The 72,089-nt window shown below is 34.1% G+C and overlaps 2 protein-coding genes across 3 annotated transcripts; one reads left to right on the top strand and one right to left on the bottom strand.

The window, feature by feature from the left end:
* Positions 1 to 40,222: 40,222 nt before the first annotated feature.
* On the top strand, positions 40,223 to 51,806 carry LOC120084913 (FRIGIDA-like protein 3). Of its 2 annotated transcripts, none has more exons than XM_039040724.1 (4): positions 40,223 to 40,407; positions 47,478 to 48,538; positions 49,822 to 49,994; positions 51,142 to 51,806. In XM_039040724.1, exons 2-4 carry the CDS (start codon positions 47,488 to 47,490, stop codon positions 51,565 to 51,567), a joined length of 1,650 nt encoding a protein of 549 aa, XP_038896652.1. In that variant the 5' UTR covers positions 40,223 to 40,407; positions 47,478 to 47,487; the 3' UTR covers positions 51,568 to 51,806. The 2 variants fall into 2 exon arrangements, with proteins under 2 accessions (XP_038896652.1, XP_038896651.1); XM_039040723.1 differs by lacking the exon at positions 40,223 to 40,407 and adding an exon at positions 42,481 to 43,405.
* Positions 51,807 to 54,099: 2,293 nt separating this feature from the next.
* On the bottom strand, positions 54,100 to 59,624 carry LOC120087004 (ABC transporter I family member 19-like). Its single transcript, XM_039043846.1, has 6 exons — positions 59,159 to 59,624; positions 58,438 to 58,598; positions 57,895 to 57,946; positions 55,569 to 55,705; positions 55,263 to 55,349; positions 54,100 to 54,751 (listed from the first exon to the last, which is right to left on the bottom strand). The coding sequence occupies exons 1-6, from the start codon at positions 59,331 to 59,333 to the stop codon at positions 54,455 to 54,457; spliced, it is 909 nt and encodes a 302-aa protein (XP_038899774.1). The 5' UTR covers positions 59,334 to 59,624; the 3' UTR covers positions 54,100 to 54,454.
* Between the last annotated feature and the right edge of the window lie 12,465 nt (positions 59,625 to 72,089).

Below are 72,089 nucleotides of genomic sequence, written 5' to 3'. Positions count from 1 at the left end.
ATTTCCATGAGCAGCGGAAGAATCGTTCCAAATTTCAATCGTATATGAACATTAACAATTACAGTAATAAATTGCTCATAAGTACAACTGGACCAAATTACCGTTTTGCCCATGTAGTTATATCTAACTCCTTAAGTACCATTGATTCCTCTATTGAACAATAGATCATAGTCCTACTATGACTAAACCCCTCTCGGGCCAGGAGAGGTTGTGGTGCTGTTGAGTTTTATGTCCTAAAAATCGTGGTTTGTAAACATTAGAACTTATTCTGAGGATTCGATAAAGTTGTTGTTGAATATATTATTTTTTTAGAAATCCAATAAACCTAAGTCCTTTGACTATTATATGAGTACTTAAACTTTATGTGGAGACATACAAGTAGATCAGGTTCGAGTAAATAGTCAAAATGATCTATAGTATATGAATAAGATTGGGTACCTTATTATGGTAACACTATTGGATGCGGCCTACTCTATAGTTGTTATAAAGTGTTGTAAAGTATTACATACAAAGAGATCCTAATTCGTGCATGTTGAGATATGAGGAGTGGGGGTATCCTGTGTAAATGAGTTTTGTGCAAGATCGGACCATGAAACCTGACACTCTTACTTTATAACGTTGTTTACTATTTAAGACTGACGATTTCAAAGCAATGACCTAGGTAACTTAACCTTAATCCTGAGCTAACTATGAACTCCTGTTTGTTCCGGATTATCCTTTGATCTGCAAACGGTGAGAGTAGACCAATTCCTCTGTTCAATAAGCTTACCATTTTGGGGATAAGACCGGATGAATAGCTGGGAACATAGGGTGCAAGAGGGAATTCACTCCTACTCGATTAGGGTTAGTATAGAGGTTATTCCCTTCAAATGTTGATTCTAGGTCTTGAACAAGAGGCCTCACCTTCTCATTGGCCTGAGAGGGATTCGATTTGTTGATTGGATCACAAATCAATTGTTCATTAAGAAATCAGTGGAACTTAAGGAACAAGAGGTAATTTCAGGGGTAAAACAGAGATTCGACCCAGTTGTTATTACGAGCAACCTGTGAAGAGTTAACTTACTAATCATGGTTATATCGAGTGCACATAATATATCTACAGTGAGGGAAGTTCAACTATGGGCTTTAGTGGAATCACCCATTAGTTAACGAATGAGGGTTAGATCGATCTAATGAGTTTAGCCGATTAATCTCGGATCATTGGAGCTCATGATTTGTAGGTCTGTGAGGCCCCCTTACTAGCTCGTAAATGGGTACGCTTTAAGGTAGCTTGAGAAATTAATTTGAAACGTTCAAATTAAATGGAACAAGAGAATAAATATTTAAATATGATTTAAATAAATAAAGATGATTATTGTGCAAAAATTAATTTAAGAAAATCAAATTTTAAATTAATTAAAATTATTTAAAAGTCATTTTGTATTTTAAAAATAAAATGGAAATTTGTTTGCATGGGTTGCCCATAATGGAAAAAGAGTTTTTTCCATTATCATCATCTTTATGCTCACACACAAACCATGAACTTCTCTACCTTAATTCTCCAAGCATGAGCTGCAAGCCATGCACTCCATCTTGTTGCATGTTCATCATGATATATAAAGAAGATTGGAGTTGTTGGAGTAGGAGATGAATACAGAATTTTGAGAGAAAAATCGCAGAGAAGAAGAAACTGCCTTCTTCAACTTGCTGCTGTGAGCTTCCCTTATTTCTCCACATCTACAAGCTGTTCTTGAGTCCCACAACTCTGCCTAAAGCTCCAAGAGCATAGTAGGGAAGACTTTGATGTGGTTCATGTTGATATCAAGTGAAGACAGCAACTGAACAGACGATTTTCTTGAAGAGTACTTCAAAGGTATGTTCTGAAAACCCATTTTTATGAACAGCATGCTTTAGTTTTTGCCAAAATTAGTGAATTAGAATGCTTATGGATCCTTGATACTTCCACTGCATGTTGTTTAACTTTAATAGGTGCCACATTATTCAAGACCCAGAATCAGCCCTTAAGGGAGCAATTTATCTACTTACCCCTGCTTTGGGGAAGAAGTGAATTCCATATTTTGTAGTTGAGTTCCCAGCTCCCCAATCAGACGAATCCTCAAAATGGTAGGCTTTTTTAGTCGGCGATCTGGCCACTCTCACCCATACAAATCAAAGAACTGCCCTCATAAGCAGGAGTTCACCACTCACTCAGGATTAAGGCCATGTTACCTATGGTCATCCTAGTGAAATGAAAGTCTCTATTATGAATGACGTTATAAAATGAGACTAAGCATTTCGTGGTCCGGTCTTATACAAACTCTTTTGTATAGAATATCTCTGCTCGCATGTCTAATACATGAATGATCAGGATCAGATCATTTATAGCACTTTACAACATTTGTAACATCTATAAATCGGGTCATACTCGTAGTGTCACCAGGATAAGGTACCCAGCCTTATCTATATACTACAGACCATTTAGGTTATCACTTAAACATGATCCACCTATATGTCTCCACATACATGTCTAAGTTATAACGATAACCTTAGATGTTAGTTTATTGGTTTGTGGTAAATGCAACTAAAATATCACATATTTCATAGACAAAGTGAATAAAATATCAAATATTATTAATCACATATAAGTTTGTTCGTGCTGAAGGAAATCGAAAATGAGGATTTCTATGAGCAGCGGAAGGATTGTTTCAAATTTCAATCGTATATGAATATTAACAATTACAGTACACAAATGGAAACAACGGGCTATGCACAAATCGAAATTAAAACATGCTTTTGTACAGATCAAGGGAAGAATTAACATACCTTTGAAGACTCATCTTCAACGTCCTTAATCACGAACGCTCGAATAGACTTCAAGACTGCAACTCACGAACGCTCGTCCACCACGACCACACCACAGCACGATCAACAACAAACTCGAACACTGCGATCTCCAAGATCACGAATGCTGCGAACTCAACGACGACCTCCGAATAACCTCGACAGTGTCGAGTTGAGTATGACACCACCACAATGGCTACCTTGGTATTCTCGATGTGAGAATCTAGAAGTGTGGGCTCTGTGTGGACTTGGTTAGAGGAAGAGACGAGAGGAAGAACAATCGTGTAAATGATTGAGCAAGTGGGAGATGATAGTGTCTATCGTATAGACGATGCCCAATCATTTAACAAAAGCTATGCGATCATTTATCTAAAGCTGCATGATCGTTTAGCTAATCGGCCAGCTGAGTGTCTATCGTATAGAAATACTCCACGATCGTCTAGTCTCTCCAAGTTGTCGTTTAGCAAATCTTATTTACTTGACAGTCTTTCTGTGAGTAATTTCCAAGAATAGAAACTCAATTCAACAACCCAATTTAGGAAAACATTTTTCCTTTTATCTCATGGTTACCACGAAACCACCAATAACCTCTCATTCAATTGGTTATTAGAGAAAAAGAGATAATTATCCAATAATTAATATTATTATAAATACATAGGATAACCAACTTACCATAGTATATTTATAACCTATAGTTTTAATATTTCATCTCATGAAACATATAAACCATAGCTCTTTTTCTATTTCATGGTCCTTAATGTAAATCTCATTTACATTAATCCCCCACTTGATGTATTTCATACTCCATATCGACCATATCATATATAATCGAATTACCTCTTGTCAATTTGAACATTTCAAATCAACACCAAGAACTGTTTTTCAACTTGAATCCATTGAGCTACCAAGGGGACCTTATGGACCTGTAGCTCGAAGCTCGAACAGTACGTGAATAACTGACTAAACTCTTTAGTCACGGGATCTACCATCCGTTAACCGCCAGGTATTCCACTAAAGACCGATAGCTGAACTCTTCTTACTACAGATATACTATGTGTCCATCTTAACCAATCAACATTACGATAACCCTTCATTCGCTCGTAAGTACAGCTCGACCAATAACCATTATGCCCCTGTAGTTACATCTAACTTCTTAAGTACCACTGATCCCTCTAATGAACATAAGTCATAGTCCTACTATGACTGAGTCCTCTCTTCCAAAGAAAAGTTGTGGCCACTATGTTCAAGCCCCAGAATCAGCCCTTAAGGGAGCGATATATCTACTTACCCCTACTTCGAGGAATGAGTGAATTTCATCTTGTATAACTCAGTTTCCAACTCCCAAATCAGACAAGTCTCCAAAAAATGTAGGCATGTTGAGTTGGCAATCTGGCCACTTTCACCCATACTAATCAAAGGACCGCCCTCAAAGGCATGAGTTCCCAAAACACCCAGGATTGAGGTCATTTCACCTATGGTCATTTAGGTGAGATGTAAGTCTCCAGTATCAACGGCATTATATACAGAGATGAATCATCTTGTGGTCCAGTCTTATACAAACTCTTTGTATAGGACACCCCCGTTCGCATGTCTCCATATGAATGGTCAGGATCTACCATTTGTCGTACTTCACAACACTTGTAAACCTCTACAAAGCGGACCATATCCGTAGTGTCACCAGGATCAGGTTGAAGGAACTCTTATACAAGAGTACCTATAAGCGGAAGTGGATCTTTCCAATTCATTGTGATAGAATTTACACATATACATTCAAACATACAGATATGCATTCACAACAATATATTACTAGCATACTTAAATGATCAATAAATAAGAGATCGAAAGATCATACCAGTTGTAGACTTTTCTTCACAGCAAATCTCGCTTTCGCTGGAATGGCAAGCTATCGTTCAGAAACTCCCAATCGTCTACCTCGAACAGTCTTCACACGAACAGAAGGAAATGGGGACAACACCACCACTCAGAGCCCTCAGTATTCTCGGAGTGAGAATCCAAAGGGTGGGCTTTGTTCGGATTTGGTAGAGGGGAGGAGGAAGGGAGATCGTATACAACGATCAAGCAAGTGAAAGAAAGGCTCGTTTAGGTGAAGTATACGATCGTGTAGGAAAAGGTAAGTGATCGTCTATACGATCGTGTAGGAAAAGCTAAGCGATCGTCTATACGATTGTTTAGAAAAACTCGAGTGCTAAACGATTGTTTAGTAATAGGTAAGCGATCGTTTAGTAAATAGCGGGCGCGGGTGTAAGCGTTAAGCGATCATTCAGTACTATCGTATAGGTAAGCGATCGTTCAGCATTATCGTATAGGCTTTGACTTTACTAATCGATGAAACACTTCAACACTATGTCTTTTTTTTTAACGCTTAACACACCATGAGCTATTTAAGCATCTCAAAACGATTCTTCATCTTACTCATCTGTTATGAAAATAGAAGAGACACCGGCCAATTATCCCATCACTACCCAATTAATAGATAATAAATATAATCACATTATATTCATAACCTATGGTTTCATATCACATATTAACCATACTATTTTTTCCTCCACTATATATAAATCATATTTATATCAAATTTCCTCCAAATTAATGTATCTCATACATAAAGTTAATTATATCATATATAATTAACTAGTTCAATTATATCATATATAATCGAACTCCTTCTTGTCAATTTGAACATTTCAAACTGACCCAAAAACTGATTCTCAACTTTATCAAGGCTACCAAGGGGACCTTGTGGACCTATGGCTCGAAGCTTTAACAGTACGTGAATAGCTTACTAAACTTTTTAACCACGAGATCCACCATCCGTTAACTGCCATGCATTCCACTAAATACAAATAACTGAACTCTTCTTACCACAGATATATTTTTGTGTCCATCGGGTATAACCAATCATGAGTACGATAACCCTTCACAAATGCTTGTAAGTACAGCTTAGCCAATTTACCGTTTTGCCCCTATAGTTACATCTCACTTCTTAAGTACCACTGATCCCTCTAATGAACAATACAACATAGCCCTACTATGTGTGAACATATCTCAGGCCATAAGAAGGTGTGTGGTGCCACATCGTTCAAGCCCCGGGATCAGCCCTTAAGGGAGCAATCTATCTATTTACCCCTGCTTCGATGAAGAAGTGAAACCCATCTTGTGAAACTGAGTTCTCAGCTCCCAAATCATATTAGGGTTGATGCCCTAAAGTCTCATGTTCTGTAGTTTGTAAACAGTTTGTACGAATGCTTGTGATTTATAATATATGATACTTTACTCCATTTATTGATTTTGCTCAGTTGAATGTTTTATTTGCTTTACCACAAACCAATAAACTAAAATCCCTATTTATCTTTATGTAACTCAAGCATGTATGTGGCGACATACAAGTGGATCATGTCTTAAGGGATAAACAAAATGGTCTGTAGTATATGGATATAGAAGGGAAACCTTATCCTAGTAATGCTACGGATGCGGCCCGCTTTGTGGAATAGTTCCAAGTATTGTAACTTGTCACAAATGGTCTGATCCTAATCATTCGTATAGGGGACATGCGAGCGGGGGCGTCCTACACAAAGAGTTTGTATAAGACCTGACCACAAAATGTTTAGTCTCGATGTATAATGTCGTTCATGACAGAGGCTTTCATTTCACTAGGATGACCATAGGTAACATGATCTCAATCCTGAGTGAGTTGGGAACTCCTGCCTATGAGGGCGGTCCTTTGATTTGCTGGGTGGGAGTGGCCAGATTGCCAACTCAAACCTACCACTTTAGGGATTCGTCTGATTGGAGAGTTGGGAACTCAGCTACACAAGATGGAATTCACTTCTTCCCTTAAGGGCTGATTTCAGGGCTTGCACGATGTGGCACCACACACCTTCTCTTGGCCCGAGAGGTGTTCACACATAGTTGGACTATGTTGTATTGTTCATTAGAGGGATCAGTGGTACTTAAGAAGTGAGATGTAACTACAGGGGGAAAATGGTAAATTGGCCCAGTTGTACTTACAAGCATCTGTGAAGGGTTATCGTACTAATTATTGGTTATATCTAATAAACACATAAATATATCTATGGTAAGAAGAGTTTAGGTGTTGGTTTTTAGTGGAATGCCTGGCAATTAACAATGTTGTGTCTAAAGAGTTTAGTCAGCTATTCACGTATCGTTGGTGCTTCGAGCCATAGGTCCATAAGGTCTCCTTGGTAGCTTGGATAATGTTGAGAATCAGTTTTTAGATCAGTTTGATATGCTCAAATTGACAAGAGGGAGTTCGGTTATATATGATATAATTGAACTGGTTAATTATATATGATATGATTGACTAAATGTATGAGATACATTATTTTGGAGGAAATTGGATATAAATATGATTTATATCAAGTAGAGGAGAAACCACTATAGTAGATATAAGATATCAAACTATAGGTTAAGAATATAATATGATTATATTAATTAATTAATTAATTAGCCGGTTATAACATAATTGGCCGAGTATTTCTCCTGAATCGTGCAAAACTGGGAAGATCGAATTTAGTTCTTGTAACTAAAGAATAGAATGAAAATTGTTTTCATTTTGCAATACATGAAAAGGACACGTAAGAGATGCAAGAAAAATGGTTCACGATGTGAAAGTATACGATCTCTTAGCGTTGAGAGCCTATATGATAGTGCCTGTCTTCCTAAACAATCGCACACCCACGTACTAAACGAACGCACAGATTTCTAAACGATCGCTTATGTTTACTACACGATCGCTTAGCGCACCGAGCAGACCTAAACGATCGCACACCCACGTAGTAAACAATCGCCCGCGATTTCTAAACAATCGCTTACGTTTACTACACAATCACTTAGCGCACCCAGATGACCTAAATGATCGCTTACCTTTTGATAGACGATCACTTAGCTAAACCTACACGATCGTGTACCTTTTTCTATACGACAAGCACCCGACTATACAATAGTCTTATACTATCTTCCACTTGCTTGTTCACACTACACGATCGTCTTTTCCTCCTTTCCTCTACCAATTCCATCCAAGTCCACCCTTTGGATTCTCACTCCGAGAATACATAGGGCTTCAAGTGGTGGTGTCGTCTCCGGTTGCTGTTGGTTCGTGCGTTGCTGATCATGTAGACATTCATGGTGCTGGTACGTGATTGTTTGCTGGACGATAGGGGTGTTCATGGGTTAGGTTGGGTTGGATTGAAAGAACCCAACCTAATTGTTCGGGTTGTAAATTTTTTCAACCTAAATAACCCTTATTAAAAAATGAACTCGACCCAACCCAACCATGAAATATATGGGTTGGGTTGGTTCGAGTTAATCAGGTCATTTATTTAAAATTTTGTTCTAAAAAGAAACAAAATTTAAATATGTGAAAATCTAATTTAATTATTTTTATATATTGAATTAAGATTAACAACTCAGTTTCAATTTATATAGTGAAAATTTTCTTTCTAAAGTGCAAAGAAACGACTTTTAAGATTTGTTGAAGAATAAATTATTCAAAAAATATTGGAATTAAATAAAACTAAAATAAATATATGTATAAATAATCGTGTTATAAGTAATAAAAAAAATATTTTAAAGGTAATAATAAACTCGGGTTGGTTTGGGTTATATTAGGTGAACCCATAAACCAACCCAACCCATAAAATTTTCATTTATTTGAACCTAATCCAATCCAAATGAGTTGATAACCCAACCCAAACCGTAAGAATTGGGTTGGATTGATCGATTTTTTCGGATTATCAGATTTTTTGAACACCCCTACTGGACGATAAGAAGCGTAGAGGAGTTCGCTTCCGCTGGATTGAGTTTGATTGAAGAAAGTCTTCAACTGGTACGTTTCTCTCAGTCTTTTGTATTTAATTGTTAAAAAAATTCCATTAATTAGTGTTACAATGCATATCTGTTTGTTAGAATGTATATGTGGTAATTTTGTCACAATGAAATCAAAAAGACCCACTTCCCCTCATGGATACTCTTGTTTAAGAGTTCCTTCAATTGGTATAAGAGCCAGGTTTTTGATATTCCAATTTCATTGATGCAAAGAATTGCATATACATTCTCAGTGGGTGCAGCATATCTACCTCTGTTTATTGTTAAATTCATTTGTGGATGTATGGATTAATGGAGTTTGTTTAGATGAAACCTTGGTTTGATTAATTCTTTTACATTTTCGGTTAATTGTAAAGGCCCCTGCGTTTTTGGGCATAATTAATTCTTATCAAGTCTGTAATTCAAAGTTAGTTTCAGTATTGAGTCGTTCGTGAAGAAGTTCAGAGCAAGGGTTGCTGTTCTTCGAGGAAGAAGACAATCAAGAGTTGATCGAGTTGTGTAGACGATGGGGTAGGCGATCGCTGAGTATCAGATGCTGGGGAGTCGTTTAACGCGCACGCACACTAGATGATCGTTTAGCTCAGTAAGCTTCATCGCTTAGTAACTAAATAAACCATCACGGAGTAAATCGTACGGTAAATCATTTACATCTTCGCGTGTTAATCGATCATCTAGACGATCAGGCTTCGCAACCTTGTGGTCGTCTAAGCGATCATTTAGCAATTTCGCGCTATCGTCTAGTGTGCACTAAGCAATCGTTTACCTATGGCGTTTACTCAACGATGGAGCTTCGCCTGCTGGTTCAAGACCCGCTTCACCTGTGAACCGGTTTGCTCGATGAAAAATGTAATAGATAGAAGTATTTCATTCCAGTTTTGTAAAGGTTCATCCTGGCCAATTAATCTTTGGTTTATACATGAGATGTATGGTTAATTATATGTCATATGGTATGCACATATAGAAAATCCCACCTTAGGTTATGCATTGGTCATGCATCATCTCTTTATTATAAATGTTATAATTTAGAGGAGCGTGATTTAATTACGTAAGAGCATGCTCATGCATCATATAATATAAAAGTTATATTTATGCATGCATAAAAAGCATTGACATACATCATCTTTGTATTATAATTGTTATAGTATAACGGTGTATGGAAAACATGTTTACTTGGTTATTATTTGTATATAAAAGTTATGTATAGTAATGACCGGACATTGCATGGAGCATGACACATAGGTTATTTTATAAGCGTCATAAATACCTCGTTGTGTGGCAATGTTTTAGTTGTTTCTTTTTAAAGGTTAAAGAGAAATTAGAACTAAAAGCAATAAGAAAGACACGTATGCTCACTTAGGTTTAATTCATGGTTTTAAAATGTTTAAAACTTGGATGACATAAACCTAAGATCATGGTTCTAATATGATTAGCAACCTTTAGGCTTTAATCTTTTAATCAGTTTAATAGGATTATATTGATTAATAAAAGGTTAAAGTGTAGCAAATCTATCTATAAGGGACCTTTTGTCTAAGGCGGGTTCTGGCTAGGCTGGGGTATTTAAATTGATGGAAACGTAACACCCCTACTTGGGAACCTACCTGGAAAGGTAAATTAGATAGATTTAATGCATGCATGTAAGTTAAGGACAGTTCATTAAAGTGTTTAAATGTGGCTACTTGAACTTGTTTATTTCATAGACAAAAGTTGTTTATGAGCGGACTTATAAAGATGACTTAGACTAAAATTAGTGGTCGGATTGTCTAGGTTAATGAACCCCTATGTAGAACATTCACTGGGAGGAACTTGGGGCATATGATGCTTCATTTAAACCTTTCAAGTTTCTTCTATATAGTCCACACCGTGAGATCTACCTCGGCCTCGTGGCACCATGGGAGTGTCCCCCAAAAGGATGGTGTTTGAGTAGGTCAATATCAAGGTGGATGGAGAGAGTGTTCATAGTAAGTGGGTGCGGGAAGTGCGGCAGTATATCCCACGGTCTCTCTCATTGGATTGAATAAAGTTATTGCGCATTGCCTCGAGACACCCTGGGAGTGTCCCTCTATAAGAGGGCAATTTTGCGTGTTTCTTTATTTGATCTCCTGAAAGTGGATAAAGTTACTTAGTCTCTTATCCTAATATGCTTCTTCCTTACGGTGGGCTCATTAGGACGGGACTCTGGCACCGAAAGCGAGGGGTCACACTTACACAGAATTATTACAGGTTAACAGTTCTAGACCAAATAAATGATAGTTGTTAGGTTCAGTTCCAAGAGGTGGTTCTGCCTAATGGTTGAGAATGTCTCATCCCAGTGAAAGGGCATTTAATCACCCCACCGGTGACATTTGTCCTGCCTCACTGGGGCATCATTTCAAAATAGAAGTCTTTAACACTTAGGGTACTTGGAAACTGTTTTGCAAAATTAATGTTACTATGGGCATCCTAGTGAAGTGAAGTGAAGTCATGAACGAAGTTATATGACGAGACATTAATACTTCATGGTCAGGTCTTATACAAACTCTTTGTAGAGGCCCACACTCGCATGTCCTCTATACGAATGATTAGGATCAGACCATCTGTGACAAGTCATAACACTTGTAACTATTCCACAAAGCGGCAAACCTCCCTAGCCTTACAATGATAAGGTTTGCCTCCTATATCCATATACTACAAACCATTTTTGTTGTCACTTAAGACATGATCCACTTGTATGTCACCACATATATGCTTAAGTTACATAAAGACAACCAGGGATTTTAAGTTTATTGGTTTGTGGTAAAGTAAATAAAACATCTAAATGTGCAAAGTTAAGAAGTGAAGTAAATATCATATATTATATATCACAAGCGTTTGTACAAAATGTGTTTATAAACTATAGGACAAGAGACTTTAGGGCATCAACCCCAACATAGGTATCCCACCTTAATCCTTATACTACAGATCTATTTAGGTTATCACTTAAGGCATGATCAATTGTATATCTCATATACATGCTTAAGTTTACATATAATAACCATGAAGCTTTGTTTATTGGAAATGAGTAAATGCCAGAATGAAACAACTTTTATTTTATTCATAACAATGTGTATAAATTACAAACAACGAGACTCCGGGAGAATTAGGACACCAATCCTAACACATACAAGGTTTACAAACCATAGGACCCTATGAGATTTAGAGCATCAACCCCGACACCAATCACATTAAGTTTAACCTATAGTTTTAATATGAATTTCATTCACATTAAATTTAACCTATAATTTTAATATGAATCTCATTCATATTATATTTAACATATAGTTTTAATATAAATCTCATTCATATTATTTAATATTTAAATCTCATTCAAATACATTATTCTCTCATGTTATATAGTTTAAGTCTGAATCTCATTCAAAATTAACCCTATAATATAATATATCTATATACATTATATTAATTGTGTCACATACAATTAACATATATTACATACTACGAGATTTAGGGCATAAACCCCTTATATAATAGGATAAGAAAACATAAAACTACGAAGTATGCCTCTCACCTCAAACTTAGAATGATACGTTGTCTCCAATGCATGAAAAAGAATAAAGCAGCCACTTAAGAAAGTGATACAAGCCTAGGAGCACGCAGGGTCCACCAAACAGGTTGGCAGATTAAGTACTTTGTATTGGACAATGCTCCTGAAATATTAACAATAAGAGTGGTTTCGTCTTAAAAATAAAATAAATAAATAAAACATTAAAAAAAACAATAAACTTGGGTTGCCTCCTAAGAAGGGCTGAGTTTAACGTCTTTCAACTAGACAAGGCTCTCACTTCATGCTGGATCCCAATGTAGTTTTGCTCTATCATTATTACTTCCACATCCTTGAATCAAATAATTAGCATACTCTTGCGTACAAGATAAGTAGTTATAATCATCAGGGGGCTCATCAGTCAACTTATAATAATTAAGATCAGCATAAGCAAGATTTATTTTCTTCCTACGAGGATCAACAGGCACTACAACTTTGTGCTTAGAAGTTATCTCATTTATAATATCAATCCTATGACACATGCATAACTCATTTGGGATCTTAAAGTGTCGATATAACTAAAGACTACTAGTTCATTATTGACTTTAAAAGTCAACTTTCCTTCCACCACATCGATCAAGTATTGGGTTGAATGTCCTAAAACTCACAATTTGTAAAGTTAAACATATTCTATTCGACATTTATTCAATAAAGTTATTATTAAATTTTGTAAATTGCATTTGTAAAGACTAAATCCAATAAATTAAGATCCATGGCTATTATATGAATACTTGAACTTTATGTGGAGACATAAAGATGGACCAAGTTCGAGTAAATAACCAAAATGGTCTATAGTATATGAATAAGGTCGGGTGTCTTATTCTGGTAACACTATCGGATGCGGCCCACTCTGTAGTTGTTATAAGGAGTTGTAAAGTGCTACAAATGAAGTGATCTTGATTCTTTCATGTGGTGACATGAGGAATAAGGGCATCTTGTGCAATAAGTTTGCATAAGATCGTACCAAGAAATCGGTCACGCTTACTTTATAATGTTGTTTACTGTTTAAGACTGACTATTTCATAGTGATGACTTAGATAACTTAACCTTAATCCTAAGTTAACTATGAACTCCTATTTATTCAAGATTATTCTTAGATTTGCATAGGTGAGAGTTGGCTCAACAACACTGGCTCAATAAGCCTCTCATTTCAGGGGTAAACCGGGTAGATAGCTGGGGACATAGGGTGCAAGATAGAATTCACTCCTACCCGCTTTCAAGGTTAGTAGAGAGGTTGTTCCCTTAAGTGTTGATTCTGGGTCTTGAACAAGGGGCCCCACCCTCTCAATGGCTCGAGAAGGATTCTGTTTGTTGATTGGATCACAAACAAACTGTTCATTAGAGGATCAGTGGAACTTAAGGAACAAGAGATAATCTCGGGGATAAAACAGCTATTGACCCAACCGTTATTATGAACAACCTGTGAAGGGTTAACTTACTAATCATGGTTATATCGAGTGGACACAATATATCTACAGTGAGGCGAGTGCAACCACTAGACTTTAGTGGAGTGATCCGGTAGTTAATGAATGAGGGTTAATTCGGTGTAAAGAGTTTAGCCAATTAATCTCGGATCATTGGAGCCCATGATCTGTTGGTCCATTAGGTCCCCCCCCTATGAGCTGACAAACAGATAAGCCTTAGAATATTGTGATAAGTTAATTTGAAATGTTCAAATTCGAATTAAGGGAATTAGTAATTATATGTGATATAATTACACTTTAATTTTGGAATTAAACGATATTGGAGAATCAATTAATATTTAAATATAATTTAAATATTAAATTCATGAATAGAGATTCATGGTGGTGGAATTGGTGATAGAATTGGAGATTGGAAGTGAGGTTGGATAATAAAGGGTGAATGAGAAGTTAGAGGTTAAATTATTTTATTAATTATTCATTATTATTTATTAGAAAAAATAATTTTTGAATTTAAATTTTTAGTAAAATTAATAAATTTTCAATTTTAATTATAGAATTAAAAATTGAAAATGGTTTTATTTGAAAAATCATTTATCAAAAATAAAAGGGTTTTGAAAAATTCCACATTTCAAGCATAGCTCTATAGTCCACACTTTGCAACATACAATTTCCAACTCAATTTGAAACGTAGGAGCTGGAACCACATGATGCAATCAACATTTGCATGAGTCCTTAAATATAAACATCAGTTTTGAGTGGAATTGGCATATGCAATCTAGTGTAATTTTGCTGAAGTCTCAAAAGGTTGAAGAAGAGAATTCTTCAAAAGCTGATGAACAGTGACCTTTCAACCCTCAATGTCCCGTAAATTCCCAACCTGTTTTGAGTTTCCACAGGACTTAAGTCGTAAGACTTCTAGAGGGTAGGTAGGGGAAGCTCTAGGTGTTTTTGTTGGTCGGCCACGGGACCAGAAATGGTGAGGTCGTGAAGGAGAGGAGGAGTGCTGTCAAGAGTAGTAGTAAGTAGTTAGGTGCTATATATATATTATTTATATATATATATATATATATGAAACCCACTCTAATAATTATCAATGAACATGCTTAATTCAAAGTCAAAATTGATGAATTAGAATGCTTTATGATCCTGTTTTCTTCCGTTGCACGTTTTTAGAAACTAACATCAAGGTCCTTCTAATGTCCATGAATAGTCATCCTAATATGATGGGTACCTCAGAATCCTTCTCCCTGTCTATTGTTGGGATTTATGTCCTAAATCTCGTAGTTTGTAATCTTGTAAACATATTATTGATTAATAAAATAAAGAGGTATTTTATTCATTTATTAGACTTGCACAACTTAATCCAATAAACTGAGATTATTGGTTATTTAATGTAACTTGAACATTATGTGTAGACATACAATTGGATCATGTTTAAGTTGTTGGGTTGTATGTCTTAAAACTCGTAATTTGTAATCTTTAAATATATTCTATTTTCAATAAAGTTGTTATTGAGCATGTAAGTATCACTTGTAAATAGCCTAAATCCAATAAACTAATGAACTCATGGCTATAACATGAATACTTGAACTTTATGTGGAGACATAAAAGAGAATCATGTTTGAGTATATGGCCAAAACGATCTATAAGTATAAGGATGGAGTTGGGTACCTTATCCTGCGGACACCATGGATGCAGCCCACTTTTTATTTGATACAAATGATGTGATCCCGAAATCGTTCATGTAGAGATATGCGAGTGGAGACATCCTATGCAAAAGATGTTTGCATAAGACTGGACCACGAAATAGTCACTTTTCTTTATAACATCGTTTACTGTTAAAATTGGTTATTTCAATTCGATGACCTAAGGTAACTATCTTAATTCTGAGCTAACTATGAACTTTTGTTTATTCAGGATTATCCTTTAATCTATACAAGTGAGAGTGGCTCAAAAGCGTCGACTCAATAAGCCTCCCATTTTAGGGGTAAGACCGGGTAGATAGTTGAGGACATAATCCTGCAAGATGGAATTCGCTCCTACCCGTTTTCAAGGTTAGTAGATAGATTGCTCCCTTAAATACTAACTCCTAGTCTTGAACAAGGACCCCCGCATTTTCTATGATTGAGAGAGACTCGGTTTGGTGGTAGAACCACAAACTAATTGTTGATTAGTGGATCAATGGAGATTTAAGGAGCAAAATGTATTACAGGAGTAAAATGGTAATTTTGACCCAACTGTAAATACAAACAACCTGTGAAGGATCGATTTATTGATCATGATTAAATCAAATGGACAAAAATATATCTATAGTGAGGAGAGTGTAACTACTGGGCTTTAGTGAAGTGACCCGTTAGTTAACAAATGTTGTTTAATTCGGTTTAAAGTGTTTAGCCAATTAATCTCGGATCGTTGGAGCTCATGATCTATAGGTCCATTAAGTCTCCCTACTAGCTCATAAACGGACTAAACCTTATAATAATATGATGATAGAATTTAAAATATTCAAATTTAGTTTATGGGAATTATTAATTATATATGATATAATTAGATTTTTAATTATGGAATTAAATGAATTGGAGTAGTAAAAATATTTAAATATGATTTAAATATTAATCATTAATAGGGATTCATGTTTAACATTGGTGTTTGATTAATTTAATATTTGATATTAAATTATAATTAATTAATTAATTCAAATTAGTTTTTTTTAAAAAAATAATTAATTATTAAAAATTTGAATTTGAGAAATTCAAATTTAAGTTTATTTTCTTTTATTTTTAATTTTATTTTTATGGAAACCTAAATTAAATTAAAGAAAAAATAAAAATGTGAAAGTGTGAAATTCCCACAATTCTCATTCACATTTACACCTTCAAATCCACTCAATTTAATTGTGTTTGGTGCAATCTAACAAGCAATTAGATTGCATGTTACTCTTCTATAAAATTAGAAGGTTAATCAACTATAAAGAGATTCATGCAAGTGGAGATTTTGAAGGAGTTCTTCTTCATGAGTGAAACCAAAACAAAATATTCCTCAAATCTCCCTTCAAATTTTCTCTCATTTTGGATCCCACAATCCAATCCAAGGCCTTAGGATAGTAGGGAAGATTCTTGTGGTAGTCTACAACTTGTTCGTGATCAAATTTTGTGAAGAATTTGGAGCAATTGTGTGTTCTACAAAGGTTTTTAACCTAAACCCTATTTTCTGTTTTTAATGAACATGCATGCTTAATCTCTAAAATTAATGTAGTTAGAGTACTTAAGATCCTAATTGCTTCCGCATGTTAAATGTTAATACCCACACAACTAATAACCTAAAAGGTCTATAGTATATGGATAAGGTTGGGTACTTTATCTTGATAACATTATGGATGCGACTCACTTTGTAAATTTTACGAGTGTTGTAAGTGTTACGAATGATTTGATTCAAGTCGTTCATGTAATAGACATGCGAGTAAGGATATCACATACAAATAGTATGTATAAAGACCAACCGTGAAATAATTAATCTTTCACTATAACACTGTTGATTGAAAATATTAATATTTTATAAGATGGTCGTAGGTAACTCAATCTCAATCTTGAGTGAGTTATGGACTCCTACCTATGAGGGACTGTCCTTTGATTTGTATGGGTGAGAGTGGTCGAGTTGCCTACTGTTGATTATTTCCTTTATTGTGAAATTTTATATTGTACTTATTGTATTATATTTGCTATATTTTATTCTTTCCTTATTTGTAATTATTTTATTTTTTCCTTATTTGTAATTAGGTATTTCTTCTATTTAAGAAACCCTTTCTTCCTAAGATTAATAAGAGAAAAGAATAATGGTTTTTTAGCATGGTATCAGAGCAACAAAATTTTTGAAACCCTAAAAACCCAAAAAAAAAACAAAAAAAAAAAAAACAAAACAAAACCCTATTTTTTTTTTCTTTTTGAAACCCTAGAAAAAACTCAGTCTTATGTCGACCGGTTGCCGCTGTCCGTCAGCTATAATTTTCCTAGTTGCTGGTTCGTTTAAGCCCTGTCTCTTATACACATCTAGATGTGTATAAGAGACAGGGTACCCATCATTCGAGTTTGCGACTATTGCAATAAACCTCGACATACACGTGAAACTTGCTGGAAACTTCATGGAAAACCTGCGAATTGGAAAAGTTCTAAGCAGCATGCCTCTAATACTAATGTTGTTGACTCCAGCCCGTTTAACAAAAAGCAAATTGATCAAATTCAGAAGCTGCTACAGACCAATTCATCATCTAGTAATCCTAGTGTTTCTTTGGCACAATCAGGTACTTGTTCTCAAGCTCTCTCTTGCCTTAATTCATCTCCATGGATTATAGACTCTAGAGCTTCTGATCATATGACCAGTTCCTCTTGTTTATTTGAATCATATTCTCCTATGTATTGCAATGAAAAAATTCGCATTGTCGATGGCAGCTTCACCTCTATTGCAGGAAAATGAACTATTCCTTTGACTACAAAACTTATATTACGTTCTGTCCTTCATGTTCCAAAACTAGCCTGTAACTTATTGTCTGTTAGTAAACTCTCTAAATATGCTAACTGTAGTGTTATCTTTTGTGAAACTCATTGTAGGATCAGGAATCGGGGGGGACGATTGGAGATACTAGGATGATTGATGGTCTCTATTACTTTGATGAAGTTTCTGCTAGTCATAAAAAAGTTCAGGGCTTGAGTAGTGTTTGTTCTCCTTCTGTTAAAGAAACTATCATGCTTTAGCATTGTAGATTGGGGCAACCAAATTTCTTTTATTTAAAGTATCTATTTCCCAATTTATTTAAAGGATTTGATTGTTCAAATTTTCAATGTGAAAATTGCATTTTTGCTAAACGTCATCGATCCACCTATTTGCCTAAACCGTACAAGGCTTCATCATCTTTTTCCTTAATTCATATTGATGTTTGGGGTCCGTCTAAAGTCTTAACTCATAGTGGTAAGCGTTGGTTTGTTACCTTTATAGATGACCACACTCGTTTAACTTGGCTTTATTTGTTAACAAAAAGGTCCAAGGTAAAAAAGGTTTTGTTTGGTTTTACAATATGATAGAGACTCAATTTCAAACTAAAATTCGAATTCTTCACTCTGATAATAACACTGAATATTTCAATGAATAATTAACCAATTTTTTTCAAGAAAATGGCATTTTTCATCAAGCTACATGTCGTGACACGCCTCAGCAAAACGACATTGTTGAGCGAAAGAATAGACGCTTACTTGAAGTTGCTCGTGCCCTTATGTTCTCTATGAATGTTCCAAAATATTTCTAGGGTGATGCCATTCTTACAACTGCATATCTGATCAATTGAATGTTGTTTAAGGTTTTGAATTTTAAAACTCCTCTTAATCACTTCAATGAGTTTTTTTTTCCTAATAACTGACTGTCTTCTGATTTACCAATTAAATTGTTTGAGTGTCCTGCTTATGTCCATACTTTTCATCTTTCTCGAACTAAGCTTGATTCTCGAGCCACTAAATGCATTTTTGTAGGCTATGTTTCTCATAAGAAAGCTTACAAATGTTTTGATCCTTTGACCCACAAGTATTTTGAGAGTATGGATGTGTCATTTTTGGAAAATCAACTTTTTTTGGCCCAAATTTTCTTCAAAGGGAGATATCTAACCTTGAAGATAATTTTTGGTATACTTTATCTCTCCCAAACATCAGTGGTCCTGCCATTATGAGCTCTAGTCCTTCGATACCAAGTATGGAGAATTCTTCTTCTTGGGGAGAAACACTACAAAATGACTCTACAAGTCAAAATCCTGAACGTCGGGTTTATAATAGAAGAAACTTGACTCAAAGAGTCCGAGATCAGACAATTGACTTATCACAGGACCAATCAAATACTCCGATGAATGATTCTGAAGATCCAGGTATTAGACACTCTACTCCTATTTCTTCTAGTTCTTCATCTCCTTCTAATCTTTTACCTGATGTCTCTGATCTTGATCTTCCAATTGCCCATAGGAAAAGTAGTCGTAAATGCACCAAATATCCCATTGAAAACTATCTTTCTTATCATAGATTGTTCGACTGTCATAAAGCCTTCACATCCAAAATAACCAACCTATTTATTCCAACAGGAAGCCCTAAATGATTCGAATTGCAAATTAGCAGTGATGGAAGAGTTCAATGCACTGAAACAAAATTGCTCATGAGGTATAGTCGAATTACCAAAAGATAAGAAGACGGTGGGATGCAAATGGGTGTTCACTGTAATATGTAAAGCTGATGGTAGTATTGAAAGATACAAGGCCAAATTGGTTGCCAAGGGATTCACTCAGACCTATGACATTGATTATCAAGAAACATTTGCTCCAGTAGCTAAACTTAATTTTATTAGAATCTTGTTTTCTGTGGCAGTTAATTTTTATTGGCCTCTTTATCAACTTGATGTGAATAATGCCTTTCTCAATAGGGATCTTGAAGAAGAGGTTTTTATGGACTTGACACCTGGTTTTGAGGTGGATCTCGAGATTAACAAAGTATGCAAGTTAAAGAAATCATTATATAGGCTTAAACAATCTCCCAGAGCATGGTTTGAATAGTTTGGAAAGGCAGTCACAAGCTATGGATTCAGTCAAAGTCAAGCTGATCATACTATGTTCTATAAACATACTGGAAGTGGTAAGTTGGCCGTTTTGATAACGTATGTTGATGATATCATCTTTACAGGTAATGATGAGACAAGACTGAATATCTTGAAAAAAAAAACCTTGCTAATGATTTTCAAATCAAGGACCTGGGAACCTTAAAGTAATTCCTAGGAGTGGAGTTTGCCACATCTAAAAATGACATTCTTGTCAACCAGAGGAAGTATATTCTTGACCTACTGAATGAGACAGGTTTACTTGGTTGCAAGATAGCAGAAACTTCTATTGAGCAAAATTTAAAATTGGTTGCTGCAACTTGATAAGGGGCAGAAATGCACGTTATCATAGTACTAATTTCTTAAACAATGTTGGATTGCTTTGATGAAATATGTTAATTTGCGTCCATTAAGTATCAGTTTCTTAATATTATGGTCACATGTGTCCAACGCATTAGAACAATTGATCGTTGTATTTTTGTCAAGAATATGCGTTAACACAATGCAAAGATTGCGATCATAGGAAATCAATGGTCGAGCGCAACTTCACCGCAAGGCTTTGCGTTGATCGTGCTCGCAAACATTCACCCAAGAAGGATCGCCGCAACTTGGTCAATGCAACATGGTGGGAGCATCCGGGTGAAAGGATAATTAAGAGCGATGGGACAGAAAGATGATGACAATCGAATCTAAATTAAGTTGACAGCCGATAACGTCACAAAGTACATTCAGCTTTATCGGCGACAATTATCTATCACATCAGTCAGGAATTAAAGATGTCCCATCTATACAACGAGGAGAGAGAAGCCGTCTTTCACCATGGATGCTCTATAAATACCAAGGGCATTCTTCAGTGGAGGGGTTGATCAGTTGATCAGTTCGCACGCTTTTGTTCTTAGTTTTCTTTCATTTTTAAGGCAGACGCAAAGGAGGAGGTTGTGCCAACAAATCATTCCGGTAAGCTTGGGAGAACGCCAGAAGCATCAAGGACAGAGAGAGGGCTGACGCTTGCGGAAGCGGGAACATTTTTAGAACAGAATAGAGATTTCAGTGTAAAAGCCTCGGTCAGCAAGGAATTGCTACCATGCTCTCTACCTTTAACTTCCATTCTCATTTTGTACTCAACTCATTTATAAGAATGGGATTTCTTTCTCTATATCTATTCACTCTCTATTATTCACGCATGAGTAGCTAAATCAGTTGAATGGGTTGAAAAGCATTTAGCTAGCACAACTAAGGAATCTTCATTCTTTGTGATTATCTTGTATATGTATGCTTCATTCGTTCATTAGAGATACTTGGGAGAGTAGTCTAAGAACAGGATCTAGACTTGGGAAGGTCAGGTTAGAATCTAGGTTTGGAAAAACCAGATTAGAACGCATAAACGAAAGATAGGCGCTTAGGAATGAGCACTATTTGTTATCAACGCATCGCATGCATTCTAGAGATAGGATATGATTGTATGCGGTCACCTTGCTTTCATACATTTTGCATCAACGCATAGGACAAGAGTAGAGATTTAGGGATAAGCACTATGGACACTTTTACATTCAACACATGCGTCCTAGACTTAGGAGCATCGCATTTACATTGGAAAATGACTTGCTATGCATGGTTGTAACATGATCGCATAGTCTGACGCATTCCCGAGTAATGCTAGCTAAAGATCTTCTCAAACCGTTCATCGCATACTCATTACATCTATCAACGCAACTGATTTTTCTCAAATGCGCCGCCTTTGTTTATTTATTTTCCATCAATGCAAACAACAAACCCAACACTTTATTTATTTAACCGGTTACCTAGAACAAGATATGGACGAATCGCTCAGCGATGCTTGGACGACGTTTAAGAGGTTGGTCCAGGATTGTCAGCATAATGAGTTACCAGACTGCCTTCAAATGGAGATTTTCTACCATGGTTTGAATCCCGTTTCACAGACCGCTGTCAAGACATGACGGGACGTGGCATTTTTAGGTTACAAAGGACGCATTGGGTGCTGAATCCAAAATCCAAATCTTGGTACAAATCCTAGATTTGTAATTCATACATGTAATTCATCATTCATCTTTTAAACTAAGTATAAATCTTTATCCAACGACATCCCTTCTTTACAGTACACTAAGAAGTAAGAATGCACGGTTCATTTGGACAAATCATTTTGGAGAGTGTTGTAAGGAGTAAAGGGTGGATGTGTGAAAAATTGGCCAAAGGTTTCTCCAAGAATAGACATAAATCTTAGACCAGTCACTGGGGGAGCACGTTTTGGTAACCACAACCAAATTATACATTCTCTCACCGTCCTGTCAGAAACATATCACAAATTTTGAACAAGATATGGACGAATCGCTCAGCGATGCTTGGGCGAGGTTTAAGAGGTTAGTCCAGGATTGTCACCATAATGAGTTACCAGACTGCCTTCAAATGGAGATTTTCTACCATGGTTTGAATCCCGTTTCACAGACCGCTATCAATGCGGCAGCCGCTGGTGGTCTGCTTGATAAAACATATGATGATACGAAGAATATCCTGGATCGCATCTCCAAGAACCATGAAGACTAGAGAGAGAGTGACCAAAGATTGAGACTTAAAGACTCTGACGCAAACAATGGTGTGATTGCTTCATTACAGAACCAAATGACCGCAATGATGAATTTAATCCAAGGAATTGCGGTCAACAGCCTAACACCGCAAGGCGCACAAATCAACGCAATCAGTCAAAACACCGCAAGGTGTGCGACTTGTGGTGATGGGCATGAGATAGAAGATTGCTCGCAAAATCCACAATCTATATACTCATTGAAAAAATAATTCCCTTTTCAAACACTTTACAACCCCGGAAATGGAGAAAAACCACCCCAATTTTAACTTGTAAGAATCAACAAACAACTTTTATCAACTCAAGTGGAGCAAAGAAAGACAGCAAGCCACTAGAGATTCTTCCAACGTCCAACAACGATTCAACTGAGCATCAAAGCAAGTGAAACTCCTACAACAACGACGACAACTACTTTCCTTCTTTGTTGGTAAAGACTACTATTGAAAGCAAAGCACATAGAGAAAAAACCGAGGCGACGATGCTTCAAAGTCAGTGCTACGTTCTTATCCATTGAATCTCGAATTATATGATGCGAACCCAGAGTCTAGCAAGTTAGAGCTTGATATAGTTCGACGCCGCAAGGGGCTTTACCAAGATTCAAACTGAACTTCCACGAACCAGGGGGATCAGAAGAAATAAAGAGTATACCTGTCAGGTTTTGACTAATTGACGCTAGTGGAAGATTGTTGGAGGAGAGAAAATGAAGGACGCTTAGTAGAGCAACTTCATTGTCAGCTGAACTTGAGATTGCTAACGCAAAAAAGAAGAAGAGAAAATGAAGCAGTTAAAAACTGAGGTTGCGTCGACCTTGAAGCCTAAATGAAAAACAGGAACCGTTGAAAGTTCAGTTACCCCATTTCGCCTCAGAGTCTAAGGAAAGAAGAAACGAATAGGTAAGCAGTACCAACGCTTCTTATCTTAATGTTAAAACAATTACAATGATAACATTCATTTCAATGAACGATTGAGGGAAATGCCTTTGCAATGACGCCAAGTTTCTGAAGGATATGGTAACTAAGAAAAGGGGAGCTGGAAAATTTGCCACGGTGGCGTTAACGCAAAGTTTCAAATCAATTATCCCACTGAAGATAAGCGATCCTGGGAGCTTTACCACCTTGCTCTATAGGAGGACTCTACATTGGGCAAGCCCTGTGTGACTTGGAGGCCAACATATATTTGATGTCGCTATAAATTTTTAGACAATTAAATGTGGGGTAACTTGTGCCACATCAATGACTCTTCAACTGGCCGACAGATCTCTGGTTCATCCAGAAGGTAAGATGAAGGATGTGCTGATAACAATTGACAAATTTATCCTGCCAGCTGACTTCATCATTTTAGACTATGAGGATGACAAAGATGTGCCCATCATTTTGGGGCGACCTTTTCTATCAACGGGTCGTGCTCAAATTGATGTGTATAAAGGAGAAATAACTTTAAGTATCAATGGACAGAAGCTCAAGTTTAATATAATTCGTGCCATGAAGTTTCCGGATGAAGAAGACCTGCATGATTCTGATGAGGACCTGAATTTGATTGAAGAAGGAAAGTTTGATGAAGAGTATGAAGAAGAGGATGCCAGCGCATCCGTTGCTGCCATTAATGCGATCACAACAAAAACTAACAAGGAAGAAGAAATGATCGCAAAACAATAAGTAGAGCCAATAGAAAAAGAAGAAAGAAAAACAACGCAACCTTCCCTAATGGAACCACCAACACTTGAATTGAAGATCCTACCAACCCATTTGAAGTACGCATTTATTGGGGCAGGATGAAAAGCTGCCAGTTATTATCTCATCTGCGCTTAACGAAGATCAGGAGAATGTGTTGATGATCATTCTCAAGAAACATGTGCGAACAATTGGTTGGACGCTCGCTGACATCAGAGGAATTAGCCCTGCGTACTGCATGCACCGCATTCGTCTTGAAAACGACCACAAAGAAACAATTGAACATCAACGCAGACTCAACCCTGCGATAAAGGAGGTCATCAAGAAGAAGATTATCAAATGGCTAGATACGGGCATTATCTATCCCATAGCAGATAGCACGTGGGTTAGCCCCGTGCAGTGTGTGCCGAAGAAGGGCGGAATAACGGTAGTCCCAAATGAGAACAACGAATTAATATTACAAAGGACCATCACCGGATTGCACATATGCATGGACTACCATAAGTTGAACGCGACAACAAAGAAAGATCATTTCCCTCTGCCATTCATCGATCAAATGCTAGACAGACTAGCAGGGAATGGTTTTTACTGCTTCCAGGACGGGTATGCCAGATATAATCAAATCATGATAGCTTTTGAAGACCAAGACAAGACCACATTCACCTGCCTATATGGGAGATTTGCTTTTCACCGCATGCCGTTTGGCCTCTGTAATGCGCCAAACACGTTCCAAAGGTGCATGATGGCGATCTTTTCAGATTATCTCGAGGACTTAGTGGAAATATTTATGGATGACTTCTCTATTTATGGGAACACTTATGAAGTCTGCCTAGCCAACTTAGAGAAAATTCTGAAGATATGTGAAGAGACGAACCCGGTGCTCAATTGGAAAAAATGTCATTTCATGGTAAATGAGGGCATAGTGTTGGGACATAAGGTGTCCCGGGATGGGTTGGAGGTGGACAAAGCAAAGATTGAAGCAATTAAAAAACTTCCACCTCTAACCAGCATGAAGGCTGTGCGAAGCTTCTTAGGGCACACTGGATTTTACAGAAGATTCGTCAAGGACTTTTCTAAGATAGCACGACCACTGAGTGCGTTGTTAGAGGCGGATAGAAAATTTGAGTTTGACAACAACTGCCTCAACGCATTCAGAGTTTTAAAAGATGCGCTGATTATCGCACCGTACTAATTGCGCCGGACTGGACATTGCCATTTGAAATCATGTGTGACGTAAGCGGGGTATGCGATGGGAGCAACTTTAGCGCAAAAGAGGAAGACAATTTTGCATCCCATCGTATATGCGAGTAAAACTTTAAACCCTGCTCAAACAAATTATACCACCACAGAGAAAGAACTCCTAGCTGTGATTTTTGCATTGGAGAAATTTCGAGTATATCTGTTGGGAACCAAGGTACTCATCCACACTGATCACTCGGCAATCAAATACTTAATGACAAAGAAGGATGCAAAGCCAAGAATGATTAGATGGGTTCTCCTCCTTTAAGAATTTGATATTGAAATAATTGACAGGAAGGGGACAGAGAATCAAGTTGCGGATCATTTGTCTAGACTGGAAAATCCTGAGGTTGACCGCAACGAGTCTGAGGTGAGTGCGTATTTTCGGATGAGCAGCTGTTCCACATAGAAGAATTGCCCTTGTATGCGGACATCATTAATTATTTGGTTTGCGAGAAATTCCCTAAGGATTACACCTATCACCAATAGAAGAAGCTCAAGCACGGATGCAACCATTATTATTGGGATGAGCCAAATCTGTATAAAAGAGGTGCGGACTAGATTATTCGATTATGCGTACCTAGTGCTGCTCAACAACGCATATTGTCACAATGCCACGACTCACCATATGATGGGCACTTTGGAGGGCAGCGCACGGTAGCTAAAGTTTTGCAAAGTGGATTATTTTGGCCTACATTATTTAAGGATGCGGCTAACTACGCAATGAAATGTGATCGGTGCCAATGCACAGGCAACATCTCATGGAAGAATGCAATGCCAATGAATACTATCTTGGAGTTGGAATTATTTGACGTATGGGGGATTGATTTCATGGGACCATTCCCTCCTTCGCATGACAAGCATTACATTTTATTGGTCGTCGATTATGTCTCCAAGTGGGTAGAGGCAATAGCATGTGCTGCAAGTGATGCGGCGGTATTCTCCTAGTTCCTGAAGAAAAATATTTTCACTCGTTTTGGCACTCCTCGAGCCATCATAAGTGATGAAGGATCCCACTTTATCAATCATAATATTAAAGAGCTTATGCGCAAGTACAACATCCTCCACAAAGTGGCCACCGCATACCATCCACAAACGAATGGTTAGGCTGAATGTCCAATCGTGAAATTAAGTTGATACTTGAGAAGGTAGTAAAGCCTTCATGGAAAGATTGGGCAATGAAGCTTGACGATGCGTTGTGGGCATATCGGACTGCATTTAAAACTCCAATAGGTATGTCCCCCTACGTGTTGGTATTTGGCAAGGCGTGTCATTTGCCTTTGGAGCTAGAGTATAAGGCATTGTGGGTGGTCAAGAAGCTGAATTTTGATTTAAAGAAAGCAGAAGATGTGCGAAAAATACAGCTGGTCGAGCTAGAAGAATGGAGGATCAACGCATATGAAAATGCGAAGATTTATAAAGAGGGCACCAAGCGCTGGCATGACAAACCCATATGCGATAGAAACCTCCAAGCTGAGCAAAAGGTCTTACTCTTCAATTCAAGACTGCGACTCTTCCTGGAAAATTAAAATCACGCTGGTCCGGTCCCTTCATCATTAAAGAAATATATCCACATGGTGCTGTGGAGCTGATCACGGAGGATGGTAGCCGAGCATTTAAGGTTAATGGACAATGAGTTAAAGCATATTGTTAAGGTGATTTCCAGCCAGAAAAAGTCTCCGTGAAGCTGAAAAACCCGAACTACCCCCTACATGATTCTTGAACTCTTATTCCTTCGTCACTTTTACTAGTATTTAGCTATCTGAATCTTACTTAATTTTACTTCTATCAAAAAAAAAAAAAAAAAACCTTGTTGTTTTGTTTTAAATCATTTGACCCTCTCTTTGTCTGTTTACAACGATTAAGGCACAGGATTGCGGAGATGTTACAGGAAGAAGCAAATGATCTCATTCCATCACCGCAGTCAATAAAAGAAAGATCGCCGCAAAGATGGATGCGTCAATACATAATACGAGCGACAGCGCAAAATTTGGGGGTGTACTCTTCCTTATATTTAATTCAAATTTTGCGCTAACACATTGTATTTTACTTTTCAAAGTTTTATCACCGCATCCTCTTTGATCACCGCAATCATTTGATAAGTAGATAAATTTAGTAGTTTACCGCATTCTGTTTCTTTGCCAAGTATGATTTCAATGATGAAAAATATGCTTCTATTTCTTTCGTATATATTAGAGTCAACTTCGTCTTAAGATAGTCACCTCATGAAATATTTCTCAAAGTTAGGTGTTTGCTAGCTTTCTTTCAAACTCTCTTTACACCGCATTCTATGACCATCGCATGACTTATTTTAATCTTTTGGCAATTAGGACATTGCCGCATTTTAAATTTGGAGGTGAGGTATTTATTTTCGACCTTGCTATATATATATATATATTGAGAGTAACAACTCCACTGTCAATGCAATGGGAAACCCATGTTGATAAGAGTTAAGTTGTGAAAGGCACTTACCCGTAGTTGGATGTCCGCATGACACACGTGGGGGCAAGCCAAAACGAAAGTAAGTCACCAGGATCGACGCATAAATAAATGACCACAACTCCTATGCCAAATAGGTATCAGTTTAGTCTGAGAAAGAGTGCAATGCTGGTAGTTAGATGTCGGCATGACACGCGTGGGGGCAAGCCAAAACGAAGGCAAGACACTTGGATCAGCGCAAGGTCAGAGGAAAATAAATAGCAATGAAGAAAATTTTTGTGCAAGGATAAAATCATTTGACACCCCGGTAGAAAATTTTATTTTTGAAATAAATCATGCGATATTCCGGAATTTGTAAAGTCCTTTTGAAAGGTAAGCTTGCAGTCCCTAGGTCTTGGAAATATTTTAAAAAGAAACTTGAATAAGACTTAAGAAAATTCTGGTATATAGGATTTGAATGAAATATCCTTGAGAAGTCTAGGAAAAGAAATTTGCGGTTGACTTGCTAAAGGAATCTTTAGCTTATGTTTGAGGACAGCATTGTTTAAATTTGGGGGTGTGATAACGGACAGAAATGCACGTTATCATAGTACTAATTTCTTAAACAATGTTGGATTGCGTTGATGAAATATGTTAATTTACGTCCATTAAGCATCAGTTTCTTTATATTGCGGTCGCATGCATCCAACGCATTAGAACAGTTGATCTTTGTATTTTTGTGCAGAATATACGTTAACGCAATGCAAAGATTGCGATCATAGGAAATCAGTGGTTGAGCGCAACTTCACCGCAAGGTTTTGCGTTGATCGTGCTCGCAAACATTTGCCCGAGAAGGATTGTCGCAACTTGGTCAACGCAACATGGTGAGCGCATCCGGGTGAAAGGATAATTAAGAGTAATAGGACAGAAAGCTGATGACAGTCGAATCCAAATTAAGTTGACAACCAATAACGGTCACAAAGTACATTTAGCTTTATCGGTGACAATTATCCGATGCAGAAATTAAAGCTGTCCCATCTATACAACCAGAAGAGAGAAGCCGCCTTTCACCATGGATACTCTATAAATACCAAGGGCATTCTTCAGTGGAGGGGTTGACCAATTGATCAGTTCGCATGCTTTTGTTCTTAGTTTTCTTCCATTTTTAAGGCGGACGCGAGGGAGGAGGTTGTGCCGACAAATCGTTCTAGTAAGCTTGGGAAAGCGCCAGAAGCTTCAAGGATAGAGAGAGGGCCGACGTCTGCGGAAGCGGGAACATCTTTAGAAACAGAATAGAGATTTCAGTGTAAAAGCCTCGGTCAGCATGAGATTTGCTACCAGGCCTCTCTACCTGTATAATTCCATTCTCATTTTGTACTCAACTCATTTATAAAAAATGGAATTTCTTTCTCTATATCTATTCACTCTCTGTTATTCATGCATGAGTAGCTAAATCAGTTGAATGGGTTGAGTAGCATTTATAGCTAGCACAACTAGGAAATCTTCATTCTTTGTGATTATCTTGTTTAATGTATGCTTCATTCGTTCATATGAGATTACTCGGGAGGTAGTCTAAGGAACAGGATCTAGACTTGGGAAGGTCAGGTTAGAATCTAGGTTTAGAAAAACCAGAATTAGAAATGCATAAACGAAAGATAGGCGCTTAGAAATGAGCAGTATTTGTTATCAACGCATAGCATGCATTCCGGTCACCTTGCTTCCATGCATTTTGCATCAAACGCATAGGACAAGAGTAGGGACTTAGGGATAAGCTCTATGGACACTTTTGCAATTCAACATATGCATCCTAGACTTAGAGGAGCATTGCTATTTACATTGGAAAAATGACTTGTTGTGCATGGTTGTAACATGATTGCATAGTCTGACGCATTCCCGAGTAATGCTAGCTAAAGATCTTCTCAACCCGTTTTATTGCATACTATTGCATCTATCAACGCAACCGACTTTTCTCAAATCTGCCGCCTTTGTTTATTTCTTTTCCATCAACGCAAACAACAAACCAACACTTTATTTATTTAACCGGTTACCGCAAAGTCTTCATAAAAATCACCAACGCAATCTATTTTCACAAGTCCCTGTGTTCGACCCTGGACTTACCAGGAAACTCAGAAGAATTTACACTTGAATTCCGCTGGGAAAACTTGAGTGCACAATGCAATTCCATCAACGCATATCATCCATATTTCCACTTCATAAAATCAAGTATCACAACTAAAAAAGAAGTAAAAGAAAAAGAAAAGTACCAGAGGCTTGTAAGAAGACTCATATACCTCTCTCACACAAGTCCTGACATTGCTTTCACAGTTAGTGTAATAAGTCAGTTCATGCATGCTCCCGGGTCAGTTCACTTTGAAGCAGTTTATAGAATTTTGAGATATTTGAAAGGTACTCCAGGAAAATGTATATTATTCACGAAGCATGACCACCTAAACATTGAGATTTACACTGATGTTGATTGGGCAGGAAGCACGACTGATAGAAGATCTACTTTGGGGTATTGCTCTTTTGTTGGAGGAAATCTGGTTACTTGGCGAAGTAAAAAAACAAAGTGTGGTTGCAAGAAGTAGTGCTGAAGCAGAATTTAGGGCATTAGCCCATGGTATTTGTGAGGGCATATGGATAAAAAGACTATTGGAGGAATTGAAATTCTCTCAGACAATGCCCATATGCATCTATTGTGATAACAAGTCAGCAATTTTCATTGCCCACAATCCAATCCTTCATGATAGGACCAAACATATTGAAGTTGATAAACACTTCATAAAGGCAAAGATTGATGCAAGAATAATATGCATTCCCTTTCTCCCAACAACAGAGCAAATTGCAGATGTGTTAACCAAAGGTCTTCCAAAGTGGCAATTCAACAAGTTGTTTGACAAGCTGGCTATGAATGATATCTTCAAACCAGCTTGAGGGGGAGTGTTGATTATTTCCTTTATTATGAAATTTTATATTGTACTTATTTTATTATATTTGCTATATTTTATTCTTTCCTTATTTGTAATTATTTTATTCTTTCCTTATTTGTAATTATTTTATTCTTTCCTTATTTGTAATTGGGTATTTCTTCTATTTAAGAAACCCTTTCCTCCTAAGTTAATAAGAAAAAAGAATAATAGTTTTTTAGCACCTACCATTTTGGAGATAGGACCGAGTGGGGAGCTGGAAATATAACTACACGAGATGAAATTTACTCATTCCCGTCTTTAGGGAAAGTAGATGAATTGTTCCCTTAAGTGTTGACTCCGAGTTTTGAACAATTAATTAATTTTATATCATTGGAACTTCTAATCTATAGGTTCATTAGGTCTCCTCTCTAGGTCACTAAGGGTAAATAGAATTGTGAAAGTTTTGAATAAATTTGACTTGTTCAAATTATTTCGGAAATAAATTGTATATGATACAATTAAGTAATATAAATGTATATGAATACATTAGATTATAAAGTTAATTTTGAATTAGATTCAAAGTTAAACTTTAAGATTCAAATATTAAATAATATAATTAGATTTATATTAGAACTATAGGTTAAAAATTAATATGAATAAGATTTATATTAAAACTATATGTTATGGGAGGAAAATATATTTAAATATGATTTAAATATAACGTTAATTAAGTATATGATATTTAATTAATTAAATTTAATAAATATCATTTAATTCATTTAAATTAAATTTGATTTTATTTATATTAATAATAATAAATAAAAAATGACTCCTCATGTAGGGAGTTATTGGGAGTTAATGGGAGAGGGGTAATTCCCCCTTCCGCGACTCAACGTGAAATGAAGAAAGAGATAAGAAAATTTATTTTTTTTGTGCATCTTCTTCTTCATCTATAGTCTTAACTCTCTCATTCTTTCAAGAAATTCTCTCATTCTCGTATACTTCCAAAAGGGCTCCCACAAGCCATGATTCTACTAGAGAATAGCAGAGATACATTAGTGGTGGTGTCGAAACATCTTAGCAGGAGATTTGCTGGAAGAACAGCCTTCAAAAGTGAGTATTTTTGCTTTTTTTTTAATTAAATTACAACATGTTTATTTATTTTCTATTCTTGTTTTCTTCAACAAATATTGAAGCACGAACATTTCGCACGCTTCTGCACAAGATTCAATCCCTTCATAAGACTATAAAATCTGCAAAGAAAATAAACTTGTCAACTTTAACTAACACATCCTCAACTATACCTCGTGGATAAGTTAAGGATCTATCACCTATCTGTAATGAGATTATAGTGGGCTTCACCTCATCCAGTCCTAATTTTGTATAGATAGACAGAGACGTTTACACCTGTCACATGAAAGAGGGGGCCTCTATTCGTGAACATGTCTTGGACATGATGGTCCACTTTAATATGGCGGAAGTAAACGACGTTGTTATTGACGAAGAAAGTCAAGTCAGTTTTATTTTAGAATCTCTTCAAAAGAGTTTTCTGCAGTTCTGCATGAATGCACTCATGAATAAAAATTGAATATAGCTTGACTACTTTGTTAAATGAGCTACAGGCTTATCGGACTATGTTGAGAACTAAAAGTCTAGAATCAGAAGTAAACGTTATTATCGGTGAGAAGGAAGTAAAGCCTCCAAAAAGCCTGATGTTGCTTCCTCTTCACAGAGTAAGAGTATTCTTGTTAAGAAGAACAAAGGGAAAAGGAAGAAGAAACCCGCTGAACAGAAAGGCAAAAAAATGTTGCAGACAAAGGAAAGTGTTTCCACTGCAATGAAAAAGGGCACTGGAAGAGAACTGCCCTCAGTACCTTGCTGAAAAGAGAGCAGAGAAACCAAAACAGACAAACTAGTTCTTGAAGACCGCTTGCTCAGCTTAACCAGTGGAAGATGTTACTGTCTGATAATAACCTTACTTGTTTTTTTGTTATCTTGTAAAGAATAAAATGTATATATTTTTGTTGTAAATGAAATGTTCATTTTCGAAAATTATGTTTGTTTAATCTCATAGCAACTTCTGTTAAGAATCAAACTAGTTAAAAGCCATGTTGTAAATATTCAGCTATTTAAAAATGGCTAGAAATCTATTAGATCAAAGTATAGAAAATTTAAAGATTTCTAGATCTATTTAACACTGTTAACAAGAGTTGTTAAGACAGGTCGGATGCATCTTACTCAAAGAGTTAAGAGTGCCTCAATGTAGTGGGAGGAAAGTATGACTTCCTGGTCGTTATTGAGAATAGGATGCATTCCCCATATAGTTTAATAAGAATTCTATTGTACACTAATATGTTTACAATGATTCTCTCGGCTAAAGTGTTTGAGAATCACCTAGTAAGACTAGGAAAGGTTAATAACCTAGGGCAAGTGGGAGAAATATCAGGTATGGGATACCGAATGGTAAACAATGGATATGAGATGCCCTAGTTTATTGTATTTCTCTATAAAACTCAGAAACTCAGTCTTATAAATTTGAATATATAAGTTACCACTGGAGTTTTAGTTCAAGTGGGAGTTTGTTGGGTTTTATGTCCTAAAACTCGTGGTTTGTAAACAATAAAACTTATTCTGAAAATTTAATAAGTTGTTATTGAATATTTGTATTGCTTATTAGAAATCCAATAAACCTAAAAAGACCCATGACTATTACATGAGTACTTGAACTTATGTGGAGACATAAAAGTGGATCAGGTTCAAGTAAATAGTCAAAATAATCTATAGTATATGAATAAGGTTGGGTGCCTTATTCTGGTAACGCTGTTGGATGCGAATAGATAGTTGGGTTGGCTCAACATCGTCAGCTCAATAAACTCCCATCTTAGGGGTAAGACCGAATAGATAGCTGGGGACATAGGGTGCAAGATGGAATTCACTCTTACCCGCTTTTAGGGATAGTAGAGAGGTTGTTCCTTTAAGTGCTGACTCCGGGTCTTAAACAAGGGGCCCCACCTTCTCACTGGCCTGAAAGGGACTCGATTTGTTGATTTGATCACAAATCAATTGTTCATTAGAGGATTAGTGAGACTTAAGGAACAAGAGATAATCTCGGGGTTAAAACAAACATTTAACCCAACCGTTATTACGAACAACCTGTGAAGGGTTAACTTACTAATCATGGTTATATCGAGTGGACATAATATATTTACAGTGATGGAAGTTCAACTATGGGCTTTAGTAGAGTGACCCATTAGTTAACGAATGAGGGTAATTTGGTATAATGAGTTTAGCCAATTAATCTCAAATCGTTGGAGCCCATGATCTGTAGGTCCACAAGATCCCTTACTAGCTCGTAAATGGATTAACTTTAGAGTAGCATGATAAGTTAATTTGAAACGTTCAAATTAGAATTAAAGGAATTAGTAATTAAATGAGATATAATTACATGTTTACTTTTAAAAATTAAACAAAATTAGAGAATTAATATTTAAATATGATTTAAATATATGAAGGTGGATTTGTGTAAAATTATTTTAATATTTGATATTAAATTAATTAGAATTATTTATTAATTTTATTAAGAAAATTAATTAATGAAATTAATAATATTTTTTCAATTTTAGAAATTAATTGAAAAATTGAAAAAAGATAGAAAAACACAAAATGGATTTATGGGATTTTCCATTACACCTTCAAAGTAGCTCACACAAAACCCCCTTCTTTAAGCTTCAATAACTCCAAGCATGAGCTGCATCTCATACAACTATCTTCTTTGCATGATAGTCTACAATATATTGAGAAGATTAGAGTGAAATTGAGGCATACAATCGATAGAATTTTTGCTGAAAAATTCAGGTTGAAGAAGGTGTTATTCAAATGGGTTGCTGCTGTGAGTTCTTCTCCAAGTTACCTTCATTCAAACTTATTTTGAGTCTCACAACTCAATCTAAAGCTCCAAGAGAATAGTGGGGAAGATCTTAAGGTGGTCTACAACAAGATTTGGAGAAGTTTGTAGCTGAAAATCGAGTTTTGGAGAAGTTTTACAAAGGTATGACTTGAAACCCACTTGTTTTTGCAAGAGCATGCTTTATTTTCTGCCAAAATTAATGAATTAGAATGTTTATTGATCATTGTTGCTTCCGCTGCTTGCTGATACACTCCAACATATAGTATCCTTGTTTTTTACCCACAAAGTTTATTGTTTTAGCTCCATATTGCCCATGTTTGTTGGTTAGTCATTTAAGCTACTATAGTTGCTTGGACGGCTATGGATGGAGAATAGGTTTGAATTTGAAATTGAACCAACAAAAATTGAACCAACAAGAAAAAAGTGTAAGAATAAGATGTGTAACACATGTTATTTAATTTATGAAAATATTATATTGAAGCTCCTTGGATTGTTCAACTTTTTATATTTTCTACGATAGTAAAAAAGAAAAAAACGACAATCATATACGACTTGTTTAGATTGACTTTCTAAGTAAAGTCAATCCAAACAGTCCCTTATTTTACTCGAGACCAATATTTTTGTAAAAATATATCCATAAAAGAAAATAAAAAAAGTAATGTTTCATTCAAGTTCAAGACAAGTTTTCAAAAATTACATAAAATTAATTTGATCATATTAAATTACTTAAAAAAAACACATACAATTTGAGTATCAATGATCAATTAATTAAGACTTATGCTTTCAATTAATAAATTAAATGTTCATATCTTCTCACTTTCTATTTCTATTAGTGTTGAATTAAAAAAAATGAAAAATAAAAGGTTACAAAAAATAAACATTAAACTACAATACAATTTACAAGTGAGAGAGAAAATTATCACCAACTATTATTACAACATAGTTCCATGTGATATTACATAATTCAAAGGTCGACATAAAATACGTTGTAATGTCAATTTAGTCTTATACTTTAGATTTTGTTTCATTTTAGTCTATATACTTTCAATAAATATTGAATTTATTAATTTAAAATCAAATTGTCTCAAAATTATTGGTTAAATAATAATAATAATAATGATAATAATAATAACAACAACTTTCATGCAAGAAAAGATAATATACAAATTGTTATGATAGAAGCAAAATCGACAAACAAAGAAAGCATAAACAGTAAAGAACAACACAAAGATCTAAGTGGTTTACTAACAGTGTACTAACTATGTCCACAAACAGATGGTGATAATAAATTTATTATTTAAATATCAGAAAGTACAGATATTGAGGCACCAATTGTGATTAGATAATTTAAATATTACATCCCAAACCTAAGATCCAAAATCATAAATTACATAAAATATGTATACAATTTAGGTTTTAGGAGCAATATCATCCTGTATTTGATTATTCGAAACATCAAATAGATACTCGTAAAATAGATACTCATAAGAACTATTTTTTGAAAAAAAAATAATAAATAAACTTAATTCCAAAAACTAATTTTAAGATTCCTTTGAATACGAACAAAATAGAACAAAATTCAAACTCAATACACAAATGCTCAAACTTCTCAAATGATGTCACATGATTGAGAAACATGTGTGAGATAAAATAAAATAAAGCAAAAATTGTTTAAGAAAGTGAGAGAAAAAACAACAAAAATACCTAACGAATCGAATCATATTTGTTTTGTTTATAGTGCGAAAGAACTACCAAACAACAATTCTATTTGTCTTGTACTACTTTTATTACGTATTTGATTATTTTTTTCCTTGCAATGGATAATCGACTTTGTCTTTAAAGTTTCAAACACAAAATATATATTATACACACATATTAAAATATATTATGGTATTTACATCTTTCTTTGTTGCCATATAAAATGGGAAAATTAAATATCTAACTTTGAAATCGATGAAATAAATTTTTATGTCAATTGAATTATGTTATTATGACACTTAACTTTGAAATTTGTTTTATTTTTATCAACGTATTTTTAAATATTTAAATTTAGCTCATTTAACTTTAATAAATTTAAAAGTTAATCCATATTAGTAGTTTGATTGTTGACTATTTTTTTCTTTATAGAATTTTTATTACCATCTTTCTATAACTTTCGAGAACATATTCGCATTATTTTTCTAATAAAAAATTAGATTTATTATTTTGCCACTCTCAATTAAAAAAAAAAGTAATCTCAAACTAACCACGACTATTTTTAAGATTTAATGAAATATATAATCTAAATTTAGATATTTGAAATTACAAATTTTAAAAATAGAATGAGACTCAAAATAATGTTTTATAAAAAAGAAAAGAAAAAATCAATTATGCCATATGAAGGAAATTATTTTTGTTAACTGTACCAAGTTAAAAAAAGGTCAAGTCATAGAGGTGTTTGGATGACATTTGAAATGTTAAATTTTGAAAATAAATAATTTAAACCTTATATAGACACGCTAAGTCCCATCCCTATTTATAATTTGACCTTTTTTTAACTTGGTAGAGTTGACAAAAATACTTTCTATGAATATTTGTTTTAAGGGTTGGATTTAGATGGGTTAGGTATGCTAAGTCCAACCCTTATTTAGGGTTAGGATTTAAGAAGCATGACTTCCTACGCTCTTTTTCCATGAGTTTGAATAATGTAGTTACTTTTTAAATTTTTCTTTTTTAACTTAATCTAGGAAGTTCGCTTCTAGTAATGGTTTTACATAATTTATTCATTTCTTAAACAGATTATTACACCTTAAGGGTAAAAATTATAATATAGATAACTAATATTATTTGTCAAACTGAGCATAGGTCAACAACAATTATCATATATTTCTTTATTTTTTAGGCAAATAATTATACCTTAAGGGTAAAAATTATAACCTATAAAACTAATATTATATGTCAAATTAAGCGTAGATCAACAATAATTATCATATACTTCTCTTAAAGTTAGAAAGTTCAAATTCTCATGCTCTTACTTATTGTACTATAAAAAACTAATGTCACTTGTATCTGAATACGGTCAGTTCAATTATATAGCATTTAATTGGTTGATTTAGAAAAAAATAAGGTTAAAATCATCACTTTGTCTGTGTGACTTTAGGTTTTGTTATACTTTTTGTTCCTATATTTAGAAATATTCAAATTTAATCCTCTTCCTTTCAGTAATTCTTAAAATTATTATCATAGTCGAAAGTTTAAAGACTTATTAGAAATCTTTTAAAATTTAAAGATTTATTAGATACGAAATTGAAAGTTTACATGTATGTTAGAAACTCCTCAAAGTTCATAAACCTATTTGGCACAAGCATTCGATCCCTAGCTTAAAATGTTTGTATCAAAACTTTCAATTTGATATCTAACAGATTCACGAATTTGTAAAAACTTAAAAGTTCAAATATTAAGCAGGCAAAAATTTCAAAGTTGAGAGACTAAATTTGAAATTAACTAAAGATGTACTATTAATTAGGGAAATTACATTTTTTGGTCCTTCGGGTTTGGATTTAGTTTTCATTTGGTCCATGAGTATCAAAATATAACACTTTAGTTCTTAAATTTTGAGTTTGATTTCAATTTGTGTCCCATTTGGGTTTGCGTTTGCGGGAGTAAAAAGCGATGGTGAAGAAACTCAACAGTTTAGGTCGTTTGGTAAAATTTATCAAGCACATCAATATATTTTTTTGAGTTTAACATTGAAATTAATCAAACACTATTTTTACTTCATGTCACAACTGATTTTTCTCAATGCATTGTTGCTGTCAATTATTTTTTACAACTACAATAATCCCAAAGTAAGCCTTAGTCCTTGAGTTTCAAAATGTTATGATTTTATTCTTGAGGTTTGAGTTTTGTTTCAATTTAATGCCCATGTTTCAATATTTATATTTTTAACTTCATTTTTTTCATTAAATACTCACTTTAATATTTAATATTAATATCTATTAATTAATTTAAAAGATTTAGAATGATTATAATTAATTAAGTTTCACTATTATAATTAGTTTTAAAATTTCACTTTACAAGTATTTTAAATTAATTAATAGATACCAACACACAAAAAAGATGAAGAAGAATATTTAGTGCAAATTTAGGTCAAATATGTAAAATCTTCAAACCTAGAGACCAAATTGTAATCAAACTTAAATCTCTATGGTGAAAATATAACATTTGAAAACCTAAACACTAAAGCCTTGTTAGGTAACAATTTGGTTTTTGGTTTTGAAAATTAAGTCTATTCACCTCTCCCGCATTTCATAGAATGACTTGCATCTTTATTAAGTCCAATAATTGAATTCTTAGTAAAATTTTAAAAACAAAAACAAGTATTTAAAAGTTATTTTTTTAGTTTTTAAATTTTGATTTGATTTTTTAAACAATTGATAAAAACTAGATAACAAAAGAATAAATTTGGAAGGGTAAATAGTGTCTATAGGTTTCATTTTCAAAAACAAAAACTTAAAAAATCAAATCCTTACTAAATGGAATCCAAACTTTACGGAACGAGACTAAACATTTTAAAATATAAAGACTACACGAAAATTAATAAGGTTGGCAAAAATCTTCACGGGATCAAGTCCCTGCGGGCGCCCGTCCCGAATTTGACTAGGGATTCTAATCGAATCCTCGGGGATGAGGTAGCGGCCCCATCCCCAATTAATTTTTTTTAATATATATATATATATTATATTAATTACAAACAGACCTTAAACTACAAATATTTATATGTTTATAGAAAATTTATATATATATAATAAAATAGAGATGGTTTCGTGGGACCTGTTTCTCGACGGGAAATTTCCATCCCCGTTTCGCTTTTAATTGCAAGGTGGGAGAGGAGAAATACTCCACGAAGATGGGGATGAGAGAGTCTCTACCCCGTTGCCAACCCTACAAATTAGAGAAAAAAACACTTAAGAGGCCAACAAAATGTAATTTTCCCAATTATTTATTACAGGGTGGAGTCAAAATTGGGCGAAACAATAGATTCTTTTTACCAGAAAAGGAAAACAGAGGAGTGAAGAAGCGAAAGGTTAACTTGAAAGTTGGAAATGGAGGGATTGGAAATATAAAAAAATGGGAGTGCCCGAAAAAAGGCAAGAGAGAGAGCGACTGATGCTGTACCTCACTGCCTGCAATAAATACTTTTCATTGTCCCTAATCTACTTTCCTCTTTCCTCTTATTTTTCTCCTTCTCTTCCCTCTCCTCTCTTTTTCTCTCTTTCTCCCTCTCTTCTCTGGTTTGGATGTTTGTATTTACTGCGTTAGGTCAAGCATTTATTTGCAGCTTTCGGAGTAATTCCATATTCTGTTTCTCATTCCATCAATCAGGTAATCCATTTCTCTCCTTTTTCTTACTCACCCAGACAGATCCATTTCTTTTCTAATTGTTTGTGGGTTTTTATTCTTTCTGCTGTATACTGTGCTAGAAGCTTTTTGTGGGGGTGTATTATTTCTTGAGGATTCAATTATGGAGTACCCTTTTCCTAATTTGAGCTACTACTGTGTTTTTGATGATGGGTTTTCTGTTTCTTGCTGTTTTAGGACCGTTTTGCTTTGTTTTGTCGAATTCGGTTTAGTTTAGGGTGGAAATGGGGTTTTAGTCATTGTTAAAAGGTAGTGATTTAGAAGGTTAGTTTGGACTCTGGTGGTTCTTCTTGAGTTAATTATTCGAAATGTCGTATCCCATTTTCGTGAAAACAGGGCTGGTTTGAATCTCTTCTGGGTGTTGGATATTTCATTCCTTTTTTTATGTAGGATCTGAAAGGATGTTTAGTTTGGGTCTGTTTTATTCAATGAGCGATCTTGATTTATTAGATGCTGAGAAGCATTCCATGCAGGAGGTTGTTTCTGCATGAAGTTTAGTATCAGTTCTCTTATGTAGCTGCAGAGGTTGTTATGTGCTGTGATTACCATAACCATGTTCTGATAAGCGTCAATTAACGAGTAGAACTTCCATTGATTAAAACCGAGGAGATAGAATGAAATAAATGAACGAAAAAGTCTCTTATCAATGAATCAACCAGTAGAAGAAATGATTAATCTGGGAAGCCAAACCGATAGCTTTTATCTGCGTAGTCTTGTTAACTATGAAGTGGAAAATATTCAACATTAAAGGGTAATCAGCCCATTTAGAGGTAACGAAGGAGTTGCTTCTGTTGAATTTTTCTGATTTTTGTTTGACAAATACAGGTTGTGAACTATTATTTCAAGTGACTTGGCCTTTTCCCCTGTAACATGTGTTTCTCTTCTTAATTATTGAATACTATCCAAAGTGTTTCCTTTTCCATTTGTCCCTGCTACCACTTTGTAGATTGTTGAAATGGATATTGGACTAATTTTTATTGTTTTTAAAAAGTTATCACAACTTTGGACTATTTTGCTGTAGGCTCAGACTACAATACTTTTCTGAAACTGATGGGTGTAACTAGGCTATAAGAAACAATTCAATAGATAAGTTTGGAATTCCAACAAAAATTTGAAGCTTATAAAGAAATTTGTAATACTGTCCAGAAAAGTTCAAAGACCAACCAAAAAATAACTGAACAAGACAAGTTCGGCGGGAGCAAACTTTAATAATTACCCTTGAGATAATTAACAACATTATATAAAATGCAATAATAGTCTCAATTTTTTTTTTAGTTTGGTTTCTTTGGTTACTTGATTGGGGGAGATCCCCCTTCTTTTGATTTTGATTTTCGTTGACTGCTTCTTGTTAGATATGATTGACGACTTAGATTTTCCTCCTTCATTAATCTTTCATTGTTGTTTGTCGTTTAAAATATCGATTTAAATCTTATTTTGTTCCCTATATTTTGAGTGTTGATCCTTCTGTTTTTAGCTTACCTTCCACCGCCGCCCCCCCCCCCCCCAAAAAAAAAAAAAAAAAAAAACTGTTTTGGTCCCTATATATCTAAAAAGTAACCATTTTGGTTTCTGTTTAATTTTTTTTAGTGCCAAAAAAAGTCTATTCCCAAACAAAACTCTTTAATACAAAGTTATGACTACATTGGAAAAAATGTATTGAGTGTAATGTTTGTGTTGATATTGTGATTGAAAACATAGTTGACAAAGAAATGAAGGGACCTAAACTGTCACACTGTTTAAAAATTTAGGGACCAAAATGAGTGTTTGAAAGTACATAGACCAAATTAGAAAAAAGCTAAATATGTAGGGAATTAACATTTTGTAAATACAAAGGCCAAAATAAACCAAAGTTAAAATTACAATGGCCAAAATGGTATTTAAATCTAAAATATTATATGAACTTTTAAGTCTTTATTCATTTGATTGGGATTATCTCCTTTTTCCTTCTTTGGCTTCTTTTTGCCTCTCTCTTTTAATTGTGTAAGTTGGAAATCATGAAGAAGATAATTTTTTTTTTCCTTGACCATGCACATTTCATCTGTAAATCTGATGGAGAGGATCCTAATCATCTTTTCTAGCTTTTTCCTTTTGCTTCCAAACTGTGGGATTGGCCGTGACATAACTTCTGGAATTTCTATGGTTCAAAATGGAGCATAAAGAACAGTGTTTTGATAGAGTTTTTTTTTTAATCTTACCTCCTCCTCCTCCTCCTTCTTATTTTTTTTAAGTTATAGTTTAATTGATCTGAAATTGGAAAGTGTTTTTTTTTTTGTTATTTTTCCGTGGCCGTGGGGGTTTCTTACCTTAATTTTATTTCATCTTGAGGTGTCTCTTTTTAAAAACGTTTGTAGCAGTCATTTTGGATCCTTCATTTTTTTGGGTAGAAGATGTGTTGTGGCAAGATGATTTCTTTACCCCTCTTTATTCCATGGTTTATTGAGTCGGAAAGAAACGGAAAACTTTTGTGGGTTCAGAATAGTCGTTTGTTAGAGATGTAAGACTTAGTGCATTTTGAAGCTTCCCTCTTGATGCATACTACAATCATTTTTTTGTGTTGTAAGTATTACCCATTGTTTTTTATTACCAACAATTGTTGTTCCTTATGGTTATATTGAGTGGAGCTCGTGAAATGATTACCCAAGGGTGAGAAGTTGGAAGCTATGACCTTTTGTCTAGATAGAAAAGCACTTTCATGGCACTAGTGAATTGAGTGGATTGAGGGGTTTGTGCGGGCACTGCCAACTTGACGGGCAAAGCATGAACCACAAGGAATGATTCAAGTAAAGCTTCAACTAAAGGGATGGGTAGGAACATCCATGAAATGATTAACTTAATTCACAAATGGCATGGATGTGCTCTTTTGATTGACAGTTGGCTTGATAATCAATCTCTCAAATGTTTATTCCCTAACGTTTGTAGAATTTTATCGGCAAAGACAACACCGTTCAAGTTATATGGCAAGGTAATGGCTTGCTGGGTGTGTGCTTTGTTATGGGATCGAGGTTTTTTTTTTTTTTTTTTTTAATTATTATTTTTTATTTGACAAGAGGCAATTTCATTGATTAATGAAATAATCTAAAGGATATACAAAAGAAGTGGGATCTTTGGGGTGAGAGAAATAATAGAGTTTTTAGAGGTATGGAGAGGGATCTTATTTATGTTTGGTCCCTTGTGAGGTCTCATGTTTCTCTTTGTGCTTTAATTTCCAAGATCTTTTGTAACTATTCTATAAACAACATTTTACAAAGTTAGAGCCCCTTCATGTAGTGGGGCTTCCTTTTTGTGAGCTTGGTTTCTTTGTATACCTTGTATTCATTCATTTTTTTCCCTCAATGAAAGTTGTTTCAATGAAAAAAAAAAAAAAAAACTGGTATGGTTTCCTAGTTGGCTGAAATCATCTCAGGGTGGTGGTTGAAAAACAAAGCTAGAGTGCTTTGGATGAATCTTGCTGGGAATATTTCTTGGCTTCTTTGGAAAGAGATGCATTGTAGAATGTTTTCAGATAATTCAAGCTCTCTTCTTTCTTTTTGCGACCTTGTACAGTTTATGGCCTTTACTTTGAGTGCCCAATATAGGTTGTTTTGTGACTACTTGATAGACACCATCAAGTTAGATTGAATGGTCTTTTTGTAATGCTTCATTTAGGAGAGGAGATGCATTACCCCTTTGTCCCTTAGGTTGTTTTGGCTGGGCTCTTGCCTCTTGAATAACATTCTCTTGTTTTTTCATAAAAAAAAGGTTGTTTCAAATATGATGAAAAGCTTGTGCCAAAGCATTTGGTGTAAGAGGAAAGAGTTGCAAAATAAATTTGAGATTTAAGAAGGAAATTAATGTATAGATCAGTTGATGGGCATGCAAGAGCCAACGAAGATGTCTGTAGACTTACTAATGTAAGTAAAGATGTATTAAGTTGTCATGAACTTGGTTGTGGGTCGGTGATTTTGGTGAATGATAATGACACAATTTATTCCTTCATCTTAGATGAGTTACTCAAGGAGCACCAGTACAATTAAGTTTCCGAGAAGTACTTCATCATAATGAGATAAGGGAATGAGAATGTGTAAAGTGGTAGTTATATCTTTTTGTCAAAGTAAAAGGTAAAAAACGGTGGAGAACTTCTTATTGCTGCTATTTAATAGCTTGGATGTGATCCTTGGTGTGGAATGACTATCTACATATTGAAGTAGGGATTAATAATGGTTGATTGGAGATAGCTCCAATCAAATTTTAGGGAAGTAGACTATATGAATAGATTTGAATGTGAATGGGGTGTTGTTTTTAAATAGATACAACAAGTACATGTTTGAGACTTTTTTATGTTTATGCCTAACCCTGGGTTGCTCTCTCAAAGTCTTGACTGTGAAACGTATATAGGAATTCAAAGAAAGTAACGAGTCAGTTAGAATCTCTCAAAAGTTTGATGACAAATAGAAGACTACAGGCTAATTTTGGAACGTGGAGGACATATTATAGTGAAATAGTCTTGGTCTACTTAATGGTTCTTTCCTTGCAATGGAAGAAAAGCTTGCCATCTGCAATACTAATTTTTCATTGCAATACGAAGGAGAGTAGGAATGACTACGCAAGCAAAAGCTCCAAACTTATTGCATACATAGTTAAGTTAGCACAAGAATTGTTAGAAGGTAAATTGGTCGGTGACGATTGAAGAGTTGATAAGTTTGCTTCATACTAGAGAAATTTGAGTCACTGTAATTGTCATCAAACATTTCTTCATGTTAGAGAAACGAATAATACTGAACAAAAGGTGACATTTGAACCCAACCGAACCGAATTGACAATGAACTAAGTCAAATTGAACTAGACCTTGAACCAAAGTGGGCCTTGAATTGAACCAAATCATGAATTTAACTGAGATCTAAAAATGCTTCTTCACCTTTCACCTGAATATTGAGCACCGACACAATGGCAAAAACACTTAATTTCTGACCCTTGGTTTGGGGTTGGAGACATGGTTGGGTGAGAGCTAATTTCTTACTAATCACAATCTCCACGGCTTCTCCTTTCTATTTGAAACATAAAATCAGTTCCAATGGAAAACGATTCTTCTAATTCTTCTAAGGATTTAAATTTCTAGGAGGAGAAAATAGAAAAGGAAGTGGACTTGTTAACTTTCAGGGAGACTAGGACTTTCCAACTCTGTAACCATAGTAAATTGGAGAGAACAATAATATTATGTGATATTCAAATATGTAGAACCTAAATTTTCTTATATAGCAGAAAGACTTCTACATCATAAGGAAAAAATAAAGATAATAAAGTCTAAATATTGAGAGCTAATATTTATAGAATTATAAAGATTAAACATTCCAACAGTTCATTAGGGAAAGCAGCTCAAGACATGACGGGACGTGGCATTTTTAGGTTACAAAGGATGCATTGGGTGCTGAATCCAAAATCCAAATCTTGGTACAAATCCTAGATTTGTAATTCATACATGTAATTCATCATTCATCTTTTAAACTAAGTATAAATCTTTATCCAACGACATCCCTTCTTTACAGTACACTAAGAAGTAAGAATGCACGGTTCATTTGGACAAATCATTTTGGAGAGTGTTGTAAGGAGTAAAGGGTGGATGTGTGTAAAATTGGCCAAAGGTTTCTCCAAGGATAGACATAAATCTTAGACCAGTCACTGGGGGAGCACGTTCTGGTAACCACAACCAAATTATACATTCCCTCACCGTCCTGTCAGAAACAGGTCAGAAACCCACTTGCGTTTATCTTTATAGAAGGACCCTCTTTCTCTTATTGGTTCTTGAATTGCTTGGGCAAATGACATAGAAGACGTATGATTGGGGGATTTTGATATTTTCCCAAATCTTTTGTTTCCTAGGAAATTTTTATGTTGTTCTTTTCAAATCTTTCCTACTCAACTCCTTTGAACCAGCAGAACCAAGATGTGCTTTTTTCCGAACCATTTTTTGATAGTTAAATTTTCTTTGTGAAGCTTCCCTTTGAGCGTTTTTCTAATAATGATACCATAGTTGATTAGATGTCCTAATTTGTTTTTAGATTATCTGGAGGGACAAAGATCAAGGAAATATCATGAATCTATGGGACTTGCCCAAAGTCAACAGATTAAGCCAAGGATATTTGATATTTTTTCAAGAATCTTAAATTTACCATCTTTAGAAGGTTATTAAAAGCTACTTGCAACTCTTTATGCTACTTTTCCTTCTTCCCAGTGGGAGAGGGGGGGTAGGATAGTTCCAAAGGCAGTGAAGAGAACTTGGCTAGAACTGTTCCATAGGAGACAGACAAATAGATAAAAGTGGATGGACGTACTGAGGAGAGAGCGAGAAGGGAAGCTGTAGTAATATTAGCTTCATGGACTTGATTTATATATTTGGCATAAGCAGTAAAAGCATTTGACTATTTATACTATCTGCTAGGTATTACACCTTTTTTTTTTTTTTTTTTTTTGGGTTGGAAACGAGTTATTGCACTGTCAATATTAGTTACTTCTTAGCATCTAAACTGTCTAGTGTAGGGTTAACATATGATTGCTGATTACGGCCTTTGTTGAGTTCTAAGGTAATTGATGTGCCAAAAAAAATAGAAACTCCCTCAAAATGCTTCCATTTCTCCCAATGAAAATGCAGTTTCCAACCATTCTTAATATTTATATTTAATGCTTGGAAAACCAAAATGTAAGCTTAATTTTGTTTTTTGTTTTGACTCAACCTGCTTGCCTGCTTTTTCTTCTTGGAGAGACTTACTTCAAGCAGCTTAAATTTATAAGTCTGTTGACCTATGCATTTGTGACTTTTGTTTCGCTTTCATAGTTATGTGGTACTTTTCTATGAGGGTTTAAATTTGAACTGATTATCTCAATGGATGTCCAGATTTGCTACCTTAAAGTTGTTTTGGTCAAGTGTGCTTCATTGTTAATGTATTAAGTGTGAGCTTACTTATATATCATTATTTTTATTTTTTAGTGATAGATGCCTAATTAGATTAGTAAGTCCAAATTGACGGTTTAACATCTCTCTCTCTTCCCATCACCTTCAGCTCCTTTGCCATGGATGTCACACATTCAGTTGAAACGCTGATTGACTCTACAACCTCTAAGATACAACAGCTTCAGAAAGCATTTGCTGAGCTTGAAAGTCACAAAGCATTAACACTTAACTTGAAATGGAAAGAACTTGAAGAACATTTCCATGGGCTAGAGAAATCCTTGAAGAGGCGTTTTGATGAGTTAGAAGACCAGGAAAAGGAATATGAAACCAAAACAACAGAGGCACGTCAAATGTTAGAGAAGCGGGAAGCTGCTATTTTGGCTAAAGAGCAAGCATCGCTAGAGAGTCTTCAAAAGAAAAGAGATGCTGCGGCATTTGCTGTTGCTAATGCACGAGAGAAGCATAGGAAGGTAGCATCAGAAATGCCTTCTTGCCCTGATGACTATGAAAGTGCAGAACCAAATGTGGTAGATAAACCACCTGATTCTTTGACTAGTGAAAATAACTCAGAAGATTTGAAAGATACTCCCGATGATGATGGACACTTTGGGGTCAAGTCTTATCCTCAGTTAGTACAATTATGTGAAGAGATGGACTCTGCTGGACTGCACAAATTTATATCAGACAATCGGAAGAACCTTGCTGCAATAAGGGAGGAGATTCCATTTGCACTAAAAGCTGCAGCAAACCCCGCCTGCATGGTATTAGACTCCTTGGAAGACTTCTACAGTGGAGAAGTTGCAAATTTGGATGGAAAGAAGAACTCAGATCTACTGGGTTCACGTCGGACCTGCATCATGTTGATGGAGTGTTTAAGCATTTTGCTGAAAACTATGAATGTTAAATCTGTTTCTGAAGTGATGTCAACTGAAGTCAAGGTGCAAGCAAAGAAAATCGCGGGAGAATGGAAACCAAAGTTGGATGCTCTTGATGTGGATGCTAGTAATGGCAACTCATTGGAGGCTCATGCCTTTTTGCAGCTTCTGGATACTTTTGGGATTGCATCTGATTTTAACAACATAGAGTTATCCAGGCTTGTGCCAATGGTCTCCCGTCGCCGTCAAGCAGCTGATTTATGTCGATCTCTAGGCTTATCAGATAAAATGCCAGGTCAGTCTTTCATTCTTATGGACCATGTCTCGACTTATTCAGAGCGCTTTTCTTCAATGTAAGATTGGGTGTTCTGGCCAATCTCAAGTCTCTGTTTTCATAGGGCTTTAATCGTTTTTGACAATTTCTTCCTTTTTAGTCCCAAGTTTTCTAACATTTTATTTTAGTCTCTCATATTTGCATAAAAATTCATTTTTCCATTAGTTTTTTGTATTAAAATTGTTTAATTGAAACCTAACCTAGGCACCTGCTTTATTAATTTTTCTCATGAGTTTCCACATAGAAAAATATATGGATCCACGGATAGGGTTGGTCGTGTGTTGGATCTCAACATTTATTTGGATCTATATTGAATAATTAATTGGGAGGGTCAATCTTAGAAAAAAGAAAATAATGAGAATTAAAATAAGTGTACATGCGACCAAAATGGAAGAAACATTAGGTTTGATGGGCGAAAACGAAATATTTGAAGGTTTAGGAAGTAAAATTAGGACAAGCTTGAACCAAAGCAGGTGTTAATTTTATTTATTTATTTATTTTTACCCCTGGTTTTAAATTTTGTTTTAGTGAATAAAATATTTTCAATCAATGAATGGAGATGCGACATAAATATTTCACTGATACGGTGACACTGTTACAAAAGAAATAAGATCATATTGATATGTAATTACAAAAAACTTTTTTGACGAGCAATGAGCAAAGAAAGGATATAATTACGAAAAGGTGGACATAATTTTCCCCACTAGAGAGCTAAGAAGATAGTAGATTCTTGGCAACCTAATTTAATAGGGTCAAGCGTAATCCCACTTGAATAGTCGAGGTGCGTGCAAGTAGAGCCTAATGAAAAATGATGAGGTGGATATTTATAGAAATTAATATTGTTAATCGAGTTCATTTTTTTCTTTATTCAATTTTAATACTATTATTCAGCAGATTTGATTAAAGGAAGGGCGTAAACAACTCATTCAACCAAAATTTCCCTCCACCCTGAATTGTTTTCTTTTGAAGTTATAAAACCGTAAGCATTGTAAACACCAGCAATATAGGGCATGAGAGATTGTGAAAAATGCCAACACGTTGAAAAAGTTACCATGGTTGCAAGACTGTTATAATTATTCTTGTCTAGAATTAGATATTGACTCTTTCTGATATAGTATTCTTGACCACAGAATGTTGGATAAAGTTTGGATAAGTATATCCAGTTTAGGGTGTTGGATGGAATTCACCTCAACTCTGTTCTTTTCATTCTCTTGTTAATGGTTCCTTCGTTCGTCTTTCTGCAGGTGTCATCGATGTATTGGTTAACAGTGGAAGGCAAATTGATGCAGTGAATTTGGCTTTTGCATTTGAACTTACAGAGCAGTTCTCTCCAGTACCGTTGCTTAAGTCCTATCTAAAGGAGGCAAAGAAAGTGTCTTCACCAGTCAAACCTGGAAATGCATCCCACACTCCACAGGCATGTGATTTTTCCATATTAACCGAGTTTTATTTGATTACTTCATCTGAATCAAAGAATAATGTTAGAATCTCGTATTGGTTACTTGAACTGGAGCATGATAAAATAATTGTAATTATCCTATTCTTTTTTAGGATTAAGACCACCACTATAGCCAGTGGCCTGGCTTCTAACCGTGTAGTAGGTTTTAGAGAATTACCTTATCACTGACACACCAAAAAGTCAAGAAACATAGGGGCAGAAGTTCACAATCATTCAATTACCTTATCACTGACACAAAAAAGTCAAGAAACATAGGGGTAGAAGTTCACATTCATTGTTAATATTTGGTCAAAATAGTTTCACGATTCACCAGAAAGAAATCCACTATGTGAAAAATTGTTACAATCACACAATTTCTCTCCCTGATCCTAATTACAAGAGCATTGTTTCAAAGCTTTGGTACGATTCACCCTTTTCTCCCTCTCAAACTAGAGAATATATAAAATGAATTTAACTAGAGGTAGCACACCAAACTTAAAGTGTTTTTAACTGGGTCAATTTGAAACCAAAGCCATAAACTCCTTTGTAGTACTTTGAGCTCATCACATCCTCGAACAGTTCTGATGTGGGATAACTACTCTTCGAATATTTTTTTCAAAACCCAACACAAAAAAACAAGCTTGATAGATGAAAAGAACTAAAATTTTAAATCATACAAATTCGCAGGGTGTTGGGAAAAAAATAAAAATAGTCAACCAAACAAAACAGTCAAGAATCCTACGAAACTCTCTCACATACACAAAAACAACCAAACCTAAGGCACTAGATTGAAAGCCTCCAACCACCGACTTCAGAACAAAACCCAACGTAAAAACAACCAAGAAAAATTCCGAGCCTGCAAAATTCCAATATTTCTTTTGGTACCAATAGTAATCCCACAATATCATTTTTACTCTGAACATTTTGGTCAGCTACAGTTGACTTGAAATTTCTCCTAGATGGATTTTCCTTTTATTGGAATCAAAAGAATGCACAGGTGTTAGATCCTTTAAATCTGAGTTGTGCGCTATTGTTTTGCCTCCCTCCCAGTGAAACTTCTATTATCATTTCTCTCTCTGTTATATGATGTTTCTTCTTTTCCTTCATTGTTTTGGTACAATTTCAGAATGATGTTAGTGACAGAGAGCTGACCGCCCTTAAGGCCGTAATCAAATGCATTGAAGAGCACAAGCTTGAAGAGCAATACCCTGTGGACCCTCTTCAAAAACGGGTCATCCAACTCGAAAAAGCTAAGGCTGACAAGAAACGGGTGACCGAGGCTACAAAACCTCAACCAAAGCGACCTCGTGCAAACAGTGTGGGTTATGCCCCCGTTGTCAATAACAACAATGTTGCTGACAAGAACTTCTATGGTAGAGTGACAGATAGATACCCACAGTACATGTATGACCGACCATACATGTACCCGACCCCTAACGACAACCATTGCCCATCCCTCTTGGGTTCGGCCATGTACAACATGTCTCCTGCAGCTCATGGAAACTACTTTGGAAATGCTTACCAGTATCAAGCTGCTGCATATCTTCACTGAATCAGACAGATCAATGATTGTAAGAGGTGACTGTGATCCTTCGTTAACTGTTTAGAGTATTAACCCTCAATGGATGTTGGCAGTGTATCAATGAAGTTTAGTAGTAAAACTCAGAAACTTACCCAAAAACCAAAAAAGAGAAAAAGAAAAAAAAGAGACCAAACTGCCTTATTAATTTCTTGTTGTACTGGATGATATTTCAACTCTCTAATATATATGCACAAAACTTTGATGTGTAATATGTTTGTCTGCATAACTTTCTTCATCTTTTTTGTTAGGATTTTTTGTTTTCTGTTAGTATAACGAGTACTTTTTCATTTTCTTTAGTAGTCTAAATACTGATTTGGCAAATGAGCTCACGAGTAAACATGTATGATTGAGTAAATATGGGATCTTTTTGAGTTATTGCTTAGGATATGTTAAGAGGGCAATTCTTATCTTTTTATTTTTAATTCAATTAAATTTATTTATTTATTTTTATTTTTTTAAGAATATCTTTTGGTTTCTCACCCTGACTTGGGATTAGGGACTAAATTGTACCTTCTAGAAAAGTTCTAGTCATACCATCATGTTTTAAAGATTTTACCGTCTTTAAAGTTTCAAGTGGCTTATTTGAAATAAATTTTACTGAAGAATATGAACTACAATTTATAATGGATTTTCTTGGAATTACTTCTAAACTCGCGCACACATTTTTTTTTTTTTTTTTTTTTTTTTTTTTTTTTTTTGCATACTATATCTAGATGTAGCTAGTGCATTTACAAATTTTAATTTGAAAAATTGCTAAAATAGGACAAATTTGAGGTGACTAAAAAGTTTTGGGATGAGTTTTCAAAATAGACCTAGGGTCAAATGGACATGAAATATCCGTTACACAAAATTGTAACTTTCTTCTTTGATTGTCCCTTCTCTAGAGGGATATGGATGGAAGTCTTTTCTACTTTTAACTGGTCTGTAGTTCCTCTAAATGATTTGTAAAATTGGCTTCACCTACTAATCAGTTGGACTCCATTCAAAACTGACAAAGAACGTCTTTGGTTAAGCATCATTTGTATTGTAATGTGGAAGATTTGGAATGAAAGAAATGTTAGAATCTTCCAAGATACGGCTAAGACAGCAAAGGACCTTATTGATACCATCATATAAAGACCTTTTTTTTTAGTTTTCTTCTCTCAAGCTTTCTTGTCATACTCCAAAATTTTTAGTATACTTCGACTTTCCCAATCTCATTTTCTTCTGTGATAAATTTTTGTGATTTCTCTTTATTCTTATAGATTTTTTTGTCTCCTACTTCCATTCATTGTTGAGTTGAGTTAGATTAAAATTTTCTCTGTACAAAACTAGAGATAGACAAATGGTAGCTAGAGATAGAGCGACAGAAGCATGCGTGTGGAGAGGGGAGGCGGCAATGTGCACGTTTGAGAGTGAGAAGGTGGGTTTTTTTTTCCTTCACAAAGGATAAAATAACTATTTCACATTCTTAAAATCCGATAAATCTATTAAATAAAAAACCGACCTAAAACTTTTTTTAACCTCAAGTATTGCCCTATTTTTGGCAATTTCCTTTTTTATGATGTCTTGTAAATCGAAACTTGTATGTTTTTCCATTAATGGCTTCTGGACTTTGCTATGATTGTTGAATTTTGAACTAATTAATGAATGGCATGCGAGAATGTCGGACTTAAAGGTGGAACTAATTATTTGGGAGAATGTTTTTTTTAGGTGTAATTTATTCAATTTTTAGAGAAAACTCTTGATTTTCTGAATGGATTTTGTTTTAATAAAATTTGTGTTAGTCACCTATTTTCATTATTTTTTAAAATTTAATTATTGATTTTTTAGTTCAATTAGAATCTATTGCTAACATGCCACGTCCTAGAATGGAAAGTATAATCTTGTCATAATAATTCCCCTCATGAATCCATATATGTTATAATATAGCTAAAACTAGAAACATGCTTAAGTTTCAACATTCCCATCTCCCCAAGGGGCTTCACATATCTTTAACCACTATATTGCAATTGCTACTTGTCCTTTCCAGCCTCTCTATCAAGATCTCTTGCCATGTTGCCCACTTATTTTTCTTTCTAGTTTTAAATATTTCAATTTAAATATATTTTATAATTGATGTCATTGTCAGGTTTTCCCTTTTAAGGCAAGTGAGATATAAATATAAAGCTTTAAGAGCAAAATCCACAAAAAAAAACCTCATTTTTTAAATAGTTATTATTCAAGATTTAGAATCCACATATTCAAGAATTGATATTCTTCCCTAGAATTCACTTTTTGTTAAAAGGTGAAATGTCCATTCAAAAAACTGACAAATAATGTGCAATACAAACTTCGACTGTGTTTACTTATTATGAATAGCAATGTGAAATTGAAAATCATTATCACTTCTTCTCACAGTTGGTATTTACCATAAGAAACAATTCATTGAATATCAACTCCAAGGCAAATCATGAATCATATTATTCATTATGGAAGTCTAAAGTACTTGCAAAAGAAAAACGAAAAGACAAAACAAATCTATTTTGAATTCTAAACTTATGATTTTTTATTATACTAACGGGGAGACAGAGCTTTGCCCCTATATTTGGGGGCATTCACGCCCTTCCCAAGGGCTAAACTGGAGAGAGATCAATAATTTTTTATATTAAATTCACTTGAAGATTCGAACTTGGGACTTCTAAGCCCGTATGACCAAAGACCCTAAGCCCTTGCCAATGGAGTCACCCTTGGGGGCTTGTGAACCCTATTTTTCTTTACTTTTATCATTATATCCCACATAAAATTTAGATCGATTTCGATCTCAAACAAAAGTAAAGTAAAATCAATATTCATAATACACTTCTTAGATTATATGCCCAAAATAATTCTACTAAAGCTAACGATAGTAAGCCATATGTCTGGAAGACATGAAAGGAGACGAACCAAAAGGAGAAATGTTCTTTTGAGTGTTGGATGGAGGGTGAATTGGCTGCTTCTTCTTCTTCTCAAGTTTGGTTTCAGCACGCAACCAAGTCTCAACCACAGAAAGCAAATTGGCACAAATTTTCAACTCATCAACTTCAGATAACTTCTCTGACTTTCTTAGCTCACCATCTTGAATATATGCCAGATGAGTTGCCCATGTCTCCAGTCCATCAAATATGTGAGTTGCATAAACAATTGTAGCTCCCCTCTGTCACAAAAAACAGCCAGTTCATCAATTACTCTCATAGCCAGTTCAAGGGTAATGATCGTTTTTGTTTTTGTTTCTTTGAGAAGAAACTGAATTTTGTAGATGATTGAAGTTTCAATGAGGGGAGGTGAAATGCACTCCCAACCCAGAAGAACTTACGAAGAGTTGGAAGGAGAGTGTGATTACAAAAAGGGCTATTCATAATAATTTTGAGAGTTCAGTATTCTTTTTCCACAATGACATCAGAAATTATGACGGTGGAGGTGGATTTTTGAACCTTCAACCTCTAGGGTATTAAAAGCCTTAACCAGGTTGGTGGGGCATCATCAATATCATGATGAGTCATACCATCATCTCAATTTCCAACTCAGAATGAAATTCTGGATGTGAAAGATGACTAGAGAGCAGAATTACATCTTCCATTCTGGATGATATTGCCATTTAACACAATTCATGGCGAATAATTTGGCACACATATTAAGTACTTATAGTTTTGAAAAGAATTCAATACCTGGTCACACTCTTCCTTCAAGAAGTCCAGAAGGTCCATCCTCGTGACGACATCAAGGTCAACTGTGACCTCATCTAATAAGAGAACCTGCAAAGCAAAATTATTAACTGAAAATTAGCAGACAATGAAGCTGTTGCAAATTTCCACAAACGTGAGAACAGGAGTCAGCCCAATATGGAAATGCTCTATGGGAACTTTTAAAACAATTGGTCCAGAAATTGGACATAGTGAAAGAATGGGCTCCATTATCAGGGTACACTTAATAGCCCTACAGTCCACAGTAAGCGACAAGTAAATATTTAATACCTTAAAAGGATGCAACAGGCCCATGCAGATTTGCACCCGACGACGTTGCCCATCGGATACCTTATGCATTCGCCACTGGAGATCAATATCAAGGAGGTCAATCAACCTCTCTCTCCTTTCAGGATCCGTTCCTTCAACTATCAACATAAATAAGGGGTAGTAATTTGTACAGGTTTGCAACCAATAGAAAGAAAAAAATGTATACATCTTATTAAATTGAACCAAGTATGTGAAAATTTAATTCCAGAATGCAAGAGAACTAAAGCATTAATAGGATAGTTAGAGCAAGGATGGAATTCAGGAAGAGGGAAACTACAGGCTAAAGAAATCAGAATTTAGGGCTATAAGAGAGGGACAGTAGTTGGATAAAACCAAATTCATAAAGAAGATGAAAAAATTGCACACATGAGATGGAAACAAAACCAAGTCAGACCAATCAAGCAAAACTGCACGGCTGGAACTTATATACCGTTGAGGAAAAGTATTGCAAAATGGCAAAAAGGCCACAAAAACACCAGAGAAGAGGAGCAAAAGCTGCTGAGAACTTAGGTTGGGATGGTTATACGAAGCTAGAATCAAAAGCTGAAAAAACATGTTGAGAAAGAGAACATCAATGGCAACAGGTACAAAACAGATCAAACAGTGGTGTTATGAATGTACGTACCCAAAGACCCTCGAGGAGATCAAATTAGGAGGGAAAGGATTTCCAGCAATGGTGAAACTGGGTGGACAGGATTAAAATCACAGTGCCTTTGGCAGAGTAGCGTTAGAAAGAAGGTTTAGCGTGAAGAAGGGAGCAGAGGCATATGGATGAGTCAAAACATTCGTGATGGGATGGAAATCGAAGCTTAAATGCCCATATTAGAAGTCCTGAGGTGGGCCAAGTAGTGGCTCTTTCTGAACAATCAAACTATCAAAGAAATCAGAAATGGTCATTATACGTGATCCATTTACACTATATATCTATGTTTGTTATCGCTTGAAATTTTTTTTCATAGATGTCGTCCAAATTTGCTAGCAAATTGGAAAGAACCATGACCAAAAGAAAAAAAACCAAACAAATAAAAGAAAAAAAATTCTCAACCAATTTCACTAATAAAAGAGATGTAACCTTGGTCCTAAGTTTTGTCCGCAGGCAATTCCACCATTAGAAAAGCAACCAAGATGAGACACAATATCATACAATGTCCTCAATTTGCAAAAGAATTAAAGAAGACACGGCCAAGAAGTAAGAATGAAAGAAACAAACTCTTGACTATCAGATTTTTATTTGGAGATGGGCCATATCCGTCTAGGAACTTATGTGTTGTGGAGAGACCATGTTAGCATTCATAATGTTAAGCTCATTGGAACTTGGAAATGCCATCAGTTGTAGATCTTAATATGACGGCAGAGTCCGACCTATGAACCTGACTTTCATAAGTTTGAGAAGTTATTGGTTGGGTTACTTGATGGTCGTGAGAATTGTGTTTCCAGTGAGAGTGGGGGGACTCAGAAACTCAATATGGTAATGTAGAAAAACTAACTTTAGCGAAAAAATGAAACAATACAAGGACACTCCAAAAAAAAAAGAAACCCACAAAAGGAGCCTATTAGAGAAAGGGAGAATAAGACCTAATGAACAATTATGAAAAGACTGTCACCGATAGCAAAGAGAACATAGAACCTAAAGAAGGACCCAACGTCGCTAAGACCCCTCTCAAGTCCTCTAAAGGAAGAATGTGGGGGTTCGATATGAGAGAATAGACTATGAACGATTAAGAAGTTTGGTTGATTGAACTATTGTGGTAAAAGGATATTTCTGTCCAATGCAGATTTCCTACTTTACACACATAACTTCAAGTAGCGTTAGAGATAAGCTTCTAGATACCATGCCTTTTTACATTCTCATTTCTTGCAAAAAGAAGGAACCTAAAAGAGTATACCAGCATTTTCGTTTCTTCACTTGAACATAATTCACACCCTCCGGAAAAGGAGGATTTCAGGAGGAGACTAAGAACAGGGTTGCTTAAGGGGAATATCTTTATTATATTAGTCATAACTACTGAGTTAGCTAGAAGGGGTTTTTCTAGGGTGAAGATTGTTGTAATAGAGTATTCCAAGTAGCTCAGCACTAGATGAGTAGGGGAAGGTTCTTAACCATCTTTTGTACTCTTTCCTTTATTAAGACAAATATCAATTTGCTTCCTCTCAGTATCCTTAGATACCCCTGACTAGAGGAAGAAAAAAAAAAAATCTACTCCCCACATGAATATAGGAAACATAATGAAAGGTCACAGTTAAAATACCCCAGGCAGCAAATATAATACAATTGAACACAGCCCACCTCCAAATATCATATGTTCAGCAGAAAAATCTCCCTGTAACGCAACCTCTCCCTGAGTTTTCAAAAAAGAAGGGTTACATTCAGCATTAGAAAGTTCATCCATGTTCTTGCAAGAGACAAATTGAGGGTAAACAGTTACTGTTTAGGCTTAAGAAACAGAAAAATAATCAATGGTAACATGTTATAGCATAACCAATGCTAAATGTTCTGAGAGCTCAGAGCTCAAACCAGATGAATGTCTAAGAAAACTATATTGAGTTGGTAATCTACCGCCACTGAAGTAGAGGTGAGGGTTACACCATGGACCACTGAGAATTCTAAAACAATCAAATTATAGGAAATCAACTGAAATTTGTGAAGTGAAATGCAGGATTGTGTCTTTATAATGTGCCAAAGACATTGGATGCTACATTTGAGACAGTCGGAGCAACATTGTGTCCATACTTCTCGAAAGATACTTGTTTCATATCTCGACATGGACAACGCTATCTATGCAATACAGCAGCTTAAAACTTAAACAAGAAGTGGAAGTAAAGTACTCACCGCAGAGCTAACGGTTTTACTCCAAGATCCTCCCAAGTAGGCCAAATCACCACTACATACAAGTTGAGTGTCATGAAAAGCTGAACCATTTAGAACACGGACAACATCTCTTCCTCCAACCATATGTTTGCCGGCCAAAATTTTCAGCAAAGTCGTCTTCCCTGCACAAAAGTGGATAACATGTATCAAATCATAAAGATCTGCCATGGGGACCAATACTTTTTCTGTAATATTTGGAATCTGCCTGCCCCGAGAGCATGGAAGTAGCCATAAATTTTATATGATTTTCTTAATCTAAGAGAAGCTGAGAGGGGGAACCTCCTTCGCTCCGCCCTTGGACCAGCAGCAATAAACAGAAGAATTTGGTTAACATGGAGCAGTACGAGTACAATAAATGGAAGGCTAAAAATCGAATTTGGTGACAAAGAAAAGACACCAGAGACTAGAATAAAACCTCAAAACATTACAAATACGACCTCACAAAAAGGCTCTCACAGTCTGATAACCATCCAAAATAATTACGCACGGTAGACTTCCTATGATAAATTACAGAAACAACACGAATTCATTAGCATTTTAATGGGTTACTAACTGCACTTCATTCAATTCCACAAATAGGGGCTGGAAAAATTAAAATGATTTCGTACTTCACTTCCTCCTCGGATTCATATTTTAACCCAAAATTCTTACAGTGAACCAAACGAGAAAGAAAGTGGAGTACCAGATCCATTGGCGCCAACGAGAAGACATCGAGATCCAGAGCCAATCTGGAGATTGAACTCCACGAAAAGAGGAGAATCACATTCATAAGAAAATTGCATCCCTTGTACCTTGATGCCGGTGGAACTCTTCTCATCTACAACTTCACTACCATGATTTCTTCCGTTGTCCGCCATTTCTGCAGAGAAAAATTTAGGAAGATGAAGAATTGCCCAGAAAATTTAAAGACCCTTGTGAGGAATTAGCGTTTGGTGGGTGATTCTTCAAAAGTAGCGAACATGGTAGTTGGGAGATTGTAAAGGGAAGGCCAAATTGGTTGGGTGTGAAGTTGAGGCTAGGATTTGATGCGCCATTGAAAGTTGAAACTCAACGTGGCATATGTTGCGATCAAAGAAACTGGAATTTCATCACATTGAAAGTGTTAGATGTCTTCCAAGTTCGCGGGAAATTGTGCGCACCGTCTTCTTAATTACAAGACACCAAAGTTAAAGTTAGGGAAGAGACTTTTGTTTTATTATTATTTATTAGGAAAATTATTTCGGATAACAAAAACGGTTGAAAATATTAAAAAAAAAAATGTAAAATTCTAGAACTTATCAATTATACATATGGATTTTATGTTTGTCCATGTTTATAAGAATTTTTTAATGTCTATCATTAATATATTCTGAAATTTTGTTATATTTTGTAAATGTTTTTGTTCAGTTTTCTATATTTGAAGACAAACCATTATTATTAATTAATTAATTAATTATTGATTTTATATTATTTTATTTATTGTTGTGGAGGCCGCCACAAAGTTACCATGATTAGCTTTATGGAAGTGTTTGTAGTTCTAATTTGGAATGAGTTGAGTAGACTATAATTATCCTTTCAACTTTATAATATGTTAAGAAAATGGACAAGGAGGTATTTGGGATAAGAAGTGAAATAGTGAAGAGTAGAGATTTATGAAATCTAAAGAGTTAGTGAATTCATAGGGACCCATAGAGCAAAGAGTTGATAAAATATAAAATTGATGTTTTTTAGTTCTGGAACCTATCAACTTTTTGGGCTAAACAACGAATGAAGTTCACAATTCCTACTTCCCAACTTCTTGGGTCAAATACACCCTTAGGTTATTTTAACTTTAATTTTTTGCTACATAACACTATTTACAAGTTATATCACGTTTACCCCACTGAAAATGTAATAAATCAATGGTAATATGAAGGTGGGTCTCATTTAATTACTTTTGGTGTTGCTTACTTGTGTTCTACATTTGTACTGATACATGGGACTCATTTCCAAATTTGTAATAAACATGCAAATTGATTGATGAGCGGAGTGTGCTCAATCTAATTGCGTTTAAAAATTACGCTGTAACATTACCATTACCATGCATTACAAGAAATCTGGCTTTTTGAGACAAAAAATTCGCTGCTAAAAATAAAATTTTGTTGCAAAAAATTTTTAGCGACTAATTTAGATCGTCGCAAGTTATGGTCGCTAAAGGCCAGTCGTTGAATGTATTTTGCGACTTTTTGGAAGAAAACATTGCATCATGCGACGATATGAGGAAAAAGTCGCATTATGCAACGTTTACTACAACATGTGACGTTTACTAAACATATTTACAAAGTTTCTATGTTTGTTTTGCTCAATGTTGTATGTTCTTGATGTAATAATCGATGTTTTAGTTACGTTACAAATTTTAATAATATTTTAAAAAAATATATTGCAGTGCAACTTAATCATACTATATATTAAAATATATTTATAAAATTCACCATATCCACTATCAAAAAAAAAAAAAAAAAGTCCACAATTAGTGATCTTAAAAAAAAAAAAGTCCAAAATATAGTCATCACCAACAAGCTCCAATTTAGTCCTGCACGCATAATTAGATACATATCAAATTATTTTCAAATAAAATTCACATATTTTCAACAATATCAAAAGTTAAATATCAAACTTAGACAAATTCATTGTTTACATATAAAATGATTAATCCATTTTATATTATGAATCGTAAGTCGGTCTAGAACATAATTATCACAAACTTAATTCACATAATTTCAAACCTAATTATCACAAAAAACTCATCATGTTATAACAAATATAAATTCTCAAACACTCCCCCCTCTCCCAATCACCTTTTTCGCACAACGACAAATATGAAATATCTGTCGAGTAAATCACATAATAACAAACATATAAACATCTTCCACAAGTAATAAATCGCATAATAACAAACATATAAACATCTTCCACAAATAAAAAAACCACACATCCCCCTTTTGAGAATGTTTTTGGTTCACAATGTTAACCACTTGCTCAAAATTTCCTCTGTTTTAGAACCAATGTTTCTTTTTTAAATATACAAATTTTGTCAGGTTATTGAAACTAGATTTGCGACCAAACTAAGCCATGGTTTTGGGAAGAACATGGAAAAAGCTTATCTCCAATTCATCTACGTCAATCTTTTCACAAAATTACATTCTCCATCTTCTCTATTAAAGGTCGATGCCTACATGAATTTGGTTAGTTCCACTCCTAAAGTAATCAACCCCTAAAGTAATAATTTTGTATATCAAAGCCTTTGAGATAAATTTGGACAAGAAACTCATAGAAATTCCACTCCATTGACTAGATTTAAGAAATAGAGAAGAAATTAAAGGTCTGATTTTTTTTTTGTAGCGATTATGGTTATCGTTACGGTTACCATTATTATTATTATTCCAGAGAAAAAATTATACATTTTGACCCCTTTACTATGACCATTACCATTTGAGTCTCAGAAATAATAGTAACGGTAATGATAATAATAAATTTGACAAAATTTATAATTTTAAGTAAACACGATAAAAAGCAATCCAATGATATTTGCGATTCAGGTTCATTATAATTGATCTATCAATGAATTTCTGTTGTGATTATACTAATTTTCATTACGGTTTGGTAAACGTGACCTTAGTTGTTAAAATAACTAACTCTCCCTTTCTCCAATATTTCCAATGACTCGATCTGTTAGTGGCAAACTTTGATGAACATCTCTCGCAGCTAACTCCAATGAAAGCCACCTTTGATGCTTAATTTCGACAACGACCACCTCCAGTGACTAGCTTTAGAAGGGGCCGATTGATTGAATTAAAAGTTAATGGGAGCGATTGTAACAAACCTAATAATTCATGGGTGATTTGTGCAATTTTCTCTAAAGTAAAAAAGTTTGTGTGTATATAAAAAAAATAGACATTCATAAAATTGAATTAGAGAATAAGATAATAAATAACCAAAGAACAACGATTTATATATCGTAATTCAATTCATATGATGTGATAAATTATTTTAGTACTGCAAGCTCCGTTTTTAAAAAACAAGTTTGATAAACCCTTCCTAACCTGCTATTGAATGATAACCTTCCATTTTGTTTGAATAATGTATATAAGTTACAATATTTTTTGCAATGATTTAGAAAATTAGTTGCTTTTGTACATCTTCATATTTGGAGTTTTATTCCTCGATCAATTAATATTTAGTCTAATCTTATATATTTTGTTCATTTTCAATAGAATTGGTACATCTCAAAATGAACGAATGAATAGAGAATAAGGTAACTTAAAATCTAGCACATATTCACAAAATTGGTATATCTCCAAAATGATCAAATGGGAGAATAACGTAATTTAAGGTCCGTTTAATAACGTTCTCGTTTCCTATTTCTTGTTTCTTGTTTTTTAAGAACAAGAAACAAAAATATGTTTAATAATTATTATTGTTTTCCGTTTCTTGAAAAAAAAAAAAATAGAAGCTTGTTTGATAATTTTTTTTTTTTTTTTGTAATAATATAATATAAAAAAGATATGTCACATTAAACATCAAAAAATAAATTATCAAAATTTTATACCATCTAATATAAATGTTGCCCAAATTTGATAACCATTTTTTGTTTCTCATTTCTCATATTTTTCGCTTAACCTTCTTTCTTATTTTAAAGTTTAAATATAATTTAATTATGCATATATATATAGTAGGATGCATTAAAATATAAAAAATAGTTATAAAACATTTAGATTATTAAATACACATAAGTTCCGATGTAAGAATAATAAGTATAATGTAATTGTTTTTATCATTCATATATTACTAAATTTTTTTATGCAATATTATTTTTCATTCAAGTCATTTTTCTTATGTTGACTCAATGCAACTTAATTATATTATTATGTAAATGTCTTGTTGTAAAATATTAAAGTAAACCTTAATATCTTAATAAACAAAATTGTAAAATTTTCACCAAATTTTCGATGTACTAAAAATAATAGTTTAAAATTTAAAATAATAGATAAACAGGCATATTTCATAATTTAAAATTTAAAATTCAAAATTCAAAAAATATTTAAATATACCTATTGAAAGTTTGAAATCTGAAAATTAAAATAATATTTACGACTATATTGGAAAATTTAAAATTCAAAATTCAAAAAATATTTAAATATACCTATTGAAAGTTTGAAATCTGAAAATTAAAATAATATTTACGACTATATTGGAAAATTTAAAATGCAAAATTAAAATAACACATACATATTAAAAAGAAAGAAAGAAAAAAAAATAACACCTAAGATTTGAACACAAAACATGAAGTAGGGGTGTAAATAGGTTGAATTGAGTTGGGTTGAAGATGTTTTTTTGGACCAATCCGAAAATTTGGGCTGGTTGTATTGGCAACCCAAAAGGTCCAAATAAAGTCTCCAACCCAACCCAATCAAACCCTTAAAATTCGGGTTAGGTTGGGTTGGGCTGTTGGGCTATGACTTTTTTTTTTTTTTTTTAGTTATAAATATGCACATTTATCTATTACACATGAATAATAATTAAAATCTCATATAATTTATACACGATCGCTTAGTACTTTATACACGACCGCTTAGTAAGTTATACACGATCGCTTAGTAATTTTAGCACAAATTTATCTAAACGATCGCTTAGTTATTTATTTGCTTAGTTAAATGTACAACACCAATTGTATTCTACAAATTTAACACAAATTTATCTAAACGAAAACTAAACGATTGCGTAACCTAGGTAAATGATCACTTAGTATTATCTAAACGATCTCTTAACAAAACCTAAGCGATTGCTAAGTATTAGCCAAACGATCGTTGTATAAATTAGTACACGATCGCGTAATGGATATCTAAATGATCGCTTAGTATTAGCTAAACGATCGCTTATTATTATCTAAACGATCGCTTAACAATACCTAAACAATCGTTTAGTATTATCTAAACGATCGAATAACAAAACCTAAGCAATCGCTTTATAAATTAGTACACAATCACATAATGGATATCTAAACGATCGCTAACAGTTAGCTAAACGATCGCTTAGTATTATCTAAACGATCACTTATTATTAGCCAAACGATCGCATAATGGATATCAAAACCACCTTGGAACAGTTAGTTAAACGATCGCTTAGTATTCTCTAAACGACCGCTTAACAAAACCTAAACGATTGCTTAGTATTAGTCCCGTATGCCGCATTTAAAAAAAAAATTAAATCGGTCAGAATGGGTCTGTTCAATAGACGCATTCTGACACAACACGCAAGCGTTAGAGTGAGTTAACCAAATTTGGCGTTTTTCCGCATTTTAGCATAAAAAATCCCACATTTTACCTTCATTCCATCGTTATCATCTTCTCATTTCACAAATTTCTCTTCCTTTATCGATTTTATCTTCTCCTTCACAGATTTCATCCTCCTTCACCGATTTCATCTTCTCCTTTATCGAAACCTTCATTTCATCTTCCCCTTCATCACCAAAGCCCTCATTTCATCTTCACCCAAAACAAAATTTCCTTCATTTCTTCCACATTCTTCATTTATTTTCAAATACCGATCATTTTCTACCTTCATTTGTTTCAGTATAGTATTTTATTTGGTAAGTTGATATATTTTTGTTATTTAACCTTGAATTAAGTTTTTGATAATTTTTACTGATTTTTTAATGTTTATTTTGTTTATAGTGGATATTATTCAAAGTTTTTTTTGCTAAGTTGGAATATTTGGTAAGGTGCAAAGTTTTTTTTTTTGGTAGTGTGCAATATTTTTCTTTTAATAAATTGATATATTTTTTTTTATAGTTGATATATATTTTTTATAGTGTGCAATATCTGTAAGTATGTTGATATATTTAATAAGTCGATTTATTCTCTGTTGTTGCTTTTCTGATTGGTATTTGGTTGATATTTAGATTTTTTAAATATTACATCATTGTCTCAAATTATTTATGTTTAAACATATAAAAAATCATTAATAAAAAAAATTAACGTTCTTAATGGTAAAAGAAATAAATCTAAAAATAAGTTGAAAGAAAATTTTAACAAATTCTAAAAATAGGCATTTAAATATGTTCTTGATGGAAAAAAAATAAATCTTTTTAAATGTAAAATTTATATTTAAATATTTTTTCATTTGGCCAAAATTTTAAAATTTATTAGTAGTTTTTAACGTAAAATTAAGAATATGTGGAGAAAAGAATAGTGATATTATTTTAAAAAAATATTACATAGTAAAAATAATGATTTTTTTTCATACTTTTAGTAAAAATAATCTAACACAAATTTTTAAAAATAAAAAATCATCCTTAATTCACGTTGAAAGAAAATTTTAACGGAATCTAGAAATAGGTATTTAAATATGTTTCTAATGGAAAAAATAAATCTTTTTAAATGTAAAAATTATATAAAAGTTATATTTAAATAGGATATTTAGAAAAAATAATGATATTACTTTATTTTGTGGAGAAAAGAAAAAAAACATATAAAAAAGTTAATAGTTAAGAGTTTAGAAACATATAAAAAAGTCATTAATAATGTAAAATTATTAATATGTTCCTAATGTCTATTATTTTAGTAAAAAAAAATATTACATAGTAAAAAAATATCCATAATTTTGTATAGACTTTTTTTTTTTTTTTTTTTTGTTTGTACAGCGTTTCTAATAAAACTCTACAATCAAGTTAGTTAAAAGATATGCACATAGTTATTTACCCATTATTTGGAATGATGTATTCATTATTGAATATTGAATGTTAATGTTATTGTTAGTAATATTGTGTTGTTGTAAATTTTCTGATGATTAAAAAACAAAGATTCATGTCAATATAAAAGAATACTTTTTGATGATTTATGGTCAAATGATGATGCACGTCTTAATATTTTGTTTGTTTATTAAAAAAAAATTCCTTTATTTGTACATATTAAAAAAAATAGTAATAACACATTAATATTGTTGGCCTCATATTTACAAATATTATGATAAATATCATATTGCATTTGTCAAACTATGATGGACGTTGTGAAATTTTTATGTTATATGCACAGAAACATTATTGGGCCAAACGGGATAGAATATGATAAGCAACCATCTTTTCTTATAAACATGCATAGTCAAGTTGACTTTAACACATTAATCGATGGATTATGTGATGCATTATCCATAAATAGAAATGATGGGGTAGAAGTAATATTTAGATATGGTAGTTATGTAGCGGGATCTACTTTCTATATCCCTATCTCGTTAGGAAGTGAGACTGATGTTTGGTTCATGATGAGCAACGCTCCATACTCTCAAAATAAAGTTGAACTATATATATCCCAACCCGATGTCCCAAGTCCAGCATCAACGAGAGAAGAAGTTGAAACTACTGTTCAGTTGGAAGGCCATGTTTTGGAGGATGAGCAGTGTGATCTAACTATTGCCACAAACGACGAAGAAGTTGAAATAGACGATGATGATATCGATCTAGATGAACTACCTGGTCAATTTATGGCGTACATGAAGTCCTCAAAACATTTACTGAGATAGACCTGAACGAGATGACCATTGAACCCGATTCGGCAATAGGGGATGACAGTAATATGGGGTTTGATTCACTGCTTAAGGGGATGCTATTCAACTCCAAATTGGATTTAAAAAATGCAATGAAAAACTATTCATTCATTCGACATCAAAATTTTGAAGTCATTAAGTCGAAGAAAACAACATGGGATGTCAGGTGTAAGAGATATGGCAATAGGTGCACGTGGAGACTTCGCGCTGTTTGCCGTAAAAAACACGGTAAATTTGAAATCACCCAGTACAATGGCCTGCATTCTTGTGTGTATGCAAGACTGAGTCAGGATCACAATCAATTGGACTCAGATCTAACTGCATCTGAGGTAAACAACATAGTGAAAAAAAAATTCATCAATTGACATCAAAACATTACAAGATATTATCTTCAAATAGTATGGTTATTCCGTTAGTTATTGGAAAGTGTGAGACAGAAGAAGAAAGGCAATTGCGAAGATATTCGGAGATTGGATCGAATTGTACAATTTGCTGCCCAAATGGATGAATATCTTGCAAATCACAAACCCGGTATAGTCTTCCATTGGAGGCTAAATGAGGTGGATTGTGATGTTACTGGGACTTACAATTGGGGCGCTGGATGTCTTGCATGGTTGTATAGGTAACTATGCGAGGGTGTAGTTATAGATGGAAAAGACATTGTAGGCCCACTTTTATTGCTATAAATTTGGGCATGGGATCGATTTCCTTTTCTAGCGCCTCGACGACTCCATAGATACGAGCATAACTTAGGCGATAGACCAAGTAAGGTAAGCATTATTGTTGTTTTCATTATGAAAATACTAATAGCTAAAAATTTAACTTCTGATCGTTGTAGATAGAATGACAACTATTATATAATTAGAGCACCTATGCATGTTCTAGTACAGTATAGGCACATACTTGATACACATATGCCTAACCAAGTAATATTTTATTCATTCATATATCATATATTCATAATGTCTCAATCTTCTGGTTAATTCATTTTTTGACACATATGCATGCAAATTATTTGGGAGCCGTATAATCATCTGATCCAACTATTGAAAGCCATACTATCTCAATAGTAATGAGATATGGACATCCAGATGTCCACTCATATGCTTATTCATTGTGGAGTGGCATCACAAAGATCATGTGATGCGTCAATTTGGGATGTTACAACAAATTCCTCAACCTTGCAACACGGACACCTGATTTCATTCACACAATCTAAGGTGCAGGCATGAGCAAGACTGGATTGCATATCTGGCTCCTCAAATTACAATCTGGAAAAATCGACATAGTGGTTGTTAATGGGCCTCCTATTAACAATGGTATAGGTACCGAGCTTGGATATATTGAATGGTATTCCACTGTGAGCAAGTGGTACATAACTAAAGCAAAAGCATCCTATCACTTGTTGGTATGAATTTATTGTTTACTATGATTGTTTGATTTTATTTCTTCATTGCACACAAAAATAAATTTTAAAGTCATTAACTTGTTATTCAATTCTTTTTCTTCGAGCTTCTAAATTTGTCAATATCTGCTCAAAGAACCTTGCGTAGACTCACCTTGATATATCGAGTGCGATATTTCGATTTGACGTTCCAATGGAAGAACAAGGTGATCCAGCAAGACATGAGGATATTCCTATTCCACCTAATGTTTGAAATGAATATCCAACAACGGCAGTCGATCAGTACACTTCCATGATGTCCTCTCCCTCAATATTTGGTTTTTTTCCAACAACCTTCAATACACTAAGCATGGAAGAAGGACAAACTTCACTTGTCCATCCAAATATCCATGACCAGTATGTTACATATCGCCAACGTAGTAAGGGTATACATTTTCCAGAGGAAAGTCAACCACCAAGTGTAAGAGGGCGTAGCGATCGTAGACACTATGTCACTCAACATGATCGATCTAGGTGTAATAGAGGATCTTCTTCCAGTCGTGAATAAACAACATTGTACATATGATTTATTAATGAAATTAAATTTCGAAAATGCACTTGAAATTCAATTATTTACAATAGTCGAAAGTTAATATCTATATTTTTGCATAAGTTTCTAACAACTTTAAACAAAAAAATAATAATTTGAAATTAAAAATTAATATCGAGTATATCAAATCAATCATAGCAATTTCTTAATCTCGAAATAGCAATATTACTATTAAATCAATCATAGATATTACTAAGCGACCAGATAGAGAATACTAAGCGATCGGATAGATATTACTAAGCGATCGGAGAGAATACTAAGCGATCGGTTAGATATTACTAAGTGATCGAAGAGAATACTAAGCAATCGGATAGATATTACTAAGTGATCAGATAGATATTACTAAGCGATTGGAGAGAATACTAAGCTATCAGATAGATATTACTAAGCGATCGGAGAGAATACTAAGCGATCGGAGAGAATACTAAGCGATCGTTTGGCTAATACTAAGCGATCGTTTAGATATCCATTACGCGATCGTGTACTAATTTATAAAGTAATCGTTTGGTTAATACTAAGCGATTGCTTAGATTTTGTTATTCGATCGTTTAGATAATACTAAGCGATCGTTTAGAGAATACTAAGTGATCGTTTAGCTAACTGCTTCGCGATCGTTTCGATATCCATTATGCGATCGTTTGGCTAATAATAGGCGATCATTTAGATAATACTAAGCGACTGTTTAGCTAATACTAAGCGATTGTTTAGCTAACTGTTAGCGATCGTTTAGATATCCATTACGCGATCATGTACTAACTTGTAATACTAAGTGATCGCTTAGGTTTTATTAAACGATTGTTTAGATAATACTAAGCGATCGTTTACCTAACTGTTACGCGATCGTTTAGTTTTCGTTTAGATAAATTTGTGCTAAATTTGTAGAATATAATTGGTGTTGTACATTTAACTAAGCAAATAAAAAACTAAGCGATCGTTTAGATAAATTTGTGCTAAAATTACTAAGCGATCGTGTATAACTTACTAAGTGATTGTGTATAAATTACTAAGCGATCGTGTATAATTTACTAAGAGATCGTGTATAATTTACTAAACGTTCGTATATAAATTACTAAGCGATTGTGTATAAATTACTAAGCGATCGTGTATAATTTACTAAATGCTCGCATAGTAATTTACTAAACGATCGTGTTCAACAGACGCATTAATGCGGCGTACAGGGAAAAATAATAAAATATTCCCGAATGACCGGTTGTATTTTTTTTTAATGCGACGTACGAGGCTAAAAAAATAATAAAATATTTCAGAATGTAACTCTTCAAAAGGCGCATTCAGATGGGGACAAAAAAATTACACTTTTCCCTAAATAAGTTGGAAATCACCCATTTTCCCCAATTAACTTTCAAAATCACCCCTTCTAAATAACCAGGTGCCTTGAGAGTCATACTTGGAAAAATTTCTAGTCCTACCCTTATATGGTGGATAACACTTCTATATCTCTTCAATCTAAATGGGTGACACCTGCCATTGTTATGGTCCATCTTCATTTTACATAAGGATTTTATCTCTCTCTCTCTTTTTTTGTTTTTTCTCTCTCTCTCATTTTAATTTATATTATTTTTTATAACAACTTTCTCTCTTATGTTTAATTTGTATTATTTTTATGACAACTTTCTCTCTCATCTTCAATTTATAGATTTTTTTTTATATTCTTAATTGTGATTTGTTTCATTTTCTCTTTCTTACCATTGATCTCCAACTCTTCACATTTTTTTCTTTTTTTCTTCTTTTTTCACTCTCTCATTTTTATTTTCTTCACCAATTTCTTCATTATTTCATTTGAATGTAGAAAAGTAAAAGAAGATTTTATTTATTCTTTGAACACATAAATATGTAGCTTATTCATCTCTGACAACCTATATATTCTTTTTTTTTCCTTTTTTTTTCAAACTAATTTCCACACTTCCATCTCTATTCCTTTTCTTATTTGTTTTTCTTTTACCATTCTTTTAATTTATTTCATTATTTTGTAAATAAAACAATCAAGAATAATGATTTATTTCAATTGAAGTATTATATTTATGTTCTATTTATTACTAGGCTATCCATTATGATATTTTTATTTGTAACTTTATATTTGAATAATTAAATTTTTTTAAAAGAATTAAATAATTTTTTTTACAAATTAAATCAACAATTCATTAAAAAGAGGCATGAATATACAAATAATAAATTCATATCAAGAGAAGACAATAAGCAAAATTATCATATTGAAATTCTATTTCCACAACATATCTCCACACATCAAAATTATTTGATTTTAGTCATCTTGGCGCTTCTCATTTGGGAATGTTGTGTTTGCTTGAGTGAATTGGATGTCGTTGTAATTTGGAGTGTGTTGGTTGGGAATCCAATTCGAATAGAATACTTATATATAGGACTGTTTTCAAATATATGAAAATGAACCAAAATATTTACAAATAATAACAAAATATCACAATCTATTTGTGGTAGATTTCGGATAAACACAGATAGTAGTCTATCACTGATTAACTGTCTATCGTAGTCTATCACAAATAGACTGATATTTTGCTATTATAAAATATTTTGAGTAGTTTTGTCATTTAAAATATTTTTCTTTATATATATCCAAAACATCAATAACAAATATAAATTAATTTGACAATAATATGGAGTCATAAAATGATAATATGAATGACTTTATTTCAAAGTAAAAATGTTATTGAACTATATAACAAATACCTAACTAAATGGAAGCATTAGATGACCAATATTATAAAATAAAGTACTTGGAGTTTGATTTGCTAGATAAATTGAGCATCCAAATGAAATGGATCAAAATGAAAAAATTGGTGAAGAAAATAAAAATGAGAGAGTGAAAAAAGAAAGAAAAATAAAAGAAAATAGTATGTGAAGAGTTGGAAATCAATAGTAAGAAAGAGAAAATGAAACAAATTAAAATTAAGAATATAAAAAAAATTAAAGATGAGAGAGAAAGTTGTTATAAAAAGTATTATAAATTAAACATGAGAGAAAAAAAGAGGATTCAATCGTTACATAAAATGAAGGTGGACCATAATA

This window comes from Benincasa hispida, chromosome 9 (genome assembly GCF_009727055.1).
Source record: "Benincasa hispida cultivar B227 chromosome 9, ASM972705v1, whole genome shotgun sequence".
Lineage (NCBI taxonomy): Eukaryota > Viridiplantae > Streptophyta > Magnoliopsida > Cucurbitales > Cucurbitaceae > Benincasa > Benincasa hispida.
The sequence above is the reverse complement of the archived record's forward strand: the minus strand, read 5'-3'. Positions and strand labels throughout refer to the sequence as shown.

Excerpts from the sequence above, each read along its gene's own strand:
- LOC120084913 (XM_039040723.1), top strand. Across the intron at positions 48,539-49,821 it reads CTTATCAGATAAAATGCCAG|GTGTCATCGATGTATTGGTT; the intron begins GTCAGTCTTTCA and ends GTCTTTCTGCAG. Across the intron at positions 49,995-51,141 it reads ATGCATCCCACACTCCACAG|AATGATGTTAGTGACAGAGA; the intron begins GCATGTGATTTT and ends GTACAATTTCAG.
- LOC120087004 (XM_039043846.1), bottom strand. The coding sequence starts at position 59,333 with ATGGCGGACAACGGAAGAAATCATGGTAGTGAAGTTGTAGATGAGAAG. Across the intron at positions 58,599-59,158 it reads CGTTGGCGCCAATGGATCTG|GGAAGACGACTTTGCTGAAA; the intron begins GTACTCCACTTT and ends ACTTTTGTGCAG. Across the intron at positions 55,706-57,894 it reads TGAACATATGATATTTGGAG|TTGAAGGAACGGATCCTGAA; the intron begins GTGGGCTGTGTT and ends TTATGTTGATAG.